The sequence below is a fragment of the Peromyscus maniculatus genome, chromosome 9 (genome assembly GCF_049852395.1).
Source record: "Peromyscus maniculatus bairdii isolate BWxNUB_F1_BW_parent chromosome 9, HU_Pman_BW_mat_3.1, whole genome shotgun sequence".
Taxonomy (NCBI): domain Eukaryota; kingdom Metazoa; phylum Chordata; class Mammalia; order Rodentia; family Cricetidae; genus Peromyscus; species Peromyscus maniculatus.
Genome location: NC_134860.1, coordinates 84150308 through 84222396, shown reverse-complemented (window position 1 = coordinate 84222396; position 72089 = coordinate 84150308). Strand labels below are relative to the sequence as shown.

At 41.0% G+C, this 72089-nt stretch overlaps 2 pseudogenes across 1 annotated transcript; one reads left to right on the top strand and one right to left on the bottom strand.

Annotated features, from left to right (window-relative positions):
* Positions 1–36034: 36034 nt before the first annotated feature.
* LOC102910321 (large ribosomal subunit protein uL11 pseudogene) lies at positions 36035–36534 on the top strand (annotated as a pseudogene).
* An 11727-nt stretch (positions 36535–48261) lies between these two features.
* Positions 48262–50507, bottom strand: LOC102909048 (glyceraldehyde-3-phosphate dehydrogenase pseudogene; annotated as a pseudogene). Its single transcript, XR_013042563.1, has one exon. The product of XR_013042563.1 is annotated as a glyceraldehyde-3-phosphate dehydrogenase pseudogene (transcript).
* Between the last annotated feature and the right edge of the window lie 21582 nt (positions 50508–72089).

Below are 72089 nucleotides of genomic sequence, written 5' to 3'. Positions count from 1 at the left end.
TGGCAGTACAGACTACAAATTTGGAAATTTGTTTGAAAATAGAAATATAGATTTAAGAAGCTTTGTTAATGTCCATGGGCCATGCTGTTGCCAGGGGCCATGTTGATGTGAGTGGCCTGTACAGCCACCTGAGGCTATGTTGATGTTCATGGTCTATGCTGCCGCAGAGGTCCATGTTGGGTTCCATGGTTCCTCAGCCAGGGGTTGTATTGATGTCCATGGCCCATGTTACCACCAAAGACCATGTGGATGTCTGTGGTCTGTGCTGCCACCTGAAACCATGTTGATGTCCATGGGCCGGGCTACCACCAGGGACCATATTGGTGGCCTATGTAGCCCCTGAAGCCACGATGATGTCCCTGGCCTGTGCTGCCACTGAGGGCTATGATGGTGCCCATAGCCCATGGGCAGCAGAGGGTTGGGTTGATGTACATCGTCTGTACTGCCATGCTGAGGTCCATGGCACATGCTGACATTGGATGTCTATGGTCCATGCTGTCACCAGAAACCACATGGAAACCATGTGTACGTCCATGATATGTGCTCCCACCAACTGTAAAGGGCAAGGAAGCTACTTTTTACTGTGTTATCAATGACAGCAAATTTACACTTGAGGAAGATTATATAGAAGGCTTCTGTGACAACCCCTACCCTCACCCCTACCCCCTAAAAAAGTGACAGCCTAGACAGAAAGCCATTGAAGAGAACTCTTAAAAAATTGTGATAAGCATGCTGAAGTGTAGCTCTCCAATTCTGGTGAGCTTCTGGTGGAGGTATGGTGGGGAAGGACTCAGTTTTCTTTGATAGGCTGGTCACTGGGAGTTTGACCATGCTCCGGTGAATATAAGGGCAACACAAATTGGATTATTTTTTTCCTTCTTCTTTTGTGGGGGGGAGGGGCATAAAAAAGGGTGGGGTCAGGCCTGGGAGGACTGAGAAGTGAGTGTAATTGAGATACATGGTGTGAAATTCCCAAATAATCAATAAAATATTATGTAATAAAAAATCCCAAATTTTCTTCAGAATTTCAACAATGAACACTCATCATCTAGTCTTCAGTGTATTTATTTAAAGATCAATCATTAGTCTTTGTTATGGATTTTTTGTATGTAAAAAGTTAACAAAGTAATGCCCACAAGAGAAATCTAACATACTGCTTATTTTATTAATAAAGCTTTATTAAAACAGACCCACGCTCATTACATATTATCTGTTGCTTTTGTGATATAACAGGTAGTATTGATAGAGCCTATCTAACTTTTTGCTGAAAAAAAAAGATCCTAACTCTGATAGAAGTTCTTAGTGTTTTACTGTACACACAATGAGTTCATGCTTACTCATTGTGTAGAGCACAATGACCCTAATTTCTGGTGTGTTACTTTGAATCATTATTACTATAATTTCTTCAATTTTTGTCTTTGTATTGCTTCTATTTATTGTACTCAGCTGCTAAAAAATGAAATCACGAAATTTGCAGCTAAATGGATGGAACTAGAAAAAAAAAAATCATCCTGAGTGAGGTAACCCAGAAAGGCAAATGTGACCAGTGCCTGGGTCATCCATCATCCGAGAAGCTTCTTCCTGTAGTCAGTGGGAAAGAAAACAGACCCACGTTCAGACAATGTACAAAGAGTGAGAGACCTTGGAACACTCAGTCCTAAATGGGATGGCTCCATTGAACCCCTTCCCTCAGGACTTAGGGAACTCCGTGTAAGCAGAGGTGGAATGATTGTAAAAGCCAGAGCAGCTAGAGGACACCAAGGAGAAAAGGCCCTCTAACATTTAGAGTCTAAATGCATCAGACCCACGCACAAATCAACTCCTAGAGACTGTGGCAGCATGCACAGGGCCTGCACGGGTCTGCACGAGATGGGGTCCCAGTGCTGAAAGGAGAAGTGGACACAGTTCCTTAACTCAGAAGCTATCTCCAAATGATAAATACTCACAAATGAAAAAAAAATTCTCCAACAGTTTCACCAGGGGATATAAACCACTCTGGAGGACAAACCTCATGCCCAGCAGTAGATGCCACCACAAAATGAACTCAATGGCATTTCTGGAGGTTCTTTGTCTCATAATGTTTTGTCAGGACATTTTTTTCACCTTACAGGTCCTTTGCATATGTATAATGGCTTCTGATTTGTGTTCTTACAGCTTCTTGTGTCTCTGAATGTGTATGCCTCTGCTTCTATGTGTGTTCCTTGTGCTTTTTCTTTGGCTCTTCTTCTTGTTTGTTTGTTTTGTCCCATTCCAATTTGTTTTTGTTTTATTGTATTATTATCCTTTAGATGCTCGTTTTCTAAGGAGAGACATAAAGGGAGTGGATTGGGTTGGGAGGGGAGGTAGCGAGGATCTCAGAGGCGCTGTGGGGAGGGGAAACCATAACCAGAATATGTTATAGGAAAAAAAAACTATTTTGAATAAAAAAAACCCAGAAAAAATATGAAAATAAAATACAATTCCCATTTGAAAAATTTCTCTTATTATTCTCACATTTTCCTTGTACATTTGTCTAGGAGTACACAGTCTAATAATTCGCTTCGTCTTCAATCTTAAATATGTAGTGACGACTAAGTTTTTGGCCTTTATTTTTATCTATTCAAAAATCTATACTTCTAAAGCATGGACATACAGGTAATAAATACACTGTATTTATGTATTTAGGAATATATATATATATACAAAAGAAATAAAGACCCAAACTTGAAAGACAGCAGGGGAGGGTGTATCAAGTCATTAGGTAGAGGAAAGAGAAGGGAGAAATAATGCAATTACGTTATTTTAAAAATTAAAAATCGTTTATTTTCTTTTATATGTATTATTCACTTTTTAATTAATTAAATTTGTTCCTTGACAAAGTCAAACATGTGTATGAAGCATTCTAACTGTTCGCACTCAGCCTCTCTTACTTGACTTTATCTTCTGTTAACGCCATCTCCTCCTTACAAGTTTCTTGTTCACGTCTTTTGTGTTGCTCTGTGACCCACTGAGCTTAACCAGGACTTCTCATCTAGGCACAGGTGTGGAACTCACCACTGGAGCCTGTGGAGCTCACCACTGAAGATAATGACTTCCCCTCTCCCTCAACTGCCAATAGCTTCTTGGGGAGGCCCCTTGAGCCCCTTCCCATTCACAACTGATAATTGATAGGTCCGTTGTTGTGCAAGTGCAGTGCAGATAACCATAGCTGCTGTGAAATCACGTTTACAACAGCTGGGTCATGCCCCAAGAGACGGCATCTCATAACCCTCTTCTCTATCTTGTAGCTCTCATGTTCTTTCTAGTCTCTCCTCCAAGATACTCTCTGAGCCTTACGGGGTTATATAGATGCTCTGTTTAGCACTGAGCATTCAACCATCACTTATTCTCAGGACTTTGAATAGACACGAGTCTGTATTCACTGTCCTTCACTGCAGAGAAAGACTCTTCTGATTAGGTTCAAAGTACCAGTTGTCCTCTGGTATAAACATAGATAGAGGACAGTTTGACACTATGTCAATTTGACACAATAACAGTAGGAAGCTCCATCCTAGGCCCACGATTTCCTGAATTTAGGGTTGCTAAGGAGAGATCTGGTGTTATTCTGATGTGTTTGCCTTTGTAAACGAATTGGTGTTGTTCCCTTATAGATTATTTGAAGTATAGTTTTTAATCGTGTGTGTGTGTGTGTGTGTGTGTGTGTGTGTGTGTGTGTGTTCAGAGGTCACAATGACTTGCTGGAGCTGTTTCTCTCCTTTGACCATGTGGGGCCCTAGGGATTAAACCCAGGTCATGAATCTTTGCTGCAAATAGGCAAGTGCCTTTCCCTGCTGAGCCATCTCATGGCTCCCCTTACAGGTTTTGCTGTTGTTTCTTTCCTTTTTTTTTTTTTTTTTAAAGTATTTCCACCTCTCCATCTGTGGCTTTAACTCCTCCTGTGCCTCCACCTCCAAATTCAGCGTTGTTCTTAGGTTCATGTGTTTAGAACTAACCATTTGCAGTTGGATAGCCTATCAAGGAGCGTGTCCCTTGAGAAGACGGATTCTCCCGTTCTCTTTCTCAGCAGCTATTGATTGTGGTTCTTCATCTAGGAGTGCCAGAGAGTAGAAAGATAGGTAAACAAAATACATGAATTTTTGGAGAGGAATGAAAAATAAGATATGAAATATAACGAATTAAACATGCCAGTAAAATTGTAATGAAAATAAAATACGGTGAGCACATGGGGTCAAAAAGAAAGACAGAACTACGTAATGTTATATAGCTTATTTCTGGGCCCTTGGAGACCAGAGACTGCCATTGTATGCATGGTGTTGAGATGCTCAATTGATCCTCTGTCCTGTGGTGTCTTCTGGTACCAAGCTTGTATTGAGCATGTGTTCAATGACTGCCAGTTCACCTTTGCTGCAGTTGCCCCCTCTCTTTTGTCCCAGAGACCTCTGCTAGCCACAGTCAGCTCTGCAGTCTATAAGCTGGGTAGATGCTCTCACTCCTCAGGGTCTCCAGATCATCCCCCTCCCATGGCTGATATTCTGGCGGAAGCTGTCTCCCATGTTCAGTAGGAGCATGGGAAACATCTACCACATTATTACCAGTACAGGCAGAAGATCCAGCTTATTACATCCCAGATATCTTGAGGATTAACCCTGGGAGCAGCTGCGGGTTTCAAGAAGTCCAGGAACTTCAGAATTCTTGGGCTCTCCAGAAGCAAATGATAGATAGGTGGCTTCAGAGGTCAATCCATTCACTGACCGTCCACTTACGACTATCAAATTCCAGTGCTATTCTCAGTAGATGAGATCAACTGCAGACCATGGAGCCTGGAACTTTCTTTCCCTGGCTGCCTCACTGCCACCACTGATCAATCATTTCATTTATCAGCATCTGGCCCCTCAACTCTCCCAACTGCCTTCCAAGGCTCTCTTACTTCACTGAGGTGGCCAGTTAATTTTCCATTTGTGGCTGTTCTGTGTTCCTGGCTCCCCAGGATAACTCAGTTTTCAATGATATTTTCCCTCTAAAGATGGTTGGGGGGCCACTGCCTTTGAAGCTACGGAAGAGTGACACAATGGGATTCCTTTCCACTGCTAACTCGTCTGCCAGAGGAATTACTGTCTCTCCAAATCCTCTAACTGGATTTGAAGCTATGAAGCTATGATTGTCCTCAGGGTAGGACCGCCAGTCTCTTTGTGACAAGCCTGCCTGGCCTATCTTTGGATGAGGCTTCTGCTTCCCCCCTCCCCATTCAGGGAGCCACAGAGATAGAGCTGTATTCCTCTTGGCTTACTCTATGCAGTGCATTGCCTGTCTTTTCCTTAGGACTTCTCAGGTATCCTCCTTTGTGGACTCCTGAATCCCTTCTTCTTTTTCTGTCTCTGGAATAGGCTGTTTTCTCTTATTTAAAAAAAAATACTGGTGTGTGCATGTGCACCCGTGTGTGTGTGTGTGTGTGTGTGTGTGTGTGTGTGTGTGTGTGTGTAGACATCCATGTAGAAGTCAGAGAATACCTTCATGATGCCACTTCTCTCCGACTTCCATTGGATTTTAGATATCGAACTCAGGTCAACAGGCTTGTAAGAGAAACGCCTTTACCCTACTAAGCCATCTTGCCAGCCCTGTCTTTTTCTTACCTGATTCTTCTTCACCCTGGCTTCAATCTGTCATCTTACGGAGAAGTCTCTCATTCTGCTTTTAATTTCAATATCAGCCATTCTTTCTGAGAAAGATAGGCATTTTCTGCTTTCCTAATTGCTTCTGTTTTCTGTAGCTTTCTTCTACCTTTTCTTAGTATATGGGCTCTGATTTTTACATATGCCACACCCTTCAGATGCTGATGACCCTCAGTCCGCGTTTAGCATGGGACACTAAGCAGTTATTTAAAGCTGTATTTGCATCAGTGGGCTTTTCCATAAAGTCATGTGACAGTTGTGTTTTATTTGTTTTGCTGAAGAAGCCTCAGATATTAGACTCTGAGGTCTTTTCTCTGGGCCACTCATGCCATCTAGGGAGGGTTCTTCCACTCATGGACTATAAATTTGGCTCCCATGCTTGTGAAAGTCGAGTGGGAGGATAAGGCCATATCCTAATGCCATATGCTAATTTTCTCTTTGTTCTTTAAAGGAACAGTATCATAGCCATCAACTGAATCTAATTTTCTTGCCCAGAGACCATCTGTTCTTCACCTCATTTTCTGCCTGTCCATTGCCAGGTTATACAAAATGGGAGCGAGAACTTGGAGATGTTCTCTGCAAGACTGATGGATGGCAAATCAGCTCCATCACTCACTCGCTCTCTGCCATCATTCCTGTCCTGTGCTTGCTGCCCATCACAGGATTTAGAAGCCCAGGAACTACATGCCCATATATATTTACTAGTAGTTTTCTAGATTAAATCTGCAAATGAAAGACATGTCTATAAGATCTGGGATGCATATGAAAGGTAAAAACCATAGTACTGTTCTCTGGTAGTAGTTATCAATTTTGTGGACTTGGACAAACATGAAATTTTTTCATCAGTCTCAGGATGATTCTTTCAGAATTACGTGCTGTGATGATGCTTCAGCTAGCTGTGGACCTCTCCGAAGTTCTTGTAGCACCCAGACTTTGAAAGCCAACAACAAACCTTCTGAGTCCACATTTCTTTAGTCTTTCCAGCAGTTTTGTTAACAGTTCTTTCCCATGTTGAATCCATTTCTGGTGGATATTGTCAAATTGTTGCTTAAATGGACTTGTAGTCAATCCCTTTGTCTTGAGACTCATCTCTGCTTCACTTGCATGGGTAGTGCGGTGACTTGGATGACTGCTCAGCTTTATTGCACTTGTCCTCACGTTTGATAAAGTGGTTACCACTCCTACACGCTTTCCGAGTTCTAATAATGCCACTGGGTCCTCAGAACACCTGTTTGATTTTGGAGATTTATGATTTTCATTTACAAAATTGGTTTTCATTTGCTACTTTATAGTGGGCATTTGGGAGGAAATAAAATCATATCTGCTATCTAAGTCATCACCGTTCCATATCGGCTTCCTCATCGGCTCTTCAACCCTTTCCCACCCAGACTCTGACCAACCTCCAGCTTTCTCCATCAGCTTCGTCATTTACCACCCTTCTTCCACCCTTGCCCATGCTGACCCTGCCCTTCTCTTGTCCCACTTGTGTTTGACCCTAATGGCACTGATCTTGTTGAAAGCCCTTGAACCCCCCCCCCAACCCCGCCCCGGAAGTCTTGCCTGCCTCAGGACTTTTCAAATATCACTTTTTACCCCAGCAAGTCTAACTTGTACCTCCTTTTGCCATCTCAGAGAAGCCTTGCCTGACCACACTCACATGCAAACTGAGTTATTTCCTTTCCTTTCACATAATGTGGCTTTTCCCATTTTATAGTACTTTATTTTGGTCATATTAATTAATTAGCTAATTAATGAGGCATCTGTCTACCATATAGTAACATAAACTTTAGATTTACTATATATAACTGGATCTCCACTAATAATTTGCTAAGCATAAGAAAACACACTTGAAAGAAAACTTATAGAAAAGGAGTATTACCTACTGTCTGTCCTGACTGCAATCTCATTCAAGCAGAAAGGACATTATAAAAGATCAATTTCTTGAAAGACTCACCCTCAAAATATATATTTCCTCATGCTGTTTTAATTCTATGAACTATCACCAAGGATAAAAAGGAACAGGACCAATTTATAGGCTATGAGCTTAGTATTCCCACAAGCTCTTCTTTTCTTTCTTTTGTCTTTAATAGTCATAAAGAAAAAAACCTATTCATTTTCTTTTTCATCCTCTTAGGCTTGAGTCTGTGGTAAAAGCATCCTTAATAGTGTTCAAATGAAAAAAGCAACAAAAAAATGGGAGAGTGATGAGAAAATTAATATAATGAAATAATCAATGCAAATGACATTCCATTGTCCAGAAAAACCCTCAATCAACGCTCTTAGAATTACTGAATCTGATGAGTAATTGTGGCTTAATCTCTAATTGTAAGATCAAGGCATGCTGTCACAAGCACTGCCGGCGTGAAATAGATACTTGATGGTATTCGTTTTAAGTTAGAACTTTAGAGAAATGTAAAACCATTCATCAAAATCATGTCATAAGAGGCAACTATTAACTAAAAACCCGTAAATTTGGTAAAATAGAAATTTTTACATTTGTCTTCAAATGCAATCCACCAGTGTTTTTATTTTCCTAGTATTTTTAGGAATATGAAACATTGGAGGAATTTTTTAAGTAATAATTTTTTTTTTCCTGTATCCTTACCAAACGATAGAATTCAATGTAGGTTCATACAGCTAAAAATCAGATTTTACTTGGGGGGGAGGAAGGAGTTGAAGAAATATACTATTATGGTTCTATGAAAACATATAGGGATGCATCCAAGTGTTTAATTTCTTCTTTCCACTGTTTTGAGAAAACAACTGAGTCTAGTACTATATATATGCACATGCTCCATAGCAGTTTGCAATTCATAAAATGTTTCCCATGCATCTCTCGTTGTATGCTAAATTTTATGTTTATTATTTCCTAACCTCATTAGACCTTATAAAATGGCATGATTGGGTTAAGCAATCGTTAAGTGTCTTTCCAGCTTTTGTTGTTCTGATGTTCTCAAACTGTGACTCGGCCTAATCACCAGCACAGCTCAGTAAATCCCTTCCCTCTGCGTGCTTCTGTGTTTGTCTCTGCCACTTTGGTGTTCTCCCAGTAGACACATCTAAGGACATGCTGATTAAATTAGTCAAATTAACTCTTTGCCTGACTCCATCCTCATTAGGCTAATGAGCAGACGAGGAGTGCATCTGTGTGTCTCCGTTGTCTTAGGTCAGAAGTACTGTCACCAGGAGTGTCAGGGAAAAGTTGTAATTGTGACATTCCTTACGAGTTTTTAAGCTGGCAACTCAAGAGGGAGCATGTGGCAGGCTGTATAGAATGCTGCAATGTGTTGGGCCATCTCATTTTCTCTGCTGCGTCATTGAGAAAGAGGTGTGATTGTGTTTCCTCCCCCAGGAAAGAATTTCTTGGGAGAGTGAGTAGGAGAGATGTCAAGCAGTATTCATCAGGGTGGGGCAGATCTTTATAAGCATGAGGTGCAGTGGAGTGATTGGATCTTAATGATGGAGTAGCTGCGTGAGTTGCCGCTCTACAGATCTGATTATGATGGAATGTGTGTTTGTGGGCAGGGGATGAGAAGTGACTTGGAGATGGATTTTTGGGGAACAGCAGAAGAGGAAGTGAGGGCTAACAACCAGTTTCAAAGGTTGAGTGCTTTTGATTCTAAAAGCCATGCTTCCTTTGTCCAAATTACACACCACAGTATTCATTTGACTAAGTGGCATTTCATATTACATATTAAGCAAGGCTCTAAAACTTTTATACTGGATTTAAAAATTGATTTTTAAATGACTTTTCATGCTTGTGTATAATTATAAAGTGGGAAACACTAAAGGTTGACAGCAAAGTGGCCAGCATGTGGTAGGTGCCAAATATATGTTTTTTAGTGGACAGAAGGGCACGGTGAGCCATGGTTGTGTTTAGATGTTATGGCTGGCCAAGTCCCCATGAGAGCTGGCAATGGCCTTCACCATAGCTTCCCCAGTCTGAGCAAATAGTGTGAAGAAACTATGATACCTCCAGGGATTGTGGCCAGTTTATGAGGGCAGCCCTTTTTTTTTTTTTTTCAGAAAGAGAAAAGATGCTCTCTTTAACCCTGTGAGTATTACTGTGAGGCAAAATTTTCTCCCTTTATGGCTCTCAGTGGTATCCCTTATCACTTACTACAAGGGCTCAAGGTGAAATGTGAATATGCAAACAATACATGTCTAATATTCCACTCATTGTGAGAAGACAATGAAACTTTGAAAAACATCAGATCACATTAAAAAATATGGCTTTGAGTACAACATCTCTTTATTTTGTTTGGTTCCAACCTTAATACTGAGTTGTGTGGCTCAGTCATCACCCAGAGCACTGACCATTGAACTCGCCCAGCTGTGCTTATGATTCTGTCGCAGCTGAGAACCCTGCTGGGAACCATAGCAGATCCAAGGAGTGCCCGACATACTTCCTGTATTAATAAAGCATATGTTTTTACACTTCCTTACTCTCCCATCCCCAGTATTCCTAAGATGCTTAGCCACTGTATAACACCTAGACCCAATTTTGCAGTAGGGATCAGGTTTACAGCAGAGACAAGGAAGTGCTTTGGAAAAAACAAAGGCTTGGGTAATGGACTACTCCTTTGGCCTCATGTTGTTTCAGATTTTCTCTGCCACATTATGTCCTGGCTGCACCTCCTGCCATCTGTCTGTTCTTATCACAAGGCCCTGAAACTGTAAAATGGGGGGTAATTAAATCCACACACAGCATAACACCATTGTGTGATTCATGTACTGCCTAGTACATAGTAAGCTCTTGGAAATGTCAGCTGCAATTATGGATGTAGCCCATGGGGACTGGGGCTGGAGCCATCCCTTGAATCAAAATATCACAATGGCTAGTGACACCATCTTTCTATTTGACAATGTACAGCTTTACTTAATTTGAGGAAGTAAAATCCTCCTAGCCAAAAGGAGGTTTCAGAGCTATTGATGGCTCATTGAACTCCGGTGAATGATAGCAACATGGTCACTCCTGCAAAAAGAGGAGAGTGCTGTGGTCCATTTTACTCAATTGGAAAGGCTATCCCACAAAAGCACTTAAACCCTTCAAAATAATTGAGTATGGTGAAGGATGACTGTGGGGCAGGGACATGCATGACAGCCTACGCCTGGGTGGTGGGTACCGGGAACTTTGAAAGTGGGGTTGAAGTACTGTAGCATGATTAGGCAGAGTGAGAGCAATGCCACCCACACCAGGCTCAGAAATCTGAGAGTTATGGCATTTATAGTAAGCTTAAGGGACATGGGGAGGACTTGATGATATCTTACTTCAGCCTCAGTGGAGTATAGCACAAGGACAGGAAAAATAGAAATATTTATCTCTGTGGGTTTCTATGAAAGAAAGGATATACCAGATCCAAATTATTACTGAAAAGATAGAAATGTCTCCTAGGCCAAATATGAAGATAAATATTCATACGGCAAAGGAAAAATGTCTATCTGAAAGCTGATTGATTAACAGGGTGACAGGTCACAGATGGGCTTTCTGTGTCTAACTGTCTGTCCTGAGGCTGTTTCTCCTAAGCTCTGAGCCCTAAGACCTGCCTGAACATAGGAGTTACCCCATGGAACTCCAGCGACTTTGCCACAGCAGCATTCCACGTCCTGCGATAAACTCTGATTCCATATCCACTGATGGGCCTCCAGGCCTACCAATGCGGCAGGATACATTTGATATTTGGTGAATATTTTGACATTCTGCATTCTTTTTATTTTTTTTAAGATGGAATGTAATGTAACTGGGGCTGGTCTTGAATTCCTCATCTTCTTGCCTTCACCTCATAAGAACTGGAATTATAGATGTATGCCTGGGTCCCTTCTGTATTCTTAATATCAAATTTGTGAATTAGTTTGGCGTGAATCGTTTGCCTGGGCTGTTTACCTTGAAGATACCAAAATTAGACTCTTCTTATCTAAGACCAAGCTTAGAGAACTCATTGAAGTGTTTCTCTCTTTCTCAACTTGTTGAAAGGCAGATGAATTTTCCAATAGGTCCACTGTGGACACTGTTGTGACCTGTTGCAAAATGGATACCGCAGCCTTTATTATTGCAGGTGGTACTAAAATTATGATTATCATCATCATTGAAATACATGTGAAAAGAATTTAGAACTTGCCTCTTAATTTGAACTTCTTCCCATACTCTCTCAACTATTGAACATGAAAATATTTACAATAGACTTTCCACTTTTGACAAAACAGAAACAAAAGAGACTTTTGTGTGTGTGTATAAATCATCTCCATTTGCTCTTCTAAAAAATTTATTATTTTTTGAGAACTTCATACAGTACTGTATTTATATCATTGTATCCCACACTCTTCTGTTTTCAAGTCCTTGCCTGTTTACACTCATCAACTTCATGACCTCTTCCTCTTATTGTTATTATTTTTATACACACACACACACACACACACACACACACACACACACACACACACACCATGAATCCATTTAGTTCTCTCTGTGTGTGTGTAGGGGGTGGTTAGGCACGGCTACTTGGGATGGGTTTCCTGTTGAGGGATTCACCCCTAAGGAAGATGGATTCTCCTGTTGGGGTCATTGACTGTTTGGAATTCTTCATCTAGGTGCTGTTTTTGTTTGCTTGCTTTTCATTTTATCTGTCTTAAGGTGAAGTTTAGAAAATGATACATTTTTTACTTTTTTCATTTTAGTTGATATTCATAATAGTTCAGTGAAGCATTAGAGATGGGAATATTATTTCTAATTTAGAGTTGAAGAAAATAGGGAAACGAGTTTATTAAGCTTCCTTTCACTGTCTGGTAGGTAACTGTAGCAGGAATCTTAAAAGTTCTTATTAATAAAATCAAACCCGAGGCCAGTTATTGGGGTCAATGCTGGTAGATCAGAGAGACAGAATAAGCCACAGCTATCTCACCTCACCAGTTCCTCAGCTGGTCCTGTTTCCTCAGACTGGAAGCTTCTGTGTCCTCATCCAGAATGAATCTCAGCTGAACTGCTGCTCCAAAGCCTGAAGCTTAACCAGCCAAATTCTCTAGTTTCTGGTCCTCACACCTTATATATCTTTTTGCTTTCTACCACCACTCCCTGCAATTAAAGGCTGGCTTTCTGGGATTAAAGGCGTGTCACCATGCTTGGCTGTTTCCAATATGGCCTTGAACTCTGGAGATCCAGAGGGATTTCTGTCTCTGGAATGCCAGGATTAAAGGTGTGTGCTATCACCGCCTACCTAGTGGCTTTTCTGTTCTCTGACCCCAGATAAGTTTATTAAGGTACACAATATTTTGGGGAACACAATACCACCACAGGTAACTGAGTTGAGAAGTTCAAGGCTGCCTGTGTCCATTGTATCTCCCAACCAGGACACCATGCTACCTGGCAACAGTCATGGCTGTGGAATTGATGGCCCAACCATCTTTGCCGATCGAGACTGTGAGGAGACTGCGGTAATCTCTTCCTGGATTACAGCAGTGTGCATGCACTAGGGCTGTAGTCACAGGTACTGTCCTGGAAATGTGATAGTATCCACTCTATACCGTCAGTTCTGTGTTTCTATGCCCTTTCACGGAGTTATCAAGGAATGGACGCCTAGTTTGTTCTGATGGAAAAGTTTGATTCCCACAGAGGCATCATTCTGGCCTTTTCATTATAGCCTCAGATTTAAAAAAAAAAAAAAAATCACCCAGATCCGTCCCAACACAACTCTCCAAATGGCTCTGTATCCTTTATAAACCCTTTTTTCTTTGTTGCTTTTTCCTTCTGAGACTTCCTGTTTTTCACTGATTCTACTCTGGTCTGTTGAAAATACTAAAACATTTTTCTTTCTCATCAGATCTGTTCTCCTCAAATCCCTCTGCTGCCTTTCTGAACCACGTCTAAACTTTGCAAGATGTTTTTTTCTTCTTTAAGTTTCCTATATAACTGAAATTTTAGACCAATCGAAGGAAATAAGAACAATAATACAACGTCTCAATTTCCAGCAATAAATAATTCTGGCAAAGCGAAGGAAAAGAAAATTAAACTACCAAATACATTTCCATACCATGCTGGGAGGAACAGCTATAGGAAATTATTAGATTTTCTTCTGTAAATGTCTTAGTAAAGAACTTGGCATTTTGCTAAGTTTTCTTCCCTTCCCCAAAGGGTGTGAATTATCCAGGAAAACACTTTCACAAAGTCAAACATGAAATAGTTATAAATAGTTATAAATAGAGTAAGAGAGGGAACCAAGGAGAGCAGGGAAGAGAGAAGAGAGGGAGAGGGTGTGGGGGCATTGTGCATGCACAGAGAGAAAGACAGGAAAAATACAAAGCCTTCATGCTATGGGATAGTTCCACATGATTCTGTGTAGCAGAAAAATACAGCAGGGTTTTCCTGTAGAAGCATCAAGGGCTGAATCTTTCTGATTTCTTTAGAACAACAGGACTCCTCCAGTTTCTGCTTCTGGCCCAAGGACTAGCTAGGAATTGACGTGTAAGAAACAACCACTGAATCATTCACTGGAGATTCATAATCAAATAAAAAAAATTGAAATTTAATTTTGCTCCCATTTTGAAAATGTACTGTTTATCCAGCAAGTTATAAACACACTGTGCAATGCAGCACACATGTTTCTATTGGCCAAGTCAAAGGGTATCATCTCTGGGGACGAATGCTTGTGGTGTTTTCTATAAATATTGTTTGGGTCAAGACCTGTTGATCTTGACTCACTGGTACTCTGGGCTATTACAGGAAGTCTGGGCTGCAGGAGTGCGGGGTGATTGGATGACTCAGTAAACAGTTTTGGAATATTGAGCTTGATATCTGAATACAAGAACAGAACGATATTCAATCATGTTAGCCTCCCATTAGCAGGAACAGAATGACATAAGCTCTTAGTCTTCAGAATTCCTCTTTGAAAAATGACATAAATCAGAGATTAACTTTAAGACAAAGTGCAATTTTGACAAAGGTACATTACAATTAGCATCAACTGTATTGATGGGTGTATAACATGGCATTGTTTACCCACAAGCTCTGGATGCATCTGTTCTTCTGGAACTGCTTATTTAGGTGGAGGTTTATGAGTTTTCTATGCTAAATGTCTTGCCTTGAATCTCCTTTCCTTTCACATTAATGAACAGCAACAAGAAGCTTTCTCATTTATAAATAAAGACCAGAGAGCGATCAATACAATGCCACTAATATGTTTTTCAAGATTAATAGATGTTAATAAAATGAGGTGATAAAACTGCTAATTGGATTCAGTAGGTGGAACTGCAGCAAGGAATATTTTTAGAGGCTTTAAAAACATTATCCTTTCTATTTGAAGGAGGAGGATTGGAAGACTCCCCTTGTGTTGAGTTTGGGAGTGGCCTATTTTTCTTTGGAAAGTCTCTACTTATTTTATTTATGGACACAGATCCATAACTTCCAGAGAGCAGCACGCTCAGTTTTCTCAAATTTTCTTCTCTGTTGCAAAATGACAGGGTTCAAAATTACTTGATTTAAATTGATACGATTTTCTCGGGAAGGCTGCAAAAAGGCAGCAGGTAGTAACTATTTTTGCATTTACTATTTTATTCTTAGTGCCCATATACTTACCAACTCCAACGGCTATGAATAAACACTCAATATTTGTCACCCTTGACAATGATGCATAGGGGACAATAACCATGGCTGCTTCTGTACATATGTGTGCATTCATACATGTGTGTCTTTTCAGAAAATGCCATTCTACATTCAGTTGGAAGAAATTTCAAGTTTTAACCTGCCTCTACATGTTTACATACGTGAGTGCAGGGATTTCCATACATGACTCATGGCTAAGGTTGTCTGTCTTCACCTTCTACCTTGTTTGAGACAAGGTGTCTTGTTCGCTGCTGTGTCCACCAGCTTAACTGGCTTGAAGACTTGCAGGGATTATCTAGTTTCCCCATCTCCTTTCATGGTAGAATGCTGGGAAAACAGACACTTGATACTATGCCCAGCCTTCCATGGGACCTGGAGATCTGAACTCAGGTCCTCACATTTGCACAACCATAATGGAACCATCTCCCCAGCTCTGAAGAACTATGGTTTTCAAAAACCACTGCAGCTTGAATTTGATGGTCCAACGTAAGAAACCATTTTTCTAGATTTGGATACATTGTAGAGGTCTAAAAAATTATATGCCTTCCCTTAAAAGACTTACTTATAGCAATTTATTTCTGAATGTTAGGTAGATGGAAGATCCCTGCGCTGTTACCACATAGAGTTTTCATAGTTACCACAATGTCTCAACATAGGCCTGGGCAATTTTACCCAGCAGTCTGGAATCTTCTTTCTTAAAAAATAAAGTTCCTAAATCAGATTATCACCAAAGCCACATACAGAGTAGGACTGGAGGAAATAAAAGTAAAGAATTAAAACTTGGTAAGTAGGAGAGCTATACCTTTATGTCTGAGCAAACAATGAGTGCTGTAGTTTTAGATCAAGTTCTCCAGAAATAAGACAAGAAGGAAAATATGATGGGTGTCTATTTGCCTACCAAAAGAAGCAGGTCATTTTGACCAGCACAACAAGATTTTTCCCATTAAATTGCATACCTGATACAGATCTGAATAAGGATACTGAGCTATCTTGAAGAACAATTTTTTAATGTTATTTTTTATTAAGAAATTTTTTTCATTCATTTTACACACCAATCAAAGATCTCCCTCTTCTCTCCTCCCCACAAGAAGGCAAGGCCTCCCATGAGGAGGCACATCCAGTAGAGGCAAGTCCAAACCCTTCCCCCTGCCTCAAGGCTGCATGAAGTGTGCCATCATAAGTAGTGGACTCCAAAAAGCCCCCTCATGCACCAGGGATGGATTCTGATCCTAACCCCAGCCCCCCACCCCCTGCCCCAAGCAATTCAAGCTACACAACTGTCTTGCCATGCAGAAGATCTAGTCCAGTCCCAGGCAGGCTCCACAGCCATTGATCCAGCTTTCATGAGTTCCCACTAGTTTGGTTTGGTCATCTCTGCAGGTTTCCCCATCATGATCTTCATGCACTTACTGATAGAATTCCTCTTCTCTCTCTCTGACTGGACTCCTGGAGTTCTGCTTGGTGTTGGGCTGTGGATTTCTGCATCTGCTCCCATCAGTCATTGGAGAGAAGTTCTGTGTTGACAGTTATATTCACCTATCTGGTCACTGGGGTAAGCCAGTTCAGTTCAGGCACCCTCTCCACTATTGATAGTAGTCCAAGCTGGGGTCGTCTGGAACAGGGATGGAGGGGGAAAGCAATGCAAGAGAACATTTTTTTTTAAAAAGAGAAGAACCCTGTGTTTTTGGTATGATTATTTTTATATATTGCTACTTTAGAAAAATGCCTACATGCCTCCTATTAAGGTATAACTCGAGTTACTATGAATACAAATGTTGCGTGGAAAATTGTTATATCTTAGAAATTAGATGGCTAGCTAGAGATTATACAATCAAAGAATAGCTGGAAAGAGTTCAATATAACAATAGCAACTACAAAAATAAACTCAACCAAACCTGTGCTAAACAAAAGCTGCACCTGTACCTTGTGTGTGTGTGTGTGTGTGTGTGTGTGTGTGTGTGTGTGTGTGTGTGTGTGTGTGTGCTATTCTTGAGGAGGGGCATAGCTTTTTCTAGAAACCTCTGCTTCTTGACTGGAAAAAGTTTCTCTCAAATCCTTCTGTGGTTTGAATGTGAAATATTCCATGCAGCCAAGTGATGAACACTTGGTTCGCAGCAATTGGTGTGCTTTAGATGGTTGTGGAACCTCTTGGCCATGAGCCCCCGAATTTTAGGGCCAAGGCTAGGAGTTCTGATGTGGATTCAACTTCTGGAGAGAGTGCTCTGTTTCCAAATCCACCAAGAGTCAGTGCCCCACCCCTTTCCCTGCTCTGCGATGGTACATACCCCTTAAGTCAGGAGCCGAAATAAATATTCCCTCCCTGTGGTGCTTCGGTCAGCGCTTTGTCATGGCAGTAAGAGAAGTGACTAATAGAAATACATCCTAAGCTTGTCTGGACCCATAGACCAGTGAGTCACTCAGCCCTTGTCGGAGAAGCTGCTTCCTGCAGTAGATGGCAACTAACACAGGGAGCCCCCCACAACTGGTAACTTCCGCGTGCTCAGCCCTGAAAGTGCCGCATGTGTCACAGCCCTCCCCTCCAGCTCAGGGATCCATGCAGAGGAGGGCCCCAAAAGATGATTGGAGCCAGCGGTGGCGGATGACGTCACGGACACAGTGTTTCACAGGCACAGCAGGACTGGCGCCCATATGAGCCCACGCAGGAGACCCGCGCATGCTTGAGCCAGATGGAACCTCGCTCGGCACGGAGGTTCCACTTCTCATGTAATGATAAAGATTACTTTTAAAAATATATTTTATTTTTAGCTTAGTGCAAAAAACAAAAACAAAAACAAAAACAAGCAAACAACCAACCAACCACCACCACCACCACCACCACCACCACCACCACCACCACCACCACCACCAACAACAACAACAACAACAACAACAACAACCAGGACTCCAGACTACTTTTAACAGGAAGCAATTTCTTATACTGTCCAGTAGCCCTTTAGCAGATTAATATTCTGAAGCTAGAGTGCCCCGAGCATCATAAGGTTGAGGCTTTTATAATTTTTGGCGTTTTTGTTTCCTCTATGGCTGCGTGTATCTTGTTTGGGTGTTGTAAGCTGCTAGGGAGTGGCGGCTAAAATGAGAAGTGAGGGGAATGGAGAGGGTTGTAGGAGAGACATGGTCAGTCCGCACATTCACACGAGTGTCTTGGCCAGTCTACACATACACACATGGACATTGACCAGCCCGGATGACTCTTGTTTTCCTTCTTTTTAGCCCTCTAAGGCCTCCTCTTTCCCCTCCCACTGTCACTGGAAGCTCCAGGGTTTTGTCTGCTTTCCATACAGCCAAGCCAGTCTGCTTTATCCTGGAAGGACCACAGATACACAAAGATAACACTCAGGAGGAGTTTTTATGTTCTCATGGTGCAGCACCAGGTGGTAGCACACGTGAGAGGAAACTCCCAGGCTCCCTGGAAAACCTTCTGCTTATGTGTCCAGAAGAAGGGTGTGAAGCTTGTTCACTGACTTGAATCCCACCCGTTGCGGTTTTCAAATGTGCACGGTTTCTAGTTCTACCAACCGCAAGCCTTTCATAAGCACCCATCAAAAGTCCTGCCGAGTCTCTTGAGCAGATGCTCCGTTTCCTCAGTTGCAGGCTGGGTAGGGTCATCTGGAGTTCATCAGTGCTGACTCTAACTGGAGTACTGTCTTCCAAAGGCAATGCAAATGCATGCTCTTGTCCGGGCTACCGGAAAAGCCCCCTGAAGTGGCAGCCGTGGCTTCAGAAGCAGCTGTGGTTCCTTGAAGTTGGAGGATAGCCTTTAAAGCTTCTGTGGGATGTTCAAAGCAAGGGAGATGTTATGAAGATTATCTTGTCAGTGTTCAAAACAAGGGCTGCTTCAGTGACAACTGGAGGCTGGAGGCAGCCATGATAGGCAAGGGCCTGACAGCTCTCAGTCTTGAGGTAAAGTCAACCTAATAACTTAGCTTATTTGAAGGAAAGATAAACATTAAAGGGTAGAGATAATGCAGATTTATCATTTTGTTTGTTTGTTTGATTTGTTTTTGAGACTGGCAACTGTAGTCCAGGACGGCCTCAAATTCAATATGTAACCAGAGACAACCTTGAACTTTTTATCTTTTAGCCCCATCTCCTAAATGCTTGGGCTTACAGGCTTGCCCCACCCACAGTGGTTTACAGCCTTATAACTAATATTCGTGTGTGTGTGTGTGTGTGTGTGTGTTTGGTTCAGTGTTTGTTGTTATTTTTGAAAGTATAATTCAAATACAACATTCTCCCTTCCTTTTTCTCACTCCAAACTCTTCCATATACCTCTCCCTATTCTCCTTCAAATTCAATGCCTCTTTTTTCACTAATTGTTATTGTTGTATGCACATATGTATTTGTATACATATATATGTTATTAAATATAACCTGTTGAGTCCATATAATGTTACTTGTGTGTAAGTTTTCAGGGCTGACCATTTGGCACTGGACAACCAATTGGTGTGCTCTTCCCTGGGAAAGACCTCCTCCCACTCCCAGTTTTCCTCAGTGGCTGTAGTTCTTGGTGTAGGGTTAATACTTTGTGGGCTTTGCCCTGTCCCATTTGGCACATTTGTTGCTGTCCTCCTTGTTCAGCTCACATTTGGGCAGTCATGTTGGTGAGACTTGATGAGTGTAATGTCTGATGTTATTAGGAGACACATTCTCACAGCAAACTCCTCTGGCTCTTAGGATCTTCCCACTCTCTCTTCCACAATGCTCCCAAGCCTTTGGTGCTATCAAAATGTTTTGCAGATATATCCAATGGAACTGGGCTCCACAAGCTGACTTTCTCCATTGAGTCAGCTCTTCTCTTCTATTCTCTATCATTCCCCTCAAATGTTTGAAATATTTTCCGAGATCTCCTTAAGAGCCTTTTCCCCTTGTGAACAAATATCCCTTTTCTTATATGCTAGTCAGGATTGGGGGAAGAGAAAGCTAACCTGTGTCTTACATCTTAAAACCAGAAAGCTGCAACATTATTCATTATAATTAGAAATTGGAAATAACTTACAATTATAAATATAAAAATGCTGTTAAATAAATCAAGTATGTATGTATACTGAAATTGCAAAGTAGATGGTGGAAATTCCACTTTGGAATATTATTTACTGAAAAGGAGAACTCAGAATACAACAAATGACAAGCATTGGTATACAGAGTTATCTTCCCAGTCCGACCTAGCTATCTCATCCCCCATCAAAATGATGATGATTATTAGTGTGTTTGCATAGCAGGATTATAGCAAGTTTCTTCTATTTTCTTCTTTTCCTAATTCAAGAGAGGAGCTTTTGTGTGTCCTATCTTTATAGTCAGAAAAAAAAATGATGAAAAAAACCTACACTATTTTTCCTTATCTCTGTTTTTTCAGAGAGCAAATCCTTCAGATCTTGACTACAGATGCTTTTATCTATGCGTGGGTAAACCAATGACAACTTGATTATTTTACCATCTACTTCTCAGATTGGTTGATTCTATATTTTTAACACCCCCCCATCATTTTCTAAATGTAGATGCTTATCAGTTTCCAGGACAGAATTTCTTCTGGGACATCTGATTACTTCTTGTCACTTTCCCAATAAGTCAAAGGGGTGCAAGAGTTAGAGAAAGGCCTTTATAATTAAGCATTACTAACACAGATAAGTGCTTCCAGTTATCCACTGCTATGCATTCAGTTTTTTGCAACTGGGTTTAGAAAGTGTTTATTTTCATCTTCATTCAATATTGTAAATTATATTTTCAGAAGTCCCTGAGGTATTCCTAGCAGTCTTACTTATACTTTCAAATAGCATGACAAAGACAGAAAATACATCTCTAAATAAGACAGGAACCTCTGCTTAAAGCCTCACCATGGGACATTTCATTTATGTGGAATTTGTATGTAATGACTTATTCATTTCTAGTTTTTCAGATTGAAAACAAGTCTTCTAGATTACAGAGGTGAGAACACTAATGGTTTGTTATGTTTCTTGGCTTAAGTGTGAGCATAGCTATATAGTCAATTATTTTAAATGTCATAATGGTTCTTTTGTTCTATTGCCCTTGAACAAAACTTCAGGATTTATGTCCAAGGATTTCCTCTTATAGATTGTAAAGGTAATATTAAAGGAATAAAGGTCTTGGTATAATGACCAGAGATGCTGTCTCTCATCTACAACATGAAAAAGATGTGGACCAGAGTAGAGCCAGCAGTGATATGGATCTTGGCTTCTTTAAGGAACAGAGGAGAAACCACTGTGGCTTGAGCACATGAAGCACAAATGACTCTCATATAATGTTCTCAAGAGTTGTGGCTTTCAACAAGTCTGTTTGTCAGTAATTCAGATGTTTATTCTCTCTGTCTCTCTGTCTTAGTCTCTCTGTCTCAGTCTCTCTGCCTCTGTTTCTCCCTCTTAAAGTTTAAATCATGGTTATCACATTCTTTGCAGAAATGGAAGGTAATGAATAGATGAATAGGAATAGTTTTTGGTGGGTGAACCTATTCTGTATTATATTATAATGACAGGTACTCAGTATTATGCTTTTGCCAATACTTATAATACTGTGCAAGATAGAGGCTAAATCTTAATGTAAACTCCCAGGTTTAGCTATTAAAAATATATCATTAGTTGCTGGGAAAATGGCTCAGTGAGTAAAAGACCTTGCCATGCAACTTAGATGACCTGCTTTTGATCACTGAAAGCAATGTAAAGGTGGAAAGATTGAACTAAGTCCCCAGAGTTGTCCTTTGACTTCCACATGCATGTGGCCACTCACATCACATACACAATAACAATAAAGACTTTTAGAAATATAAAAATAAATATACATCAATATTAATTTGGTTATAATGAGTCAGTAATAATAACAAATGAATGAATGCAAGATATAAATAATATATATAAATAATAAGGGACTGGGTAAGGTGGGAATGAGGTAAGTGTATGGTTCTCTGTGTTGGATGTTCAATTTTCTGTATTTCTAAAACTATGAAGCTAAGTCTATTAGAGTAAATACAAAAATACTTAATTCAATGTCCTATGTTCCCAAGAGCCAAAATCAATAACTTTTCACACAGGGCACAGTGCCCTTGAAGTCTGCCCAAGAGCAGGTACCAACAACATCTTGAGCTGAGTTCCTACCCCAGAGAAGAGGCTTCCCATAGGCAACCTTTTCCATAGCTGAAAGACAGCCTTAGATATGGAACTGCTTCCAATAGGGTTGAAGGATCAGTCTGTTCCAGACTTAGATAAGACAGAAGTGTGGAGATTACCAGAAGGTAATGTTGGACTGCCGGGGCTTGGCGGGACCAGAGAGAAAACTCTCCAGCTACAAATGGCACCCAACGACTCGAGTTTCTACCTTAAACCTGAAAATATTTAATAAGCAATTCAAAACATAGCTAAAAACAGCTTCCTAGATGTCTCTCTCAAGTTGGCAGGTTCCTGGCATGCACGTTTGACCAGCAGCATGGCAGGAATGAGGTGTCTACAAGTGGTGCATTACACTGCTGCTGCTGCGTGATGGATTTAGCCTTTGCTAGTACAAAAAAAAAAAGTTTCTGGGTTACATGCTGTTTTGATAAAAGCATAGACCCACTGTTTCTAACAGTTGATGGCTCCCAGAGCTGTTGATAAATGTACCACCGCAATGTTGGGAAGCTGAGGTGGGTGGAGCCACCAGCCACAGCAGCCATTTTGGCCATACAAATGCTGCAGTTTAAAGCAATGGTTACATAATAAGGCAGATTCAGATGAAACAATACTTTAAATGCTTTACAATGTGTGGAAAAATGTATGTAGGCTTCAACGAGAGAGAAAAATGAATATATACAGTTATATAAAGAAATACATAGTTTTTAAAAATAAAGTTTTTAAAGAGACAGTAAAAGTACTATAAAAAAAATCAGCCACGTAAAGATGAATATTACACAAAAAATCTGGATTGTGATGTCATTGGGATTTTTAACTACAGAAAAACATTTGATGGTAAAATCTGTTGAGTTAAACAAAAATGTATATTTTAAAGATACCTTGACTTCAAAATTTGGATCTAAGAGTATGTTGCTTTGGAAAGGAGACTCTGCTTTTATTTCCACAGAAAGCCAGAGGCTATGGATTTGTTCCAGATTAAGATACGTCAGGTTTGACCAGCCAAGACCCCCCTAAAACATCCCTGATGACACTGAGGCCCAAATGATCCAACATCCAGAACCGTTTCAAGGCTTAGACAATGCACCCTCATGGACTACTCTATAATCCTAAAATTTTCTTTATGTCCCCATAAGATACAGCGGCCTCCTCCAGCAAGAAGTAGTAAGAAAAGGTACACCCAAATTCCCAAGTATACCAAGCTGGCTTTGGAGATAAAATTGGCTCACTCCTTCTCTAAACCCAATCTAAATCCAAGCATATTACTAAAAAAAAAAAAAAAAAAGAGATTCTTATGTCCCATGTCAGAAGAACCCTCTGGTGTGGGGCAGAGAAAAACCAGTATTTTTATTTAAATCAGGTTGATTATAAATAAAATCTCTTTCTAAAGAAGAAAAGGGGATATAGTATAGATATGATAGGATAAAAGGATAGATTAATGAACTTGCTTTTAAAGAACAACAACTTGTTTGAAATGTTTTACATTGCTATGGATTTTAGTTTATTGATACAAATTTAAAGTTAATTTTGTTATACTATGTGTATATTTCTACTCTTGTTTAAGGTATTATGTTTGTACAGCTCATTTAAAATTGTAATGGATAATTAAGAAATAGATTAATAATTAGTCATCTATGATAATCATACTTGTAGCCATGTTAGTTAAGTCTTCTAGGTATAGATAGATCTTCAAATACTTCAAAGACCTACAGAATGTGGCATTTAAAATGTTTTAAAAATTTAGACTTTCTGGACAGTGAGACATGTCTGCTCCTGGCAGCACTGATTTACTTCAGAGAGGAGGATGGACATCAAAGACAGTCTGTATGGAGTTTATCTTCACCTTGGCAAAAATAGCCATTTGGGCAAGAAACTGTTCTTGCCTGGACTTCTTAATCAATTGGACATGCAGGACCCATAAGAAGGTAACAACTAAACTTTGCTTGGCAAAATGGTTCTTCAGGTTCCTGCTTCGTAGAGGAAACTGCCAGACCATTCTATAGGACACAGAGAAAAATGACTGAGAGACTCTAGCCCTGTGGGCTGAAGACAGATGCCCCAACTTTACAAGAGAACTTTAGATGACTGTTCAGGCTGCCAGCTGTCTCTGTTTACCCTGCAAGACTCCTGAAAGTTGCTTACATCCTTCTCCCATTTCTCAGGTAATAGTATATCCTTCTGAGGTCTTTGATGTAGTTGAAGCTAGATAGTTACAATTTTCCTTAGTTATGATAAAAGGTAAGTTAGATATAAAACCTTAGACTCACAAATATAAGATAGATAGGTTATCTTCTTTAATTTTGCCAAATACAAATAGACTAGTTATTATAAATAGACTAGATATTATAACTGTAATTCTTGCTTGATAATTGTTTTGTTATCTGTAATTTTACTATGTAAAATTTAAAACATTCCTTTTTGAAAAAAAAGAAAAGAGGAAGTGCTGTGGATATCACTCTGTATAAATAAAACACTGATTGGCCAGTAGTCAGGCAGGAAGTATAGGCGGGACAAGGAGAGAGGAGAATTCTGGGAAGTGTAAGGCTGAGGCAGAGAGACACTGCCAGCCACTGCCATGACAAGCAGCATGTGAAGATGCTGGTAGGCCATGAGCCACGTGACAAGGTATAGATTTGTAGAAATGGGTTAATTTAAGATATAAGAACAGTTAACAAGATGCCTGAGCCATTAGGCCAAACAGTTTAAATAATATAAGCGTCTGTGTATTTATTTTATAAGTGGGCTGTCAGACTTCTGGGGCTTGGTGGGACCTGGAGAGAAAACTCTGCAGCTACAAGGTAACTCAGGACTTGTCTAGTAAGCAAGCATTCAGCCCTGTTCCTGAGAAATTAAAAAACATCACCAATATGAGATGAATCAAAGCATGGGAATGGTAAAGGCCAGTGTCCCTCTCATCTACTTACGTTCTAAAACACATTGGCTAGATTTGCTCATTCTATCTCAGAGCTTAGCTGAGGACCTGATACTTTACAGGAACTAAAAGCATGTTTGTGATGTGAGTACATGAGTAATTCCAGGGCTGAGGCAGGGGAGTACAAAATGAACCAACACCAGCTTGTTTTGACAGAAAGTGAGGAAGTAACCAAAGACTCCATGGAGACACTGAAATGATACAGAGAGCATCTTGAAAAGCCTTTCATAGACAAAGTGTTGGACAATTTTATGCATCAAAATAAATCAGGACATACCCCACTGGACAGAACGGGAGTCTGTGAATCTATACTGGCAGTGATTGGACACTAAGTGAAAATGTATAATGGAAGGTTCTTCCTGATAGGATAATTCAGATAAAGAAAGGCAGATGGAATAGTGGAATAGAAATTCACTATTTTTCAATTTACCTTAGTGGAGATGAGTCCACTCAATCAGCAGTGGATGCCAAATGCATGGGGAAGAGTATGATGGAGAGCAGGGTATGGATGTATTCTTAATATGACTCCTCATAAATTGCTTATTAGATTCAGTGATAAATGCCAACTAATGACATAATCTAGAATGAATCCCAAGTGCATAACAATTGCAGTATGTGATCTTTAACAGGATTATTCACTGGAGGTAAAAACAAAATGCTAAAGGACTATTAGAACAACTGACTGGGTTTGATTAAGGACTTCCTTAATAAACAGTTTCAAGTTGATATTAAGTTTACAGAAATTGATGGCTGCTCAATGGTTGCATTAAAAAATAGCTTTTTTCTTAGGAAACACACTGAAATGTTAAAAGATACAAGAGTGTGAATTTCGTGGCTGGAGATATGGCTAAGTGGTTAAGAGCCTTTGCTAGGCAATAACTGGAATAAGACTCTCAGACAGAGAGACAGGGCAGCAAGGCTTTCTGCCAGGAAGCAGCTTTTGTTTGTGCCAACACTATGCCAGTACATCCAAAGGCTAAGCCCCAGCACATCAGGGGTTTGTCTTATATACATTTTTCATCTCTTTTGTCCCCCTTATATAGTAAATCACATTCTCATTGGGTACTCTATGACTGTAGGTCTGCGATGCTGGGGAGACAAAGAATGTGATAAGGTTACACATGCATGCTACTAAGCCACCTTGCCTTCTCTTTGTTCTTGGAGAGCCCTTACTACACCATGAGGACCTGAGTTCAGATCTCAGCACCCATGTAAAAGCTAGCTGTTTATCTCACATGTGCTATAATCCCACCTTGGTGGTGGGCAAGGACAGGATTACTGGGGCTTGCTTGCTGCTAGTCTAGTTTAAAGAGCTCCAGTTCAAAATGAGACCCTACCTAAAGTGGATAATGAAGAGAATGATAGAGGAGGAAACACAACACCCTCCTCTGGTCTCCATACATACACAGGCCAGCATTCCCATACATGTGCATATATTGCATATACAACACACACACACACACACACACACACACACACACACACACACACACACACAGCATTCAAAATAAGAAGCCAGTTCTTAATCAATTCAGAAGAGAAATGTAGTATGCTGTGGCATGGTCTGTATGTCAAATTACCCTGATTGGTCAATATGGTTTGCAGAATGTATATAAGTTCAAGAGTCTGTATTGATAATGGATGAACCAGACCATTGCCAGGAAGTGCTAGAGTCAGGTTTGAGAGCTAAGCTGAAGAGTTCAGCTGTGAGGGAAACTCTAAACTGGATCTGGAGCAGGAAATGATTCAGATTCCAGAGAGGCAAACCCATGAGTGGGCAGGAAGTTGAGTATATTGTGCCAACATAATAGGACCTAGCCCATCTGAAGCTCCAGAGGCAGTCAGAGAGTCCACTGCTTGTTGGTCCTTTATGCACACATCTTATATCATATGATAGGTTGATATGGGGTCACACCACATCAGTGTTAGGTGATCACTACTTTATGGGGTCTGAGTGAGAGTTATGACATTCGTCTTGGTCTGATATGTCCAATAAGTTCGTGGACCCTGCTTCTCTGACATCATTTTAATATGGCCACATGCCCCTACCATTTCAGTTCATTCCAAAAACTTCTAAGATGGCCCCCTTTCTAGTCTCATGAATAAATAAATCATTTATCACTCTATGCTAGATAGTTGGTGCCTGATAGATGACACAGTTCATGTATTTACCCAGGGGCTGCAATTGTCCTTCTCCATCAAAAATGGAATCAAAAGCTATTTATAAATTGAGTTTCCTCAGTTAACACACAGCCTGAAAAAGCAATAGAATATAGAGTGAGTACCTTTGAATGATACATACAAGCACAACAGAAGTTAAATAACTAATGTATCCAATACATTACACAAAACAAAACAAATTAAGAGGAGGTGAAAACAGAATGCTGCTTACTGCTGGTCAGATAATGGGAGAAACTGTGAGTGCTGAAGGAAGAGAGCAAGGATTTCCTTCAATGTGGAGTGGATTGTAGTAGAAAGAAACACAAACAGCTGCGGAAGTGGGGGCACTATTATTGGAAATTTTGGGGAGTCTTACATGCACAAGCTACTGTGAAAATCGGGGTTCCCTTCTTGGGGCTCTTAGTTTAATTAATAAAAGAATTTGAGACTGGGTTCAGAAGAAATCTCAAAGACAATTTTACTGGAGTTTAAGAGAAAGGGGTTCAGGACAGGTAAACTGTAAATCTTGGCAGGAGGAGGGAAATGGCATGGGTGGGTGCAAAGACTGAAAGAGCTCAACGTACCAGAAAAAGCCAGACTATGGGGAGCATCCAAAAAAGAAAAAGAGTAGAACAAGGAAAAGTTGTGTTTGTCTATATGGTTTCAGGTGAACACGTCTCCTTCTGAGGGCTAGTCCCTTAGCCAGGTGATTGGCCTGCCCAACTGGAGTGTTGGTCTTTGCCCAGGCTGGAAATTTCATTCTCTTGAACAGAGGAGATCATTTTCTTTAACTGGTGTTCACTGCCCCTATACTGTTACTGAAATGGGGAGCCACAGAAATGAGAACCCCACAAATGTGGGCATTGGCAGAGCATGAAGAGAGGGTTTTTCAATGCTAGCATGCAGGTCACCAACAGGGCCACTTCCAATAGGTTACTGTAAACAAATATCCAGCCTGAATATTTGAGAACAAGCAAATAAGGACTGTCAGGGAAGACTTATATTCAAAAGTGATTTTAGAGATTATTTTTAGCTCTTTATAAATCAAAATAAAAACCAGTCAAACAGATAATTTCAATATGCTGCTTGTACATTTAATTCTAAAACTAAAATTCAAATATGCTGTTCAGAAACATATTAGAGGTGAGAGGACAGGCTATTATCCTGAGATTTGGACTCAATTCAAATGCCTTCAAAATTTCTATTTAAAACTACTATTTGTTAAATTGCTGAAAAAATTATTTGAAAGAAAGTCTGCACTTTCTAATCATTGGCAGTTCTTTTTTTCCTCAAGGTACTTCAGCGTGCTCGATCAATTCTTTATTCAGCCTTTAAATGGAACACTCATTCTCATCTCCAGGCTCCTCTCTTAGCTGGGAGCTACCTTGTGGCATGCAAAATGCTTCGGGTAGCCATCTGTGTGCTTTCTCCTCAGAACTGCTGGCCATTGCGGGACCCATCAAATGACAGATAGAGAGGGGGAGGGAAGAGAGAGAGAGAGAGAGAGAGAGAGAGAGAGAGAGAGAGAGAGAGAGAGAGAGAGAGAGAGAGAGAGAGAGAGAGAGAGAGAGAGAGAGAGAGATCAGCCGCAAGGTCAGGGGCAAAGGCTGGCCCATAGGCCCCCAGGAAGAGGTAATTTGTGACTTTGTATTTTCAGTAAACTGAAGTGGGTAAAAGCCCGATTAGAAAAGGTCAAAGAGAGAATTGAAGGAAAGAAATTTAGGGGTGCCTGTGTGAACTTTGAGCCAAAATGAATTATTCAAGCCAAAGGAAAAGGCTAAGAGAAGTGGTCAAGCACAAGGAGGCACGGGGAACATGGCCCTCTCGGGGATGCCCTTCAGTTAGGACAAGATGAGAGGAAATGGATGGCAGGATCGCCAGACAGGGGGGTGCAAAACGCAAGTTATAAGAAAAGCTACCTATTACGAGAGAGAGGGTTGGGAAAATCAGACCTAGAGAAGGTGGATCCAACAGAGTGTAATAAGAAGGGCATTTAAATCCATATGTCAGAGTGGTTAATGGATTAGAAGCTGTGAAAAGCGCGAGGGGGACAAGGATAAAAGAGGCCAGAGTGTTACTAAGAAAAAGGAACAGAGAGAGGCTTCCAGGAAGAAATATTTTATGTTAAAACCAGTCACTAAGCCAACAAAATGAGGGCGGCACAATGTTCTTTTATAGGTGCTTTTAAGATTTGTTATTAAAAAGAAGTTTTAATCATAAAATATTTGCTTCATAAAAAGGCTGCATTTAATGTACATGTATAATATATACAGCATAATAATAAAATGAATACTCATAAACCTACCGCCGTACCTACCAAGCGGTACATTACCAACACCACAAAAAAAGGGCTTTGAGCTCCTTGCTTGATGCCACCACAGAGGCAGTGTGCAGTTATGACCTGGGGTTTGATCTACCTTTCTCATCTTCATGTTTCCATGTATGTACATATCTCGAGACATCTTCGTGTTTAGTTTTACCTGTTTTTCACTTTTATGATTATGATATCAGAGTCCCACTGAATTCAGCATATGTGATTTTTTTCACCCACGTTTGTGGTTGATGCTCATCATTTCTCTCCATAGGGATTAAAGGCAAAAGGAAGCAATAGGAGACTCTGTGTGTGTGTGTGTGTGTGTGTGTGTGTGTGTGTGTGTGTGTGTGTGTGTTTGTGTGTATGCATGTGTGCATGTGTGTGTCTATATATACAGTTTTACACATATACATAATTCGTATATATAGAAGTATATAGGAACATGTCCTATACATTTATATATGTACGCACACACACACATATATATATAAAACATATATTTGGATGCAGAGATTGAGAAATTATAAGAAGTTATGCAATTCTTGAGGCCACTGAAGTTTGAAAGCCAGGCTATAGGTTTGGAAACAAAGACAAAGGCGAGATCCCCTTTCTCCTTTCTTATTATTACTTTTTAGAAAATCAAAAGTGAAAAATATATACATTTTGTTACACAAGATGATGTTCTCAAATATTCACACATTGATAGCAGAATGACTAAATCAATCTAATATCTCATACACATACTGTTTATTTGTGGTGAGAAAACCCAAAATCCACCCATCTAGCAATTTTGAAATAGACCATACTGTTCATTGTTATTAGCTGTAGCCATCAAGTGGTATGATAAACCTTGTTCCTTAGTCCTAACACCTAAAAGGAATTTTGTGACCTTTGGATAACATCTCCTCTAGCACCCCAGTCTGACTTCTGGTAACTGCCAATGCACTTCCTGCTTGTAAAACCAACTTTTAAAAGTTCTACATATAAATGACATTATGTAGTACATTAGTCTTTCTGCTGCTTTTATTTCATTCAGCACAAATCTTTCAGATTTATATTGCTTGTTTCATATAAAGGGATTTCTTCACTTCTTAAGATGAAATATAGTGTGTGCTGTACTACTTTTAAAAAGAATCCATTCATTGTTTTATGGTCAGTTTGATTCTGTACCTCTGCCACAGTGGATGTTGCTGCAATGACTCTGAGAACATAGATCTCTCTTTGACATATTCCTTCTATTTATTTATTTTTTATTCATTTTACAAACCAACCACAGATCCCTCTCTCATCCCCCCTCCTGCTCCCCTCTACTTCCCCTGACCCCTCATCCCATCCTCCAACAGAGTTAAGTTCTCCTATCGGGGGACAACTAAGCCTGGTACATTCAGTTGGGGCAGGACCAAGCCCCTTCCTGCTTTATCAGGAGGGAGCAAGCTGTCCGACTATCGGTAATGGGATCCAGAAAGCCGGCTCGAGGGAAGAAGGATTATATGAGCAAGGAGGGTCAAGATCATGATGGGGAAATCTACAGAGACAATTGAACCAAGCTCAAAGGAACTCTCGAACTTTAGACTGACAACTGAGGAACCTGCTCTGCATACAGGAGACAGTTGTGTAGCTGGGTCTATTTGAGGGGACCCTGGCAGTGTGATCAGGACATATTCCTTTTAGATACACACCAAGTAGTGGGGTCTGGATTATATGGTAGTTATTTATTTATTTTTTTTTAATTTTTGAAGACTCCTCAAGCTGTTCTCCATTGTATCTGTGCTAATACATTTCCCCAACAATGTACCTGGATTCTCCTTCCTCCATGCCGTAGTCAGGGTTATTATCGCTGTGACGAAACACCATGACTAAATCCAAATCTGGGTAGGAATGGTTTTGTTTGTTTGTTTGTTTTTGCTTACATTTCATCATCACTGAAAAAATCAGGACAGGAACTCAAGTAGGGCAGGAACCTAGAGGCAGGACCTGATGCAGAAGCCATGGAGGCATGCTGCTTACTGGCTTGCTCTTCAAGGCTTGCTCAGCCTGCTTTATTATACAACCCAGGGTCACAGCACAGGGATGGCACCATCCACAATGGACTGACCCCTTCTACATCAATCACTGATTACGAAAATGTCCTACAGGCTTGCTGCAGTCCCATCTTAAGGAGGCATTTTCTCAATGGAGGCTCCCTCCTCTCAGATGACCTTAGCTTCTGTCAAGTTGACACAGAACCAGCCAGTACACTTCCCATCCTCATTAGCCGTTTCTCTTTCATCTTCTGGAATCCAGCCATTCTAATACATTTGAGATACTATCTCCTGTGGTTTCGATGTGCATTTCCTTGATTATTAGAGATATTGAGGGTTTCAACTAAACCTGTAGGACATTTGCATATCTTCTTTAGCGATATAGACATAAGTATAGATATGCCTATTCAGGTTTTTTCACCTCCTTAACTGACTTAGGCAGTACCTTATTACTCAGTAGTTGGATCTGAGTATTAACCCTTGCCAAATGTTTGATGTACATACAGTATTTCTCCCATTCTGTAGATTGTCTCTTTTTTTTTTTTTTTTTTTGGTTTTTCGAGACAGGGTTTCTCTGCGTAGCTTTGCGCCTTTCCTGGAGCTCACTTGGTAGCCCAGGCTGGCCTCGAACTCACAGAGATCCGCCTGGCTCTGCCTCCCGAGTGCTGGGATTAAAGGCGTGCGCCACCACCGCCCGGCATGTAGATTGTCTCTTAACCAACTATTGTTTCCTCACCATGCAGGAGCTTTTTAGTTTTAGGTAAAACCATTTGTCTTTTTTGGCTTTTGCTATCTGTGCTTTGTAGGTCGTATTAAGACCTACATTAGTTTTGAGGCAGAACTCTTTCTTCTTTGGAAAATCTTGGTCTTTGTTTCTAAGAGCTTAACGGACCAGATGAGGCCCCTCTGCAGGGTGGGTTGGGTGTGTAGGAAGGGATGCTCTGCTTTATTTCAAGCCTACTGATGATACAAATTAATTGCAGCAAAGAAATTTCTTCACAAAAATATGCAGACTAATTTGAAATCAAACACCAAGGTGCCTGCACATATGTGTGCATACTACATGTGTGCCTAATGCCAGAGGAGGCCAGAAGAAGCCATTGGATTCCCTGGAACTGGAGTTATGGATGGTTGTAAGCCACCAAGTGGGTGCTAGAAACCAAACCCAGGCCCCCTAAGAATACCAACTGCTCCTAACTGCTGAGCCATCTCTCTAGCCCCTCTTTGATTTTATTTCATTTGGAACCACTCATAAGAGCATGGGTGGTGGCTTATTTGCAGGAGCATGCACAACTTCACAGTGGCTCCATCACCGAAGAAAACATCCCTCCTTCTCCAGCAACCACTAACTTCCAATAAATCCTCAGGAAGGGGGTGAAGCCCCATGAGCCCTTTTAGGGTCCATGACAGAGTGCTGATAGCTGCTTGTCCTTCGCACATAATTGCAGCTGCTGAGAGTTCCAGAATGCAATGGTCATGCCATGCCCAGAAGATAATGTTCTATAGCACTCTGCTCCTTCCTCTGGATCCTAAAGTCTTTCCCCTATTTTGAAGTGTTCTCTAAGATCATCTCTTTTTGGTAGTGATGTGAGCCTAATTAGAACAAAGAGTCTAGAAGAGGGCAAGGAGGTTTTGCTCATTTTCTTCTAGTGGTAGAACAAGGCAAACCTCTCCTGGTTTCCATTGCTTGAAGTTGCAGGATATCATTTATGAAAATTTACCAAAGGCTATGCTTATTTATAAATAATACTCTTTTCAGAATAATCAGCGTTTGTTTGGGGGATAGTGACTGTTTCCTAGTGTATTGTTTCTCTGCTGCATATTTGTTAACAAGCGTGTTTATTAACAATGCAAGAATTTTCTTTTGCATAATTCACTTTCTGTAGCTACTGTTCATAATCAGGTCTGTGCAGTGTGTAATAAGTGTCTTTATAGGAATACCCAACTATAAAAATAGGCTAAAATTCAATACAGAAACAGTAAGTTCCAGACCAGCTACCAGGAAGATTTATTTTAGCAATATAGCTGTATGTGAGGCTGCTGCTTGGTGCTTTTTATCTGGCTTACAACATTTTATCTCCTTATGCTGGCTAGAGTTAGTCCTAAGAGTAGGATTCATCTTCAGGAAACCCAAAGTATCAATAAACTACATTGCTCTTGCAGACCTATCCATTCTGAGGACTACGGTGCATTGTTGCACTAACCAAAAAGTCCCTTTAGTTACTTCCCTTTACTGCGCCGTCTGTCCAGTTGTCTGTCTCCCTTCTCTAAGTCATGAAAATATCAAAGCTCAAGTAAGCAGGAATGGAGGAGGATGCAGAGCTGAGATCATCGCGATTACATAAATCTCTGTGCACTAATCTTTAGAATCCTCAGTGGTCTCCACCTGTCCAACTTCTAGAATCCTAATTGCTAGCCATATGGTGCCTTTTAGCTCATTCCCTTTACCTCCAGCTGGGAATTAGAGAATTCTGAAGAAATATAGCACTTCTAGAGTGGAGATCTCAGAATATCAGTGATTATTCACGCATCGAGCCTTGTTTACTTCAAATCGAAACATCATCCAATTTAGCCCATTGCTGACAAATCTTATTCATGTGTATCGCAACTTTACTGGAAGATGCATCTTCATCATGAACACTAAATATCCAATCAAAAGCTCTGATATTGCTGGCCTTCAACATGAAGGTATAAGCATTGCTATATATTTGAGGATTTTATCCAACAGTAAAGTGAAAGAAACGGAACAAAAGGACCCATAAAAAAAACAGAGGCAATGAAGAAGAAAACAAAAATCTATATTTAATATCTTCAGAGCAATAAAAAATACTGCATCTATAAAACAAACAGAAGAAGCTATAAAAAGAAATAATCAAGGAATCAGAAAGACCCTTAAAATTAGAAATATGGTAGCATCATAAACAAATCAATAAAATGATTGGAGGATGAAGTTGAGAAACCCTCAGAAAACAAAACATAAAGAGACAGGAAATAAAAGGAAGTAAATGAGATCAAACCAGAAAGTCCAACACCAAACTAATGAGAAAAAAAATGAAGATGAAATGGTCATGAAAGAAACAATAAAGACCTTCTCAGGCATACACACACATTGGGAAATGGATGGAGAGGGCTTCTTCCTTATTCCCCCTTTGGTGAAGCTACTGGAAGACATGTTTAAGCAGATTAGGGAGAAAACAGGAAGAGACCATCCAGGTAGCTGATACCTGCCTAACACAGAGCTCTTGGGAGGGGAGCCAAATGCTACACATAGGATAACACCAGGAAGATATGAGAATGACAAAGAAAAAGACGATTAACTTTAGGCAAAACATTGCACAAAAAAGAAAAGCTGTTGCCCAGTTCTTCCTTGGCTTAACACAGGATTTACAATGAATGGATTTACAACGAATGTCAATGAAGAGTGTGTTGTAACAATATTGAGAGGAAGAGATGATGGAAAGTGAGGATGTGAGTCTACATAGTAAGTTCAAAGTCAACTGAAGCTGCATAGTGAGTTCCTGTCTAAAAAGGAAAAGACAAATAGGATGATTAGAATGATGATGAGGGAAGAGGTAATATTCCAGCTACACCAATGAGATCAACACACCATGCCTTAAATTGGTGACTTAAGAAATAGCAGGTAAGCACATGCCTTAAAAATAACAGAACTACATATCAGAAGGATTAGCAAAGAATGAAGAAGCAGGGCTGAGAGGCCTGTGTTTGATCATAGCCTTCCTAGTCCACGTTTAAACTATGTGCACATTTCTACTCCTGGCATGAAAATTCCTTGTAAAAATAATGAGACGAGAGTATATATATTGCCTTAATATAGTTCTAATTTCACTTTAAGATTGGGTCCTAGAAATGAAGTTAGTGGGTCAAAGGATTAGGTTGATTTTGAGGCTGTTTGTATAAGTCACTCAGTCTTTGGCACAGTTGATCAGTCATGGTTATTTTCTCACAACGTTACCAAATGTGAGGCACCTCCACTGAAACATATTTTTCCTCAGCTGGTGAACAAAAACCATTTTCGTTGGTTTAAAATTATTTTAGGCTCAATATTTTCTTTTCCCTTTTGGTAGTGCCTTAGATAAAATAACATATTATGGTGGCCAATTTAAGACTTATATAAGTACAGTAAGCTTTTGGCTTTCTGCTTGGAGGAGGCTACAATGCAAATTTCTTTGGTTCTCCTGAATCCATGTTACTTCTTCACTAGCTTTTTCCCACCATGCTTCTCAAGTTCCACCCCAATCACATTAAAGTGAAGTATCTGAAGTGTGCCTGAGGTAAGGTTGGTGCCACATCCACCCTGGTCCCCAAGAGCAGGACCCTGGGTCTGTCTCTAAGAAAAGCTGGTGATGACGTCCTCAAGGCAACTAGTGATTGGAAAGGTCTGAGGGGTACAGAGAAACTGACTCTTCAAGATAGGTTTATATTAAAGTCATACCTTCTGCCTCTGTTCTGATCACTAAAGCCTCAGAGAAGTCATCAAGAAATGGAAAGAAGCAGAAAGACATTGAGCACAGTGAAAAATGTCACAGTTGATGAGATTGTCAACATTTCCCAACAGATACAGAACCACTCTTTAGTCGGAGAACACTCTGCAATTATTAAAGGGATTCTGGACGCTTCAGTCTGTGGGCTGCAGTGTGGATGAGCACCAACTCTGGTGACATTCTACATATCAACAGTGGGGCAGTGGAATGCCCAGCTAGCAAGGAAGCATAAGATAAAGCATTTCAATAAAAGAGCATCTGACCAAAATAAAATAAGAGTAAGACATAAGAGAAAGTAATTTCTAAGCTAGTTTTTCTTGTTTCTTTCCTTGCATAGGAGTAGCTTAGACTGACAAGTTTTCAATCAATCCATGTTTCTTCTATCTACCTATCTTCATGCCTTTCTGCATTACCATCTACCTTCCCACCTACCTATTGGCCGCTGGCATCTATCCATGTGTCTATCTTCTTTCCTACCTATGACAAGTGGTTGTTTTCTATAAATGGACTCTTACATCAGCGTTGTTTTGCTATTTGTTTTCTGGGCTTAAAAAAATACATTTTGGGAGTGTCCCCTGATTACATTTTAAAATGCCTCTTCTATTTTGCATTTTAAACAATTGTGTTTAACCCACAGAGGTTGAGTCCATCCCCAACCCAAATTTGGTTGAGATGACATAATATAAACACCAAGAGGACGTGAAAAGATTTGTTATCCATAGGATGTGTCCTCTGAGGACAGCAAAATATGCTTCCAAGCTGGTCTGCACACAGCTTGGGAAAGTGGAGAAAGACAATTTTATAGGTTTTAGGGAGCCGTGGCTGGGGTGAGGGCTACCAACTGTGACTTGTAACTTGTTTGATTTGAAGTGACTGTAGGTGCCCAAGTGGGGAGTACCTGGGCTTTCTGGAGGGCAGCATGGATGGGGGTGGGTGGGGGGAAAACTGTCAGCCCTCAGGCATCAACAATGGAGTCCAACTCCTTGATTCAGACAGCTTGCTGTTCCTTGAGAGCATAGCCAAACATCTTTACTCTTGGAATCTGATTCTTCAGTTCAAAAACCTAGGCAGAACAGAGGGCCACACTCAGGTAATGAATTTGTCCTTGTTGTCCTCCTGTGCAAGATGGCCATGTTAGTGACGGCATGTGACTGGCCGTGACAAGCCACCGTCAAGCTGGCATACCCAGCAGTGTGCAGCACCATCCAGAGTCTCCATCTGGAGAGGCCGGTGCCCTCTTGCTCTCCTGGCTCTGCTTTCATTTTATTGCTTTGTGAAGACCAACCTCCCTCATTCCTGAGAGTCCCCACTGCCAGCCTGGTTGTGCCCCAGTTTTCTGAAATGACCCTGTGTTGCTTCAGGCCTGATTCCCATGTGCCTCTGAAGGGCTTGATCTGTCTCTTTGATAACAGTGACTTATAGGCTGCTTTGGTCCCAGGAGGAGGACTCATCTTTGGTCTCCCCACTTGGGTTCCCTGTAGGCCCAGAGATTAAAGGTAGGAGGAGGGCTGATATCTTTCCAGTCTCAGAACCACAGTTCGACTATTGTCTACTCAGCAAGAGCAAAGGGCTGAACGCGGGTAACCAGAAGGCATGCCGACTGCGGTCTAATCGCTGAACTTTGGGTAAAGGCTTGGAAATGTCTTGTTGATAGTACATAATAGCCAGAACAATTATTCTCTCCTTTGCAAGGAATTCTAATTAATGTGGAAATGTAAAAGAAAAGGCTGAGTTGAGAGCAGAAGGTTTATGGCAACAAGATCTTGGCTCTCCCAGGAGCACTTTAGAGCACTACCAAGTGCTTAGGCCCAATTTGACATTTCAGATCAAGCAGATTAAAGCCCATGGTTTTATCCACCTGGCATAATCCTAGCCCGTGGAAGCCACGGTTAATAATTATTGCCCTGAGCCTAGAGAGAGCTCCACAATAGAATCTCTTTTATTCTGGCAAACCGAGGGCATATTGTGGCCAGAATTTTCAAAGCTGGCAGACAAAGCTCTGGCCTGCTTTGGGTAGAAATGTTCTTAGCATGGTAAGTGCTGTTGCTCCCCTGCCCTCAATCACTTTCGGACCACTCTTGTCTTTGTCTACCTAATCTCTCTCTTCCACCTGTGTCCTCTGCACGGCATGGTGACATGGCACCTGGGAAAGCTCTCGGGCGTGTGGAGGAAAAGGAGTGAATGTCTCTATGACTGTCTATTCTGAGGATGTAGCAGTTCGCAGTGGGTTTCCCCTGGCTATGCTCAGTCAAGCATTTTGGAGGCTTGCATGCTGGCAATTTAATGGGTTAGGATTTGATCACTTGCAAAGGGCAAAAATGTAGAGTTGCTCAGGATACAAGAAGCTACTGTTCAGGGCAAAGTGAGTGAATGTTGGGAATTCACTCTGTCTAGGGAGGCAAGGTAGCTCTGAGAGGGCACCCAAAGCAAAGATGTTGCAATGGCAGATGCAGCTTCCTGAGGAAGAAGCTGTTCAGGTACCTTCTGTCTCTGACTTGCTATTACCAAACTCTAGGGACCAACTTTCCCTGCCATCCGTGAATGATGGGCCTTTGCTTAACTACTTCTAGAGCTGAGATTTTGGAGATAGGCATTAATCTACTGAGCATGGCCACTTCCTGGACATCTGAAGTCTGAAATGTAAAATAAGATAATGTGCATAAATCCTAGCACTGTACTCAAGACACAGCACTCATCTAACGACTATTATCACCAACTTATAACTTCATACTCTCTCTTCATTTATTTACATCATCTTCCCACACCATTTCTCTTGGGTCCCCTTTCTCTGATCTTGATTCTACCATTGACTGTTTCTCTCTGTAAACAGCTCCTTCTCTTCTCTATTGTGCTGTAGACTTTCTTGAGGACAAACCTATGAATGTTATTCTTTCTGATCCTCTTGATTACACAGAGCCTTGCTGGATCAACTTAGACACACTGGGATGGGATTTGTAAATATAAGACCTTCTTAACCCAGGAGAGGGGTACATTTCAATGGGAATTGTCCATTCCTGTTATGTTTCTCCTCATTTAATTCAGTACATGACACCAGAGCTTTGAAACATCCCCATCGTCACTCATTTCTTTTAATCTGCATGTGTGAGTTGTGGTGTGAAAGGTAAATAAAAGGGATGAGCCAGAGGTAGCTGTGGTTTTTTTTCCTACATCTCATGGACTTTAAAATGGGTGGAAACATTGAGGAGACTCTGTAGCAGGCTATGGAAGAATGACTAGTTTAAGGAGTTTTATTCCAGCACCTGAACTTATCATCTAATGTGGAATTTCTGCTTAGGAACTGACCACCTTTTGGCAATATATGCACTGAGAAAAGCTCAGACAGGCATGTTAAAAAGATACAGAAATTGTCTTACCTTTTCTGCATATAAATGGGGCAAAAAGAAAATATCCTGTAGTTGTGTAATTCTCCAAAGAAGGAAATTTGAGGATGGGTCATTAGTTTTAGTCCTAGTGTGTGTATATTAGTCACCCACTCCATGCTTCTTATCACAGCCTTTTGGTCACATTTTTCAAAACGCATTGTAGGTACTTAGTTCTGCCTCTCTGACGCTTGTCTACTGTACAGACTTTCAGATTCTCAGTGCCCACCATTGTCTTCTCTGTGTGCAATGTCTCATTCCTTTCCCTCTTAGTTACCTCCACCAAATGCCATCTCTTTACTATCCTGTTCATTCAGGCTCTGACTCATGACTTGGAATCTATGCTAATGGGTTCTTTGAAACATTTTATCATTTATCCTCTGATGTATATAACACACTATTTCCATTCTAACAATATTCATCTACAAAAGCAATGGTGTAAATCTCTAGAAAAGAACCTTGGACCATGGGATTTTCTGGCATGAAACCAAAATAGTAACAATGACTTTTTGCATAGGGAAGGGATCAAAATTTGACCCTTGGGTATTACATTTCTTTGAAGCAAAACCTAGTCTTTGCTGGGCAAGATGGTACATGCCTTTAATCTTAGCATTCAGGATGTAGAGACAGGCAGATCTCTGTAAATCCAAGGCTATTCCGGTCTATGATGAATTTCAGGCCAGCCAGGGGTACATAGTGAGACCCTGTCTCAAACAAAACACAATAAAACAACAACAACAACAGAAGCAGCAGCAACAACAAAAATCCTCCAAAGCTCAGCTACTGAAACAAGGCACTCTGATGATATTCATACAAAGCAGTCTCATGGCTGAGACATCAAAACACTTGAGTTCCAATTTCAGTCAGTTGCTGTGTAGTTGTGATCCAAGGCAAGTCTGCAGAAAAGATGTAGGGATTAGTTAATTTGTACATTTCTTTTCAGCTATGATTCTATGACTTGCTGATGTGTGGCTTTGTGGGACTTCAACAAGGCAGAAGGAGATAATCAGATGATTCTCAGGGACGCAGAAGAGGGACTATGAAATGCCGCTGTCAATCTGGTAGTTGTGTCTGCTCTGTGTAAAAGGCAACCAGGAGACAATCCTTCTCTAAGCAGCTCTAATTTGTATGGAACTTCTATCACTGAGTAGACTCAGTGCTAACACTTTCAATTAAGTTAAATGACTTCATGTTCTGTTAAGTTCAGGCTGGCTAGGAATTTCATGACTTTTCACTGGCTTCATTACAATAATGCTTAGCATGAGGTTCACAAGGGTGATGTCTACTTGATAATATTTTCATAATTGTACAGCTATCATCAAATTATGTTGATTCATGGCTGGATGAAAAATGACAGTGAAGAGTATAATTGTGAAATCTCACAAGGCATTGACATTTGTGTTTTAAGCACAGAAAAATTCAGCAAGTATACCACCACAAAGGAGGTGTAACTGTGAAGACTTTGTGGAAAAGTTCACGGATTCGAATGTAATTAAGCATGAATTAAACATGATGAGCTACAGGGCTAATTCTAGCACTGCCGAAGCTCCATTATGGAAATCCGTTTCAGAAATATGACCAGCTCCTTTTTAACATATGTCAGATGCCTAACATATGGTCTCCAAAGGCCTCCAGCATACCTTGGGTGATTCAGGGCAGTCAACGTATGCTTGGCACTGCTGAAGGTCTAGCTTATTGAGCCAAGAAGCCAGGAAACATAATGGGAAATCAACCCATGCTTGTCAGAATCTCACTTCTCTTTTGGAACAAGTGTTAAAATTTTGAAGAAAAACTTGAGCTTTATAATATATAGTGATGAGCTGGCTTTTTATACCAGACAAACTATGAATATAGGCTAATGAATCCTTACAATTAATTTATCAGGAATTGTAAAGCAAAGAACAAGTTTTGTAAGACATTACCACAAACAAAATCAATTGCTTGACAGCTCTATCCCTTGTCTGTGTTCTGGTATGTGAATAACCTGGAACAGAGTTTCCGGTGATGCATATCTTGTCTAATAGCTTCTGTTACATTCCTATCTCCCAAACCCTTTGGTATGTTTCTGTTAGTCTCAGAAAGTTCAAGAACCTCAGAGACTGAAAGCAGAATTCTAACCTCAAGTCTATATCAACTGTTATGGGGAGTTTACCTGCAAATGGTGACGTTACGATAATTTTTATAATAAAATATTACAACTGTGTCTGCAGGGATTCTAGGTAAATGTGGTTGCTGGGAGATGTCCTTCTGTACTCTGTGGATGTGTGTTGCTTCTGTTGTTAATAATAAAGCTGATTGGCTAGTAGTATAGGTGAGACAACCAAACTAAGAAAGGAAAGAGAAGGGTGGAGTCAGAGTGACGCCAGCCAGCTGCTCAAGAAGCAAGGCATGTAGAAAATGGAGTAACAAGCCATGAACTACATGGCAAAGCATAGATAAGAAATATGGTTAACTCAAGTGTAAGAGCTAGTTAGTAATAAGCTTGAGCTATTTACAATAATATAAGCCTCAAAGTGATTATTTGGAAGTGGCTGTGGGATAGGGTAGGACAGAGAAACTGCCTCCAGTTATATGTGGTGGTGTGGTAAATAAAAAATGTTTTCTTAAATGTGTGTGTAGGTAGAAGACACATGGTTGCCTGTTCTTTGCTCATATCTATACTGAACTATTAGAAATGGTGATGCAGTAACAGCAGCAGCCACAGAAGGAGGAAAGTGGAGGTGATGCAAATACAGTACTCACATATGAAAATCTTAAAAAATAATAAAATAGTAAGATAAATGTTAAAAAAAACAATATCAGCACTCTCAGTGATGGCTGTTGGCTATTCTATACTCTATGCCAGGCACTATATTAAGCATCTTACTTTGTTTGATGTAATATATATATCAATGATATTATATGTTTTTTATCCCTGAATCCTAGAGCAGAAAGAAGTAAAAATAGGAAGTCTAAATTATAACAACTGGATGCTCTTCTTCTTCTTTTTTTAAAAAGTACTTTTCTGGCCATGATTACCAAACCAGACTCTATCACATTGTTGACATAGTTTTGGACCTTGGTTGAACATTACAGCTCTGTCCTGCTCGAGTGAAAGAGTTTGAAGAAGAGTAAGCATTTGGCCATTATAGCTCATATTTTTTTAAAAAAAACAACAACATAGTTTTCTGGCCATAATTATTGAAGTAACCCATTTCTTCATTATAGGCAGGAGGTTAGGGTTTGGGCACTAAAAGTTGTGGCTGCATCTTACATCAGTGGAAGATTTTGGGAAACAAGTATTTTGTCACTGTATCTCATAGTTCTATAAAAAAAATTCCTCATTACAGCCTTTCATTGTTTCTCCCAAACCTATGTATCGAGTTGTCAGTTTGAAAGGGGAAAGTCTCTGCCCTCTAGTGATATAGGACACTAATACCATCAATAACTTGTTGACTGGGTTTACATAAAAAACAATGACAGATTCCCTAATGGAACTTTGGGCTGTCTTGAAGATTATTGCATAATAGCAGAGAAGTCTTTTCACAGTACGCATTTCAGTGTCTCTGATAGAGATAGGGCATGCCACTTATGACATGCAGGATGGCTGTGTTTTCATAATCCTTATAGCTCACAAAAGTCGTAACTTGATTTCAGCAAGCTTGGGTAACACAGTGGATAACTAAAAGGACTCTACTAACCAACATGTCCATCTTTATCAGTTACCTAGGGTACATCAGTTGTAAGCTGAGATTCTACTGAATGCTGTACAGTCTTTACATTCTGTGTATCTATCTTGGAAGACTTCAATAAAGAAAATGTGCACAAATCATTCCCAATAGATGTAAAAACAGTAAAGAAAATTCACAGCCCACATGTTTTCTATTGCAAACCACACAGCTTCTCCAACCAAGAGTGAAGGGTAGAACACTCACCATTCACTTATCCTCAGTACCTTGAACAGCCACAATTCTCTTATTAACCAAAATGTACTGAAGAAAGGACTTTCTCTGACCAAGGCTAAGAGCAGTACTTATCTATTGGCTTAAACATGAATATTTATTTATTGCTAGGATCTCTCTATGTAGTCCTGGTTGTCCTGGAACTCACCGTGTAGACCAGGCTGACCTTGAACTCATAGAGATCCTCCTGCCTCTGCCTCCCAAGTGCTGGGATTAAAGGTGTGTGTCACCACACCTGATTCTAAACATAAATATTTAGAAGGCAGTTGTGCCTGAAGGTTGGTACTATAGCATGCAGAGTCCACAGCTGAGTAAGACCATGTTTAGCTTTTCTCCCTTGGCTGCCTGCCTAGCAACGACTAACAACAGGAAAGAAAGGCAGCAGGGAGAATGCTTCTAGCTCAGTGCCAGCTTGGTTCTCTATGTCCTGCAACTACAAAGTGTGGCTTCTTCAGAAATGCATTTTACCTTCTAGTTCTGATGAGCAACCAAGAGTAACTGAGTAAATCATATGCTCTGCTAAACGCCTCAGTTATCATTTGGTTCTTGAATACTGGCTGGATCCTTGCAAGAGAATTATCTACTATTTCTAAACATTGTTTTTGTTTCAGATTTGCTTTTAAACATTCTATATGTACACATCCACCAAGGCCTCACAAAATCGTATGCAAAATGTACAATTGATATCTAATTCACATCCTGATCATGAGGGGAAAATTGTGTTCTTTACATTGTGAACTACATATGTAACACACAAAGAACTTTTGTTATTTCTTCCAAATTATGTCCTTTACAAATCATGAGCAGAGAACTTTGGAAGATCATGGAAAGGATAAAGACAATGAGATGAGTTCAGTCTACTGCTATAGTTCAGTAAGGTTAAAGTTAGTAGTTCAACAATATCAGTAAAAGTAACGATAGGAATAAGTAGGACTGTTAAAAACTATTAAATTTGGTTTTGTGCAGGTAAGAGATAAGGATCTAGTTTCATGTATAATGTGTGGACATTTGCTTTCTGTAGCACCTTTTGTGAAAGAAGCTGTCCTCTTTCGAATGTATGTTTTTGACATCTTTGCAAAGAGTAGGTAGCTGCAATTTTTGTGTGTTTATTTCTCCATCTTCTTTCTATTCTGCTCTTCTATGTGTCTGTTTTGAGTCATTCTGGCTCTCTAGTATACTTTGAGATTGGGTATTGGTACCTTAAACTGCTCATTTTGCTTGGGCCTTTTTCTGGGTGGGGAGTAGTATTTGTGGCCTTTGGTACTTCCATATGGATTTTAGGGCTGTTTATTTAGTTCTGTGAATAAAAATATGGTCTCGAAAAACCAAAAAAAAATATGATTGGAATTTTTGGAAGATACTTCAAGATACAGGCACAGGCAAGGATTTTCTGAGAAGGATTCCTAAATAGTAAACAACCCCAAGCACTGACAAGTGAGATTGGAAATTAAAAAGTTTTTGTATAACAAAAGAAATGGTCAGCAGGGTGAAGACACAGCCTATTGAGTGGAAGACAATTTTGCCAACTATACATCTGGCAGAAGATGAATATCTAAAATCTATAAAAGACTTCACCAATAAATATTTTTAAGAGTGCTCAACTTACTTACCCACCAAGGACACACAAATTATAACTGCTTTGAGAATCCGTCTCACATTAGTCAGGATGGCTATAATCACAAAAATAATCAGCACCAAATGCTGGTGAGGATATAGGGAAAGAGAAACCTTTATTCATTGCTGGTGGGAATGAAAACTTGTATAATTACAATGGAAATCATTATGGAAGTCACTCAAAGAACTAAAAAAAGAACTATAATATGATTCAGCTATCCTCCTGGGCATGCACCCTAATGATTCTGAGTCAGCACAGAGAGATATTTGCACACCTGTGTTTATAATTGCACTATTTATGGTTGCCAGAAAATAGAATCAGCTTAGATGTCTACAGCAGGTGAGTTTAGTTTTTAAAAATGCACACACTCTCTCTCTATATATATATATGTATGTATGTGTGTGCATGTGCTGGTGTGCATACATGTATTTGTGTATATAGCTGAAAAACAGAAGGTCAGGAAGTATTTCCCTTATTTTTATCTCACTGAAATGTGTCAGCTGGAAATGCCAAAAAAGAAGAAAAATCACCATTGCAGCATTTAGTGTGCTGCTCTTTTAGGTTGCAAAGATGATAGCACATTATCAGGTAATACAGGATGGCTGATGAATGGCCATACATTCAAATTTGGTCATATATATATAAGTGTCTGGAACGATCCCAAGAAAGCAGCCCATCTCTTCTCTGCATCTTTACCATGTTTTACTGGACCTGAGAGGGTCAAAGACAGAGCTAGCCTGTGTTTTATGGATGTCAACAGGCTGCAGGCTCTCTGCTCTGCAGCTCTCTCCTGCTCTCTGCTTTGTATGCAGGTCATACCTAAGAGGCATTTTGCGAGGCTGCTGCAGGGTTTCCATCTGTCTTGGGCACAGCAGAACTTTGGGGATCACAATAGGAGATTCACGTGCATTGACAGGGTTTGTATTCCACCTGCTGTTGATGCCTGATAAAGAAGGTGTAAACGAACATGCTGCATTTTCAGGCTCTTCCTTTTCTACCCAGTATTTATTCAATAAACACCATTAATTTCCTACTAAGTCCTGAGTGCTAGCTCTGTTAGGGACTGAAGACAGTAGAGAGAATCCAACTGTAGTCCAGTAAGGGAAGTAATTATAAGGAATTACAATTATAAGAAAAGAATTAACTATGTAACTATACTGGTAAATATAGAATTTTTATTATTACCAGTACAAGAAAGAATACAAGTCCATTGTGCTTTGAGAATAAATGAGAAGTACCTGCTTTATTCCAAGGAAGGGGTTTGGGGCAGGGATGGCTTCTTAAGGGAAGTGACATTTCAATGGAGATATGAATGATGGGTAGATATTAAACAGGTATCACAGAGAGGAAGGGATGGATAAAGGCCTCAAAGATGAAAGATATTTCCCAAGAATTGATAAGTAGTTGGGGACTTCAGTCTGAAGAAGTGAGGTATTGGGTCAGAAGAGTTCCCCAAGAAACAAGAGCAAGTATGATGTTTCCCCAAAAAGGAAATGATAAGCCTTTAATAGTCTTTAAACACAGGAGTAAGGCTGTCCGTGTTATGTTTGTGAAAAATCACTGACGTGGGTGCCATTGAAGAAGATAGATTCAAGGTACAGAAAGTGGATATAGGTTGAAGAACTGGGAGCAACTGTAGCAGTCAGTAATGGATGATAGCAGGCTGGATTAGCCCAGTGGCTTTGGAGACTAAGAGATGGAGCTGAATGCATGCTATGGCACTCTGGGGACAGACTAATAGGACTTGTTGATGAAATTAATTGCCCCAATGTAGAAACAGGAATGCTAGATGGCTCTAGCTTAAAGGATTGTGTGGATGGTAAGGACCTTTAGAAGCCTAGGGGTGAAGTAACCTTGATCAAATAGATCCTAAAATTAATATCACCAAATAATGGGGATACTTTCCATTTCATACAAAACACAGAACTCCTAAATCATTAATTAAAACAATGGAAATAAGTTATTCATAAAAAAATATATTTGCTGGTCAGTCGATAGCACAATTGAAAATGATTATACCCAAAGACAGATCAACTTCATTTGTAGCAAGACTCAGAACAGTTATATTAAAACATGTGTGTGTGGGGGAATCAAGTGGCATTAGAAATGCAAGGCTCTCAGTAATGGAGGTGCACATGTGTGTATTTGTGTTTGTGTGTGTTTGGTTGTGTGTAGGGGGATATGTGGGCATATTACAGCTAACAGCTCAAGTTGTTTCCTTGGCTCTACATCCATAAATTTGTCTTCATCCCCCACCTTTATCTGTCATGAGTATAGTAGACCTTATCCTCCTGTGCATTGATAAATTGAGACAGATTTTCTCCTTATTGGTTTTTATGAATATTTGCCCTCCCTACATTCTAGAGTTATGTTTTTTCTTTAAGTTACCGTAAATAACCATTCAACCTCAGTGACTGAATCTCCCAGTTATTCTTTCTTCCCACTCCGTCACTGCTGTTACAGTTTTGTGTTAGATCGGGCCCTGGGTCCAATTACAGCCTTGCATTTAATTACAAACTTTGCATATCTGTATATTAATTAAAAGATTTTTTATTGCTTTGTATTTTATAGCTCTAAGTTGTGAACTATAACAATCCAATATTCTACTTAAGGGGATAATACAAATTTAGAATAATAAAAAGAAATTTATAATGATCATCTCAGGCATCCAAAGTATTGTATATAAAAATAATAAAACATAAATACAATATGCTCTAGAGTGAAGCCTATTCTCCTTCAATGAAGAGCTTTAATTTTATAAAGAAGATATTTACAGATTGGGCACAATATACCTTTAATATTTATTTAAGCTTAGCCTATAAAAGAAAGCCCTAAAAGGCAGATCCTGAAAGTATGTTTAAATGGGCCTGCTCTAAGTACAAACTACCTAAGTAACTTGAGCAAATAGTATTTTGACTGAATATTGTTAAGACAAATATAACCATGTAAATAAAGTGTAGGTAGTAAATGTGTACCTCACAAGGTTATGAGTTAGAAATTCTGAAAGACTACATGCATAACAGAGCTGAATAAATAAGTATATTTATTTATATAATAAAACAATAAATACTAAAGTAGATGACAAAGCACATTTCTCCCTAACACTGTTCTTCAATGAGAACAGATAAACCAGCAAAAAACCTGAGGCTTCCTAAGGAAAAATTTGATCCGTGTACTGGAACCAGTAACAAACAAGGTTAATTTATATCATCTTGAGTTGTAAAGATGGATATAACGAAGGGAGGGCTCCCTGTCAGAACTCTAAGAGTTAGCCTGAAGGTATTCTGAATGGCCCAAGTTGTAACAATTTGAATAATACTATTGTACATAGAATGTTGTATTATGCTGAGGACATCCTCAGAGAGTCCTAAAGAAGATCAGATGTCTTTTTTTGGGGGGGGGGCGCACAGTGAACTTTATTGATAGTGTTCAAGAGAGTAGGGCTCCCTAAGCCCCTCCTGTTGTTCTGGGGGTCTGGGATGGAAACTGTGAGGGAGATGCTCAGTATCGGGGGCTGAGATGGGACAGGAACTGCTCAGCAGCCGAGAGTCTCTCTTGCTGTCCTTGCTGGGGTGGGTGGTCCAGGGCGGGCTTCTTACTCCTTGGAGGCCATGTAGGCCATGAGGTCCACCACCCTGTTGCTCTAGCCAAATTCATTGTTGTACCAGGAAATGAGCTTCACAAAGTTGTCATTGAAAGCAATGCCAGCCCCAGCATCGAAGGTGTAAGAGTGGGGGTCACTGTTGAAGTCGCAGGAGACAATCTGGTCCTCAGTGTAGCCCAGGATGCCCTTTAGTGGGCCCTCGGACGCCTGCTTCACCACCTTCTTGATGTCGTCATACTTGGCAGGTTTCTGCAGGCGGCATGTCAGATCCACGACGGACACATTGGGGGTAGGAACACGAAAGGCCATGCCCGTGAGCTTCCCGTTCAGCTCTGGGATGACCTTGCCCACAGCCTTGGCGGCACCAGTGGATGCAGGGATGATGTTCTGGGCAGCCCCACGGCCATCACGCCACAGCTTCCCAGAGGGGCCATCCACGGTCTTCTGCGTGGTATGGACTGTGGTCATGAGTCCTTCCACAATACCAAAGTTGTCATGGATGACCTTGGCCAGGGGGGCTAAGTAGTTGGTGGTGCAGGAAGCATTGCTGATAATCTTGAGTGAATTGTCGTACTTCTCATGGTTGACACCCATCACAAACATGGGGGCGTCAGCAGAAGGGGTGGAGATGATGACCCTTTTGGCCCCGCCCCTCAAGTGGGCCCCAGCCTTCTCCATGGTGGTGAAGACACCAGTGGACTCCACAACATACTCGGCACCAGCCTCACCCCACTTGATGTTGGCGGGATCTCGCTCCTAGAAGATGGTAATGGCCTTCCCGTTGATGGCCAGCTTCCCGTTTTCAGCCTTGACTGTGCCGTTGAACTTGCCATGGGTAGAGTCATACTGGAACATGTAGACCATGTTAGTTGAGGTCAATGAAGGGACCATTGATGGCAACAATATCAACTTTGCCAAACTGGAAGGCAGCCCTGGCAACCAGGCGTCCAATTCGGCCAAATCCGTTCACTCCGACCTTCCACCATCGTGTCTTAGGAACGAGGCTGGCACTGCACAGAAAGATGCGGCTGTCTCTGGAACAGGGAGGAGCAGAGAGCCGATCAGATGTCCTTGAGAGGAGATGTAAGAGTGAACCGGAGGTTTCAGGAAGGAAAGTGTGTAGAAGTCAGTTTAGCTGCTGTCTTGGTTTCCTGAGGGCAAGGGAACGGAGGAAACCTCCAACCATGCGGCAAGCCCTTTGGGGACCTTGAGGACAACAACATTGGTGAGCTTAGAGGGAAGGTGGAAGTATTTACGCAAAACTGACTCCTGTGAGGGGCTGGGGGCACGGGAGCCTGTGTTATGTTGCGTCTTAGAGTGTTGTAGAAGAGGTTCACCTGAGTGAATTGGCATGAACAATGTTCCCTATTTTCTTCTCAAAGGTAAAGGAGGATTTTATAGATGAGCGGAAAGACATTTCCAGGGCTGGCCTACAGGGGGCGCCTGATCTGAACACTACAGCAGTGAGGGCTAGGACTGAGAAAAGCTCTTCTGAGACACGAGGTGGTTCCTTTCCTGGGGATTCAGGAACTTAGGGAGTAGAACATGATGGGGAGCTTTCTGAGCTATGGTATTGGCTACAAGGATTATGGCCACTTGCTGTCCTTCTTTGAATCTCTCCTCAAGCTCGTTTAGGTGGCGTTGTTCAGTGAGATATCGGTTTAACGTCTCCCTTCACTTCCTTTATTGCTGTCATTCATTGCTTTAGCGTATCCCAGGTATTTTCGGTATAAACGACTACGGATACTATATAACTTTAGGAAAATAATTTCTTCAGGTTTATAAAGGGAATGATGTAAAATGTTACAACTCATAACTGTTAGGTTTAAATTAAGTGACACACCCTTTGGTAGCATTCAGCAGTCATTTATTTTACCCTAAAAGATGGTATTGTTGCATGATTGGATCTGTGAAGAGAAATTTCTTTGGTTTAGTCTGGACTGGAACTCTTTGGAATCAAGAGTACTTGAGACCAGTAAACCACTTTAAGATCCAACACAACCAAGTTTCAGTTTTTTCTTTTTTTTCCCAAGTTATCCCAGGCATCAACATTATTGGTGGTACAAAAGTCAAGTTATGTGAGGATGTCAATGTATTTTTGGCATTTACTATGCCATATATCCTTTCCACATAGCAACTCACCTTCTCTAACATAGCCATATGGCTTAGAGGGTCTGATTGGTTCTAGAGTTATAACTTGTTTGTTTATTCAATAAAGATTGAGAGGACCATATATGTGCCAGGCTCCATGTCAGTCAGAGAGACTCTACTTGTGAACACAAGGAGATTGACATACTATGATATGGGGGGAAAACATACATATAACAAAGTAAACCACGAAGTGATTGAAGCTAAGGATATAGATGAAGCTTCCATGGAGGCTGAGGGAGGCTGGGACATGCTGTTTGTGAGTGGTTGCTGTTCTCAAAGGGTGATAAAGGAAGACTCAATGCAGCTGTGTACCCTCATCCCCTTGTCATACCTTAAAAGAGGTCAGTTCTTCCAATGAAAGCATAGAGTCCTGGCTTTCAACCTTCCTAATGTTGCAATCCTTTAATATAGTCCCTCATGTTAACATAGTTCCCAATCATAAAACTATTTTGTTGCTATTTCTACAACTGTAATTTTGCTAACTTTATGAATCATAATGTAAATATCTGATATCCAGGATATCTGATACACTACCTAAATGGGTCGTGACCCACAGGTTGAAAAGCACTGACACAGAGACTGTTTACTGTTGAATTTTGGGGAAAGTGTTTCTTCACAACAGAGAGACTGAGGAAGAGGCAATTGCACTTCTCTCTTCAGCTGTGTTTTTAATTGTACCGAAGCCAGGAAAAGCTGTAGATATCTTGAGACCCGCTTCATGGCACTGAAAATGTCAGGGTGGAGAGAGAAAGAATGGGACTGGGGCATTGATTATTTTTCTGAGCCACAGAATTAACTAACCCTGAAGCCTGATCTGAGTTGGTGCTTCCTATAATGTGAAATCGTCATCTTTCATACCGCAGATGCCAGTTTAAATCAGGGTTTCTTTTCCTTACAGCTGAAGGTATGCTAACCAATACAGAGTAGGTGCTGGTAGGTCTCGTAGACCGCAATAGAGCAGTTTGAAAAATTCTAAGTACACAGGAATGGGGACTTATGACATTTTCTTATAACACCTTCCTGGTATATAATCTTATATGTAAGCTTGACAGCTCTTTAGGAGTTTAAGGAGTTAGGATAGAAAAATGACTACCTGCTAGAGATCATTAGCTCAACACACAGGGATTCCAGGGACTTGAAAACTCATATTTAGGGAATCATGTGCCTAATTTACAACTAAGTGTGGAAAAGAGCTATGGCAATGGCAAGACCCAGAGATGTAGATGGAGATTACAGTAAAGACAGGTACCAATTCTGAGCTGTTGGCCTACTGTGATGCTGGCTGCAGTAGGGATTAGCCACAAAGAATTTTCAGCTATTCACTTACAAGTTCTGAAAACTGGTCAGCACTAAGTCTCTGATTTCACTGTCACCAATTGCAACTGTGATGGGCAGAACAAAGCGTCCCACTTTCTCCTGATGTCCACATCCCAATCTCTAAATACTCCATAAATATTCTATATGCAAAAGGAACTGTGAAAACCTGATGAAGTGTACAGATCCAGAAATGGGTAGGTTATCCTTGATTATGGGGGGCTTGATTATGGAGGGGTGGCCAAGTCGCACAAACTCTTAAAAGCAGAGAACTGTATCCTGACAGGAGTCAGAGAAAGTGATGGATGAAGAAAAAAAAATAACGCAAACTTCAAAATCTCAAGCATGAGAAGGTCTTCATCTATCTTTGTTGGCTTTTAAGATGGAAGAAAGAAACTGTAAGCCAAGATAGGGTGACCTCTGCACACTAGGAAAACACTTAGCCAATAGTCAGTGAAGAAAGAGGTATCTCAGTCCTACAGCAGCAAGGATGTAAATTATGCTCTCGTCTGCATCAGGAAGAAAACATGTTCCCCTCAAAGCATCCTTGAAGCAATGTAGTTCTTGTACCTTGATTTTAGCAAGGCCAGACCAATATCAAAGTTCTTATTTCTAGAGTTGGGGGATGATAAATGTAAACTATGCTAACTTTTCATGTAATTGTTTTGTAACAATGAAACTGAGTACATTTCCCTAGCAGAAAGTGTTGTTGTAAATGAATAACCTGCTAGACTGAAGTACAGGATGGTTGGAAGGAGCAGAGAAAGGTTGAAAGCACAGTACAGTTTTCATGTACTCCAAGTAAGAAGGAGAAAAATAGGAGGGGTTTAGTGTTGGGGTGAAGAAGACATGGTAATTAATTATGTAACATGTCTAATATCTTTGCTTACAATGTGGTTGCTATTGTCTACTGGCTCAAGAAAGCCATGTTTCTTCCAGGGTCAGGTTCTATGATTTTTCTGGCACTGTCCTGGTGAAATACCACACATCAGGGGGCTTAACCAACAGAAATTGATTTTCTCATAGTTTTGGGGCCTAGAATTTCAAGAGCAAGGTGCTGGTAGATTTGAAGTCTGCTGAGGCCTCCCTTTCTCTGGCCTGCACATGGCTGTATTCTTGTTGCCTTTTCACAGAGGTTTCACTGTGTGTGTACACTGCTGATGTCTCTCCTTATAAGTTCACTAGTTGTACAGAATGAAGGTCCACCCTAATGGTTGCATTTCACCCTTTAAAACACCTTATATCTAAATAAGATTACATTCTTAGGAGTCAGGACTTCAACAGAAACAGAGGGAAGACTCATGTCACCCATGGCGTTCATCGTAGGAGAGGCCAGCCCAATGGCACAGACAGTGGAAGTGTGAGCGAATGAGGGAGTCCTCAATCCATATCAGGTTATTAAATGCAGGAAAGGAAATAAAAACTTACAGGATTTGCTCAAGATGTAGTATCGTAGAAAGGACTCTACAAACTATGGCTGTAAACTAAATCTAACCCCAAATTTATTTTTGTAAATACAATTTATTGAACCCAGCCACACTATTTTGCTGTACATTAACTGCAGCTGCCTGGCATGCTAAAGTAAAATGTCAGAGTTAAGTAGTTGTGACAGAGATGGAATGAGCCACACACTTTTAACCCATTATAATCTTCTGCAGAAAACATATGCTGGCCCCCACGTATTAAAGAATTCTAAGAAAGCCCTGAAACCATAAAGGGTAAAGAAACCAGAAACTAATATCAGGAAATCTGGTGATGGCGAGGAAAAAGGGGGGCAGACATAATTTCCTTGCTTGTCTGGCATAAACAAACTACCAGGCAAACAACACTTCTAGGTTGTCGCAAGGATTGCTCCAATGGGGCTGGCTCCTGAAGTTCACTGGAGCTCTTTCTCGGGAGGTTGTTAGTGTACACAGCCTGGGCTACCCACTCCTCTGCTGCTCATACGTCATAGTCCTTTCGAGCATTATTTAGAGATAACTAGTTTTCAGAGGACAAAGCAGGCAGGGGTCCTGGCTTTACCAGGGATCTCCCCACCCTGTATTCTGAGCCTCATTCACACCCCACAGGAAGGCAGTGCCACTTTTAAACCCCATTTCACATTTTAAAACCGATTCTGTTAAGCATGGCTTCAGCTGTCACTTCTTGTTATTTTGGAAAAAGCTTGATGCTTGTAGGTTTGAAACATCCCATCCATTTGCTTGATGGACTTCTGATAACTATCCCTGCCCACTGGGTATAAAGTTGACCCCAATTATGCAGCTGACTGCCTTAACGATGGAGGATTTTAGAAAGGGCCGCCTAGGTTTAGTGGCAGTCCTTCTTGTCTGGGTACCTGATGCTTACTTACTATCCCCTGAAAGCCAGGACTCCAAAACTGGGGAGGTTTTTACGACTGCTGCCAATGAAGAGTGCAGGGAGAATTGGGGAATGAAGGGAAGTGGATGGGCTCAAGGCTGTCTGCACCGCGGATGTGGTCTGCAGCCCCACAGGAATCAAGAAAAGCAGGCTTTTCAACCCCTTGCTGCAGAAGCCTTGTTATCGCTGATGGATTTGCTGCTGATGACAGCTCACCAGGACCCAGCTCTCCATTCAGGTACATTGATATGCATATTCACTCTACTGGAAAAAAAATCATCTCCTCTTCTACCCTGGGACACGGCTTCCACGGGCTCTGGAATCTGCTATTTTATACCCACCTGCTGGTACAATATAAGCAGCTGCAGTAGGCATCAAGCTATGAAAAGCTCGGAGGAGCACTATTGCAGTGTGAATTGCTTCCTCGCCTGGTGCTGCTTGGTGATCGGAAGATGGATTGCCAGCTTAGCACAGGCACACAGTGTTTGTGTAAGGAACAGGGAGGGCCATTTCCCCCTGTTTCTCCCACCAGCCATTGCTTACCAGGCCCTTGGCCACTTGTAAAAAATGAGGCACTTGTTAATGTTTCTTCGAAGAAATTCAAAGGCCAGAATCACCGATTCAAGGGAAAACTGCTTTGTTTCTTTTTTCCCTCCTGACTTCCAGATAAGAGCCTCTGACGCCATTGGCCAAAAAAAGGCCACTGGCCCATGCAGTTGCTGGCTCATGGAAGCTTCCAGCAGAGCAGTTTGTTGACTCTTCATGTCGGATACCGTGAAGGAACTAATGAACATAGCCAAGTGCAGAAAGTTGTTTTTGAAACACAAAACCGGTTGACAAAAGAAGTCCAGGGAACTGGAGGCTTTGGGTGCCTGCGCAGCCGTGTGGTTAATCTGTTAACATCTTGTCTTCAGCACGCTGACCTCACTTTGATTCAGACATTTTTGAAAAGGATTCATTTCTTCTCCATTTCAAAGCTGTTTATCTGGCTTAGAAAATAGCTGCTTTAAACAGGAGCCTTTACACTTGTCTGGGTAAATTCTGTTCCAATTTTTGTTTTGGCCACAAGTCAAAGATAACAGCTGTGCGCTTGTGGGTTCACTGAACTCTACGCGCTTGTTGGCTGCATCACCGACCAGAGGGAATAACCAATAATTAGAACATTTCGGGTCATCTTGGGGAAGAACAGAGTTTTCTCATGTTTGGAAAGGTGATGTGGCCTCCCTTAGATTTTTCCAAATGTGACTGAATGTGGAGCCGAATACACAAGGCAGGACTCGTGGCCATTGTGTCCTCCCTTCCCCAAAATAGCACAGGATAAGTGGCGGCTGAAAACTATTTTTAATGTCTCCCAGATTAACTATAGCTACACAATGGGCCTGTGCTCTGATGGCAATGGAAAGCTCTCATGTATTCCAGACACATCAGCATTTCTGATCATAATGATTTGTGACTCCGGAGTTGAAAGCTGTGGAGTTCCTTCCTAGTTGAATCAATACAAGTTTACATAAATATATGTTTCTGTTTGCCTTTGTTCTTGCTTCAGCATTGATGTTTACTTGCTGGCAACTACAGACAATGGAAGAGAGAGACAATGGGCAAGTGAGGAGCAGACAGAGAGATGATTCAGAAGAAATTATTTGGATGCATTCTAATTTCTTTCCTGGTGATGACTTTTTAGTTAGTTTTGCTTGGGCAGAGTAATGTATATGAATCTTTATTTGAAAACAGACTTTATCCTGTTCATCTAAAGAGCATACCTACTAGGCTATTATGTTGATTATAATCCATGGTCATTGCTGCAGGGCGAGTGCTTCTGTATTGGAGTGTTTGATGTGCTAAAGTTTTTCATATCTGAGACATGTATCTAAAGCATTAATCCACAGGGACAAAGAGGCTGTTTTGTTCCTGAGTGAAGGAGTCAAGAAAACATCTATTCCACATTTATATCTCCCCCAGTCAAGGGACTAGACTGGTAAGGATGGCTGTTTATCTTTTTGCTTAGTTTTGTGCCATGGAGAGGAAACCTTTGGCTTCCACTTGAACAACCACACATACGAAGTAAAGGGTACATTTTCAATGACTTACCTTCAGGACAGTCTTCATTAGCAAGCAACAGATCATCATAGAGTCCCTCTCTCACAGCTGTGGAAGGTGCGTGCCATGGATACCTTCAAGGCTGCTGTTTACTGTGACCTGTGCTGTTGATCAGTGGTAGAAATGTACCTGGCTCAGGTCCCAAGTGGTGTCTAAACTCCAGACCTTGTTAGTTCAACAAACTCTAGCTCAAGGACTGCCTAGGGTTGGGGTGGGAAGCCAATCATCTTGTACTGAGTTTATGGACATTTTTCATCCTGACCCAGGGTATCCGAGTTCATTCTGGCTTCTTGCTATCAGTTTGAACCCAAGGCTCTTATCTTTCAGCATCTCTGACTTTCTTGCCCTTCAGTCCCATTTCAACAAGAAAGCAAATGAATTATTGATGATGAAAGTGAATTAATGATTATTAGTTCATATAGATATGTTTTCTTCATATGAGTTTACTCAGATAAATCTCAGTTTGGCATAGATATGTGCACATTTTTCAACTTATTATTTAGAAAGTATTTTACTGGTATTTTATGTTCTGAAGCAAAGTTCTAAGCCCCTTATTGTTAATATATTCACTCTATTGGCCAACATATGACCTGTAAATAGATTGTCATAGTATAATTCAGATCAGGACTGATAGTATTGACTAGAAACAAAGACTATGACCCCAACAATCATGATGAAGAAATATCCATATCATGCTTTCACCCTGAAAGGTATATGGTTTAGGGTCCACTGCAAACTACTTAGCAGGTTATAGCCATTGTGTCCCTGGAGACTGTTCCCTGAACTGGCCCAGAGAACAGAGGACTCTGAATAACTCAGGACTGTTTAAAACTTTCTGAGGAGAGAGAACGTGTGAGTTCAAGCAGAGGAGACTCAGCAAGGCAGTTCTTCCTGCAGCAAGACACAGATGTGCGGCCGCTCTTCTGGGTCGCATTTCCTGTCTGACAGGATGGAAGGAACAAAGGGTGATGGTGGAGGAAACACACCGAGCCCCAGAGAGTGCCTGTGCTTGCAAATCATTTTCAGTGTCAAGATTTAGAATCTGGGGAAAGACAGGAGAGTGTGCAGCGGCGATTTGTTTTCCCCCTTCTCAGCATTTCTAGCAATGGATTGATTGGTGTGAGAAATTAGCTGTCGTGCTCAGAGTTAGGTGCAGCATCCTAAATGGAGCTTTAAGGAAGCTTTGTTTCCAGCATGGTGGTCTGTCCACTGATGGCCTCTGCGGTTGTTTTCCTCATTACATCCATGATGTAGTCAACAGGGGATGGTAAAGGTTGTGGATCTCTACCCACGGACAGGCTTGATATGATGAATTTTTATGCTGGTGCCTTTGCTCTTCTCTTCCTTATAATGCCTCTACATCTTTTACCTTGCTTATTTAATGATACAGGAGCACATCTGGAAAATCTCCTTTTGTCATGAGAACTCAAATGAATTTAATGATGACCATGGAGCTGATCTCCTCCTGACATGCAGAAATAAATTAAGATTCAGTTTTTCAGAGACTCAGCCTCTTGAAATTGACCAGGAGTCAATTTTCTTATATATCTGAAGGTAGCTATTAATGGTGATTACTATAATCCTCACTGTACTCCTCTACTAGAGTCATGCTTTCTGACCTATCTACCTCATAAAAAAGCCAATATGTGAGACAAGAATGAATCAGAGGGTTTGGTGCAGGCAAGAGTGGAATGGTGAGAGAGCTAATTCCTCAACTCCCATTTTCCTTTTTATCCTAAGTCACTAGTTATCTAATAGTGCTTAAGACTACTTAAAAACTACCTACTACGTGTCAGGTACTGGGCTAGCTGCTTTTGTTTGTTTGTATCATTTAACTTTCATAACGAGCTGTAAGGCAGTGGTTGTTCTATATTACAGGTGAAGGAATTTGTAAATTAGAATTGGGGTACTAGGAAAAGGGGATCTGGGATCTAGTTGCTAACCATTTTGGGTGCTAAGTTTAACAGACTTTCTGTTCTTAAGATGTCAGTGTTTCCAAGGGGGGAGGGTTAGAAAGGAAAGGTCAGTTTGTAGTATGGTCAAGAGCTGTTCCAGCAAAGAGGCCACAGGCTGATTGTTAGATCCTTTGCGAATGAGTCCCTTCTGTGACCCAATAGGAGGCTCCATTGGGGACACACAGGGTGTGTATACATTTCATGGGAAGGGGGCTTATTTTGGTTGTAAGACGACAATTCTATCCAACTTCAGACTCCACCAATAATGTATAACTAATAAGGAATGACACCCACTGAACATACTCCTCTGCCTGGCACTGTTCTGTTTAACTTGCAAAACCTCATAATGGGATACGCCAATATGATCCCAATTGTACAGGAGAGAAAACTGAGTAGTGGTTGAGTAATACAGAGATTAAGTAACTTGTCAATGGTCAAAAGGACACTTAGATGAGGAATTGGGGTCTGATCCAAAGTCACTGGCTTCGAGTCCTTGCTCTCCAACACTTGGACATATTGCCTTTCCCTCTTCCTCCTCAGAGTTTTTCAGTTGACATACTTAGCATGTGACCCCCATCTTGACAAGTCTCTTCTCATTCACAGTCTTCTTCCTAGTTGCTTTCTTCTGACATATTCATACTGGAAAAATTCTATTATTTTGTAGAGGGACTTCTAGCTCTCCTAAAAATTTGATTTCCTTTGTTCTTACATAGTGGACAATCTATTATATTTCAAAACACTTGGGAGTCAAAATTTTCTTTTTTCCTTTTTTCATGGGTACTGAGAATTGAACCCAGGGTCTCACAAAGGTCCATCTCCAGACCCTTTTGGTACTTCTTATTTTGAGATAGGATGTTACCATGGTGCCTAGGCAGGCATTGAGATCATAATCCTCCTGACCCAGCCTCCTGAGAATCTAGATCACCAGGGCTCATGTGTTAATAATTCTTTTTTGGATGACAGAGAAATCTCAGTCTTCAAATGCGATTTGAAATGTTTACATTCAATTCTTTAATATAACAAATAAAAATATCAACAAAGAAGTCAACTTTAGACAACACACAGAGACATCAAGGGGTCATTAACAAAACTGTACTAACAACACAGGCGTCCATTGGGTTTACAGCTGCATCACCATTCTACATTATGAGTAGGCAGTTTGAGTCCCTGATTTGCTACCTATAAAATAGATCTAATTTCTAGTCATTTAGTGGATATGAGAATCAATGATCCCCATTAAGGGTGTGGATACTGTTAATCACAGTGCTGGCAGCAGTAAGCATTTAATAAAGAATATTTTCATTAATTATGGTTATTATGATTATTAAAGGCCTGGATGACTAAAGAACTGCCTGAAGCTGTTACATTTTTCACTCTGTAACTACACTGAGGATCTGTGCAGCAACTGGGACTTGACACACTCTGGCATCCCTTCCTAACACATTAAGGTAGCCCTGGAGCCCCAAGAATCACTATACCAAATAATCAGCAAGCAGGTAGGATAGAAGCTTGAACCTCTGACTCAGAGTAAACCTGCAAGCAGAGAAAAGATTGAGTGGGATCTGATCAGCCAAGACTGCGCAGAGCACCAGTCTCTGAGAATACTGTCAGCAATTGTGGCTTCTCTCACAAGTATGTATTACATGATAGGCACTGGGCAGGAACAATGAATGCATATGTGAATTAATTTTTACCTGTTTTCCTTTAAATGGGATTTTTCTATGGTCCTAATATGTAGACATGGGTAATAAACTTTTAGTCGAAATTCACTGTTATAAAATTAGGGTTAGCAGAGAAATTTGTAGTGACTAGATCATAGGTGAGACTTTTGAAATCTTAGAGAATAATTAGTTAAAATTTTAAGAAATAGTACATGTCACTCAACTGTATGATGATAGTTCCTCTAATTTTAGGCAATATATATATAGCCATTTTATGAAAAGTTGTGGCTCTACTTTTTCCTTGGGATCATTGGTGCATTGGTCCATGAGGGTGGAGGAAGTCGAAGTGGGGAACTGGGTTTGGATGGATGAGGATATGATGGAGATAGCCCTACAGGAAATGACTTAGGTGAACCAGCTCAACTTTATTCTGGACTATAGGGAATATATAGGCGTGGGGAGCCTGGAGACAAACTCTAATTTGCATTAAGTGGCATGTTTCTATCATAAGGCTTCATACGTGGCAGCAGGAGCCTATAGCAAAGCTCCTAGTACAAGTCTTAGTTATCATACATGCAGTGCGGGGTGGTAGTGGGAGCAGGTGAGAGAGGAGGCTTCTACCAGGAAACTGTACCAAGGGTCACACTAGTGATAAGTCAGGCATACAGGCCTAAGGACATTCTCCAAATAAGGACAGGTAGAGAGCAGAAGCCCTTGCTGAATGAGCTCCATTTTGCCAAGCTTAGAGAAAGCCACTAAACTATGGCAGACTGCAACCGCTGACCAACAGGATCTTCCCAACAGAAAGTAAGAATATATGGAATATTGTCGTAGTGGTATTAGTTCTTCATCGTCCTGCCAGACATCCACATGGCCTACTGTGTGACTTTATGGTCCCTCTCATTAGTGAGAGAGTATTATTTGATTGTTTGACTTTAGTCTCAGGCAGGTGGCTTGCTTTTACTAGTAAGATGTTGGCACAGAGGCTTGAGATGAGCCTGCATGATGACCTTGCCCTCCTGCACATGTGTTATTTGCCAGAATGCAGCAAGTTCCAAACTATTTTCATCCAAGAAGATAAAAGACACATGACCAGCCCTAAACCGCTCTGAACCTTGGATCTGAGCCCAGCTCAGCTTAGCTCACACAGATCAACTGACTCCAAGCTTGCCAGCTACACACACATGTGAGAATAAGTGAAAATTGTTTTGGAGTTGCTTATTACACAGCAACAGTTGACTAATACAATATCTCTTCCAAATCCATTCTATTTAAGTGGGGGAAACAATAGAGACATGATTGTGTGTTATCCCTGGAGCCACTTGCAATTAAATATCATGGAAGTCTAGAGCTCTTTGCTGAAATAATATTGTCTACAGAGAAGGCAGTCAATAAATGCTTCATGAATCCACTTTCAGGCATATCTTACTCTCCTTTACTGCACATCAATCCAAATGAAAATGAGAAAAGAATCATTTGGAACACTACGATGTTTCAGAATATGTGCTGTGTATAGGCAGCTGGAGGCACACACTGGGCTGAGGAGGCCTTGTTTAATGATTCCCCTATACTTCATATTTAACTAAAATCCCTAACTTACTTCAGCTTACATCCAGAATAGTGGCATTTTGAGGAGTATCTTAGTACTTTTTCAGTGGAACAATAATTTCTTCTGTTGCCTTACTGAGCATTAAAATATGGATGTTTTGCTATTATTATTTCTATTCCTGAGGTCATTATCATTTATTTATTGAAAATAGATTCTTTTCTCATACAATATTATCCTGATTGCAGTTTTCCCTCTCTCCACTCCTTCCCGTTTCTCTTCACCTCCCCCCTCTCCAGAAGCACTCCCTTTATGTCTCTCTTAGAAAAGAATAGGCTTTTGAGATAACTAAATATGACAAAGTAAAATATAAGAAAATGAGGCAAAAACTTTCATATCAAAGTTGAGACACAGCCACCCAACATGAGGAAGAGTCCCAAGTGCAGGCAAAAGAGTTAGAGAACCTCTTGTTTTCACAGTTAGGAGCCCCATAAAAATACTAAAAGCTAATAGCTATACTATATATGCAGAGAACTTGGTGTAGGCCCTCTGCTTGCTGCTTCAGTCTCTGTGAGCTTATATGTGCCTTGCTTAGTTGACTCAGTGGGCCAGGTTCTCCTGTTGTCCTCTACTCTCTCTGACTCTTACAGTCTTTTTCACCTCTTCCACAGGATTCCCTGAGCTCTGACAGGAGGGATTTGATGGAGACTTCCAATTTAGATTGCACAATGTCAGGCTTTGGGTCTCTGCATCTATTGGAAAAAGCCTCTATGATGATGACTGGATAAGGCACTGATCTATGAGTATAGTAGAATATCATTAGGAATCATTTTATTTTATTTGAGCAGTGGTGTTTGGGTTTACTCTTGGTCTTTGGGCTATCTAGTCTCTGGCTTTTGGTTACCTTAGCAATGTTGAGAATAAATTCCTTCTTATGTAGTGGGCCTCAAGTCAAATAAGACATTGGTTGGCTACTCCCACAAGTTTTGTGCCACCACTGCCTTGGCATATTTTGCAGGCAGGACAGATTGTAGGTCAAATGTTTTGAGGCTGAGTTGATCTTTCTCTTTCAGAAGCCTGTACGGTACCTTCCTGCACCAAAAAGACTAGAACCTATGGGTGAAGGCTCCATATAAGCACGAGCTCAATTTCTCCATGTTCAATGAGTTGTGTGAATGTTGTCCTTAGCAATGGGGCCCTGCTCTCAGTTTGTTGAGAGCAATCAGTCTGGGTTGTTTAGGGATTTCCATGGGTACCCCTTGGTCAACAACTCAATATATAACACAGACCTGACACTGGAAGCATTGTCTAGCTACTAGAGATGGCCAGTTGAGTCTCTGTCTCCCATTACTACAATTCCTCATTGAAATCACCTTAATATATTCCAAGAAGTTTCCACTGTACTAGATTTCCACACTAGCCCCCCAGTGCGTCCCAATTCTAGCCATCTCTCCCCATATTCTCTCCCTCCATCCCATTTCCCACCAACCTGATACCTTCCTCTCCCTTCCCTACTGGCCTCCAATCCACCCATAAAATCTATTCTATTTTCCCTTCCCAGGGAGATCCATGCATCCCCATAGATCCCTCCTTTTCACCTAACCTCTTTGGGTCTATGGATTATAGATTATCATTTAATTAATGTCTCATATCCACTTTTCAGTAAATGCATACCATATTTGTCTTTCTGAGTCTGGGTTGTATTACTCAGGATGATTTTTTTCTAGTTCTATCCATTTGCTTGCAAATTTAAACCATTTTTTTTCATACTGCATTGTATGAATGACCACATTTTGTTTATCTATCCTTCTTTTGAGGGACATCTGGGTTGTTTCCACTTTCTAGCTATTATGAATAAAGCCACAATGAACATGGTTGAGCAAGTGTCCTTGTAGTAGGTTGGAGCATCTTTTGGGTATATGTACAAGAGCAGTGTAGCTAAGTTTTGAGGTAGATCAATTCCCAGTTCTCAGAGGAAACACCATATTGATTCCTATAGTGGCTGTACAAGTTTGTACTTCCACCCACAGTGGAGGAGTGTTCCCCTTGCTCCACATCTTCTCCAGCATAAGCTGTCACTTGTGTTATTGATTTTAGCATTCTGACAAGTGAAGATGGAATCTCAAAGTAGTGTTGATTTGTATTTTCCTGATGGCTAAGGATGCTGAAAATTTCTTTAAGTGTTTTTCATCCATTTGAAATTCCTCTATTTAGAAATATCTGTTCAGACTTGTACCCCATTAATTTAATTGGATTATTTGGTTTTTCTAGTTTCTTGAGTTCTTTATATATTTTGGATATGATTCCTCTATTGGATATGAAGTTGGTAAAAATCTTTTCTCATTCTGTAGGCTGCTGCTTTGTCCAATTGGCGATGTCCCTTGCCTTACAGAAGCCTTTTAGTTTCATGAGGTCTCATTTACTAATTGTTGATCTTAGTGTCTGTGCTATTGGTGTTCTGTTCAGAAAGTTGTCTCCTGAATTAATGCATTCAAGGCTATTCCCCACTTTCTCTTCTCTCAGGTTCATTATATCTGGTTTTATGTTGAGGTCTTTGGTCTACTTGGACTTGAGTTTTTTGCAGGATGATGAATATTGATCTATTTGCATTTTTCTACATGCAGACACCTAGGTTGGCCAGCATGATTTGTTGAAGATGCTGCTTTTTTTCCCCAGCATATATTTCTGGAGGGAGTTTTTATTAAAAAAAAATCAGAAGTCTGGATGTGTTTGAGCTTATATCTAGATGTTCAAAACTATTCCATTGATTAAGATATCTGTTTTTATGCCAGTACTAGATGATTTTTTTTAACTATAGCTCTGTAGTATAATTTGAAATCAGGAATGATTACACCTTCAGAAGTTCTATTATTTTTTCAGGATTGTTTTAGCTGTTCTGGAGTTTTTGTTTTTTCTATATGAAGTTGAGAATTGTCATTTCAAAGTCCATAAAGAATTGTGAGGGAATTTTAATGGGGATTGCATTGCATTTGTAGATTGTTTTTGGTAGGTTGGCCAGTTTTACTATGTTAATCCTATCAATCTATGAATATAGGAAATCTTTCTGACCTCTGATACCTTTTTCAATTTCTTTCTTCAAAGACTCAAAGTTTTTTTTTTTATTATTATTATTATTATTATTTTACAACACCATTCAGTTCAACATAATAGCCACAGAATCCCCTGTTCTCCCCCTCTCGCCCACCCCTCCCCCCAGCCCACCCCCCATTCCCACCTCCTCCAGATCAAGGTCTCCCCCGAGGACCAGGGTTGACCTGGTAGACTCAGTCCAGGCAGGTCCATTCCCCCCTCCCAGACCGAGCCAAGTGTCCCTGCATAAGTCCCAGGATTCAAACAGCCAACTCATGCAACGAGCCCAGGACCTGGCACCAATGCACAGCTTCCTCCCAAACAGATCAAGCCAACTGACTGTCTCACCCGTTCAGGTGGCCTGATCCAGTTGGGGGCCCCTCAGCCTTTGGTTCATAGATCCTGTGCTTCCATTCATTTGGTTATTTGTCCCGGTGCTTTATCCAACCTTGGCTTCAACAATTCTCGCTCATATAAACCCTCTTCTTACTCACTAATTAGACTCCCAGTGCTCCACCAGGGGCCCAGCGGTGGATGTCTGCCTTCAGATTCCTCGGTCCTTGGATGGGGTTTATGGCACCACTATCTGGGTGTCTGGCCATCCCATCACCAGAGTAGGTCAGTTCCTGCCGTCTCGCGACCATTGCCAGCAGTCTTTTGAGGGGGTATCTTTGTGGATCTCCGTGGGCCTCCCTAGCTCTCTGCTTCCTCCCCTTCTCACCTTCTCATGTGGTCTTCATTTACCATGGTCTCCTATTCCTTGTTCTCCCTCTCTTTTCTTGATCCAGCTAGGATCTCCCACTCTTTCCCTCGACTGTCGCCCTTCATTGTTCCCACTCATGACCAGGCTATTCATGTAGATCTTGTCCATTTCTCCGTGTCTTTTTTTGGGGTCCCGTTTTCCAGGTAGCCTCACTGGTGATGTGAGTAGCAGTCTAGTCATCCTTGTTCCACATCTAGCATCTTCCTATGAGTGAGTACATACCATATTTGTCTTTCTGAGTCTGGGTTACCTCACTCAGGATGATTTTTTCTAGATCCATCCATTTGCCTGCAAACCGTGTGATGTCGTTGTTTTTCTCTGCTGAGTAGTATTCCATTGTGTATATGTGCCACAATTTATTTATCCATTCTTCAGTTGAAGGGCATCTAGGTTGTTTCCAGGTTTTGGCTATTACAAACAATGCTGATATGAACATAGCTGAGCAAGTGCTCTTGTGGTATGATTGAGCATTTCTTGGGTATATGCCCAGGAGTGGTATAGCTGGATCTTGGGGGAGATTGATTCCCAATTTTCTAAGAAAGCGCCATATTGATTTCCAAAGTGGTTGTACAAGCTTGCATTCCCACCAGCAGTGGAGGAGAGTTCCCCTAGTTCCACATCCTCTCCAGCATAAAGTGTCTTCAGTGTTTTTGATCTTAGCCACTCTGACAGGCGTCAGGTGGTATCTCAGAGTTGTCTTGATTTGCATTTCCCTGATGATTAGGGAAGTTGAGCAATTCCTTAAATGTCTTTCAGCCATTTGGTATTCCTCTGTTGAGAATTCTCTGTTTAGTTCTAAAGCCCATTTCTCAATTGGACTGTTGGTCCTTTTGATGTCTAATTTCTTGAGTTCCTTATATATTCTGGATATCAGTCCTCTGTCAGATGTGGGGTTGGTGAAGATCTTTTCCCATTCTGTAGGCTGTCGCTTTGCCTTGTTGACCGTATCCTTTGTTCTACAAAAGCTTCTCAGTTTCAAGAGGTCCCATTGATTGATTGTTTGTCTCAGTGTCTGCGCTACTGGTGTTATATTTAGGAAGTGATCTCCTATGCCAAGGCGTTCAAGACTGTTTCCTACTTTTTCTTCTAGCAGGTTCAGAGTAGCTGGATTTATGTTGAGGTCTTTGATCCACTTGGACTTAAGTTTTGTGCACGGTGACAGATATGGATCTATTTGCAGCCTTCTACACGCTGATATCCAGTTATGCCAGCACCATTTGTTGAAGATGCTTTCTTTTTTCCATTGTACACTTTTGGCTTCTTTGTCAAAAATTATATGTCCATAGGTGTGTGGGTTAATGTCAGGGTCTTCAATTCGATTCCATTGGTCCACATGTCGGTTTTTATGCCAATACCAGGCTGTTTTTATTACTGTAGCTCTATAGTAGAGCTTGAAGTCGGGGATTGTGATGCCTCCAGAGGTTGTTTTATTGTACAGGTTTCTTTTAGCTATCCTGGGTTTTTTGTTTTTCCATATGAAGTTGAGTATTGTTCTTTCCAGATCTGTGAAGAATTGTGTTGGTATTTTGATGGGGATTGCATTGAATCTGTAAATTGCTTTTGGTAAGATTGCCATTTTTACTATGTTAACCCTGCCTATCCATGAGCATGGGAGATCTTTCCATTTTCTGAGATCTTCTTCAATTTCTTTTTTCAGGGACTTAAAGTTCTTGTCATATAGGTCCTTCACTTGCTTGGTTAGTGTTACCCCAAGGTATTTTATGTCATTTTTGGCTATTGTAAAGGGTGATGTATCTCTAATTGCCTTCTCAGCTTCTTTGTCCATTGTATATAGGAGGGCTACTGATTTTTTTGAGTTGATTTTGTATCCAGCTATGTTGCTGAAGGTGTTTATAAGCTTTATCAATTCCTGGGTGGAATCTTTGGGGTCACTCAAGTATACTATCATGTCGTCTGCAAATAGGGAAAGCTTGACTTCTTCCTTTCCAATTTGAATCCCCTTAATCTCCTTATGTTGTCTTATTGCTCTGGCTAGAACTTCAAGTACTATATTGAATAAGTATGGGGAGAGTGGACAGCCTTGTCTCGTTCCTGATTTTAGTGGAATTGCTTTGAGTTTCTCTCCATTTAATTTGATGTTGGCTGTTGGTTTGCTATATATTGCCTTTATTATGTTTAGGTATGTTCCCTGTATTCCTGATCGCTCCAAGACTTTTATCATGAAGGGGTGTTGGATTTTGTCAAATGCCTTTTCTGCATCTAGTGAGATGATCATGTGGTTTTTTTCTTTGAGTTTGTTTATATGGTGTATTACATTAATGGACTTTCGTATGTTGAACCACCCTTGCATCCCTGGGATGAAGCCTACTTGATCGTGGTGGATAATTGTTCTGATGTGTTCTTGGAGTCTGTTTGCCAGTATTTTATTGAGTATTTTTGCATCAATGTTCATGAGGGAGATCGGTCTGTAGTTCTCTTTCTTTGTTGCATCCTTGTTTGGTTTAGGAATCAGGGTAATTGTAGCCTCATAGAAGGAGTTTGGTAATGTTCCTTCTGTTTCTATGATGTGGAACAATTTAGAGAGTATTGGTATTAACTCTTCTTTGAAGATCTGGTAGAATTCTGCGCTGAAACCATCTGGTCCTGGGCTTTTTTTGGTTGGGAGACCTTTAATGACTGTTTCTATTTCCTTAGGGGTTATTGGACTATTTAAATAGTTTATCTGGTCTTGATTAAACTTAGGTATGTGGTATCTATCCAGAAAAATGTCCATTTCTTTTAGGTTTTCCAGTTTTGTGGAGTAGAGGTTTTTGAAATATGACCTTATAATTCTCTGGATTTCCTCAATGTCTGTTGTTATGTCCCCCTTTTCATTTCTGATTTTGTTGATTTGGATTCTCTCTCTCTGTCTTTTGGTTAGTTTGGATAAGGGCTTGTCTATCTTGTTGATTTTCTCAAAGAACCAACTCTTTGTTTCATTAATTTTTTGTATTATTCTCTTAGTTTCTAATTTATTAATTTCACCTCTCACTTTGATAATTTCCTGGCGTCTATTCTTCCTGGGAGACTTTGCTTCTTCTTGTTCTAGAGCTTTCAGATGTGCTGTTAATTCACTAGTGTGCGATTTCTCCAACTTCTTTATGTGGGCATTTAGTGCTATGAATTTCCCTCTTAACACTGCTTTCATAGTGTCCCATAAGTTTGGGTATGTGGTGTCATCATTTTCATTGATCTCTAGGAAGTCTTTAATTTCTTTCTTTATTTCTTCCTTAACCCATTGGTGATTCAGTTGAGCATTATTCAGTTTCCATGAGGTTGTAGGTTTTCTGTAGTTTTTGTTGTTGTTGAAATCTAGCTTTAAACCATGGTGATCTGATAGAACACAGGAGGTTATTCTGATTGTTTTGTATCTGTTGAGATTTGCTTTTTGGCCAAGTATGTGGTCGATTTTAGAGAAAGTTCCATGGGGTGCTGAGAAGAAAGTATATTCTTTCTTGTTAGGATGGAATGTTCTGTAGATATCTATTAGGTCCAATTGGGTCATGACATCGGTTAAGTCCTTTATTTCTCTGTTAAGTTTCGATTTGGGAGATCTGTCCAGTGGTGAAAGTGGGGTGTTGAGGTCTCCCACTATTAATGTGTGGGGTTTTATATGTGGTTTAAGCTTTAGTAATGTTTCTTTTACATATGTGGGTGCCCTTATGTTTGGGGCATATATGTTCAGAATTGAAACTTCATCTTGGTCGATCTTTCCTGTGACGAGGATGTAATGTCCTTCTTGATCTCTTTTGATTGATTTTAGTTTGAAGTCTATTTTGTTGGATATCAGGATGGCTACCCCTGCTTGTTTCTTAAGACCATTTGATTGAAAAGTCTTTTCCCAGCCTTTTATTCTTAGGTAGTGTCTATCTTTGAATTTGAGATGTGTTTCTTGTATGCAGCAGAAAGATGGGTCCTGCCTTCGTATCCATTCTGTAAGTCTATGTCTTTTTATAGGTGAATTAAGTCCGTTGATATTAAGGGATATTAATGACCAGTGATTCTTCATCTCTGTTATTTTTGGTGGTAGTGTGTGTGTACTTCTCTTCTTTGGGGTTTACTGTTGTGGCTTTATCTATTGCCTGTGTTTTCAAGTGTGTATCTGACTTCCCTCGGTTGGAATTTTCCTTCTAGTGCTTTCTGTAGGGCTGGGTTTGTGGATAGGTATTGTTTAAATCTGGCTTTGTCTTCGAATGTCTTGTTCCTTCCGTCTATGATGATTGAAAGTTTTGCTGGGTATATTAGTCTGGGCTGACATCCATGGTCTCTTAGTGTCTGCATTACATCTGTCCAGGTCCTTCTGGCTTTCAAAGTCTCCATTGAGAAATCGGGTGTTATTCTGATGGGTTTACCTTTATAGGTCACTTGGCCTTTTTCCTTGGCTGCTCTTAATATTCTTTCTTTATTCTGTACATTTAGTTGTTTAATTATTATGTGTCGAGGGGACTTTTTTTGGGGGTCTAGTCTGTTTGGTGTTCTATAGGCTTCTTGTATCTTCATAGGCATTTCCTTCTTTAAGTTGGGAAAGTTTTCTTCTATAATTTTGTTGAATATATTTTCTGTGCCTTTGAGTTGGTATTCTTCACCTTCTTCTATCCCTATAATTCGTAGGTTTGGTCTTTTTATGGTGTCCCAGATTTCTTGGACATTTTGGTTCATGACTTTGTTGGCTTTAGTGTTTCCTTCGACTGATGGAACTATTTCTTCTACTGTATCTTCAATGCCAGAAATCCTCTCTTCCATCTCTTGCATTCTGTTGGTTATACTTGCATCCGAAGTTCCTGATCTTTTACTCAGGTTTTCTATTTCAAGCATTCCCTCTGTTTGTGTCTTTTTCATTTTTTCAATTTCCCTTTTCAGTTCTTGGACTGTTTCCTTTGTTTGTTTCATTGCTTTTTCATGATTTTCTTTCAGTGCTTTATTGTTTTCTTCCAGGATTTTAATGTTTTCTTCCAGGACCTTATTGTTTTCTTGGAGGGCTTTATTGTTTTCTTCTAATTTGTTTGCCCTTTCCTCTAGTTGTTTACAGCGTTCTTCCAATTTTCTTGTCTTTTCCTCTACACAAGCCTCTACCTTCTTCATGAAGTTACTCATAAGGCTACTTTCTTCTGCTTCTTCCAATTTTTGGTGTTCAGGTCTAGATGTTGGAGGCGAGCTAGGTTCTGGTGATGCTGTATTGCTCTTCATTTTGCTGTATGTACTTCTGCTTTGACGTCTGCCCATCTCCTTGTGGTTCCTTCTTGGTCTTATCAGTGGACTTGTTTCACAAAGAGCTGACAGACTCAGGAAGACTCTCTCTCTTGTCCAAAAGGGAGTTCTCTTGTCTAATTCTTTGGTCCAGAAGGGAAGTCAGGGGCAAGCTCTGGTCCAGAATGGCAGTCAGGGACAGGCTGGGAGCTGGGGGCCGATCTCTAAGTCTCAGGAAGTGGCTGGGGTCTTGGGCAGATGGGCGTGGGGGCAGGGCGCGGAGAGTGCAGGGGCTGCCGGGGGCTTGGAAATGGGGATCCCTCCCGGTGGGGCTAGAAGGGGAGCTGCCTGGTGGCCAGAACCTGGTGTCAAGTTGGGCAGGCCTCTCAGGAGTGGCTGGTGGCCAGGGATGGGGTCCGGGCTGGACCCAGGCACTCACCTCTGGTCCAGAAGGGAAATCGTCAGGGGCAGGCTGGGAGCTGGGGGCCGGTCTCTAAGTCTCAGGAAGTGGGTGGGGTCTTGGGCAGATGGGCGTGGGGGCAGGGCGCGGAGACTGCAGGGGCTGCCGGGGGCTTGGAAAAGGGGATCCCTCCCGGTGGGGCTAGAAGGGGAGCTGCCCGGTGGCCAGAACCCGGCGCCAAGCTGGGCAGGCCTCTCAGGAGTGGCTGGTGCCCAGGAATGGGGTCCGGGTTGGACCCGGGTACTCACCTCTGGTCAAGAAGGGAAGTCGTCGGGGGCAGGCTGGGAGCTGGGGGCCGGTCTCTAAGTCTCAGGAAGTGGGTGGGGTCTTGGGCAGATGGGCGTGGGGGCAGGGCGCGGAGACTGCAGGGGCTGCCGGGGGCTTGGAAATGGGGATCCCTCCCGGTGGGGCTAGAAGGGGAGCTGCCCGGTGGCCAGAACCCGGCGCCAAGCTGGGCAGGCCTCTCAGGAGTGGCTGGTGCCCAGGAATGGGGTCCGGGTTGGACCCGGGTACTCACCTCTGATCAAGAAGGGAAGTCGTCGGGGGCAGGCTGGGAGCTGGGGGCCGGTCTCTAAGTCTCAGGAAGTGGGTGGGGTCTTGGGCAGATGGGCATGGGGGCAGGGCGCGGAGACTGCAGGGGCTGCCGGGGGCTTGGAAATGGGGAT